General features: G+C 43.6%; 1 long non-coding RNA gene across 1 annotated transcript; it reads left to right on the forward strand.

Moving 5' to 3' along the window:
* Window positions 1-13,321: 13,321 nt before the first annotated feature.
* LOC100606429 lies at window positions 13,322-47,314 on the forward strand. The gene is made up of 3 exons (XR_121523.2): window positions 13,322-13,771; window positions 46,012-46,149; window positions 46,579-47,314. It is a non-coding gene; the product is annotated as an uncharacterized LOC100606429 (long non-coding RNA).
* The last annotated feature ends 24,775 nt before the right edge of the window (window positions 47,315-72,089 follow it).

Here is a 72,089-nt window from a genome sequence, read left to right on the forward strand (position 1 = left end):
ATGGAAGAGTCTCTTAATACTGTCCTGTCCACGACAGATTCCTTCAGGGGTGACCCCCAAGAGTCTTAGCAGATCAAGATGTGGAAACTCCGCGGGGATCCTGTCCCCTTCCAGTTCAACTCCTGCTAGCCAGAAAACCAAGCTACCACCAAATGAACTGGATTGCTGAAGAATAATGAAAGCAGAAAGTATAGGTTCTGCTAAGGACAGGTGCACGAGATTATCTGCGTTTAAAGAATAAAATGAGGTGGTACATGATAAAATTATCCTTCTGTGCCTCAGGCCATGCCTCTGAATACGTCTTTGGTTCAGAAATTTACAAAGAGGGCTTCACAAACTCCCATCTCTGACATTACTATGATGTTCGATTTCCCTACACAATACAAGAAAGTGTAGCTGGAAATTTTGAGTTAACCCTTCAGACTATTAATGATTGTGCAAACTTTGGACTCAAATGACTTACAAAGCTATTGAAGAAAGTTATGCTGCTAAAATAAACGCTATGTTACTGCACACGAGATTGACAGGATCTGCAAAAATCAAAGCTACATAGTACGTGCACTCTCGGGATGAGGACGGGGATGGAATGCAGCATGCACGGGGTAAATTGGGATGCGGCAGATTTGCCAGCTCCTCCAGCCCTTCTGCGGGTCCATCAGAATCACATATCCACGCAGAGGCAAGAAAAGCAGTTAGCAGAGAAAATGAGGGCGCCGGCGACGGGAAAAATATGAAGCAAAAGAGAGCAGGTGGGTTATTTCTTAAAGAATGACATGTTTGGAATTTTTAAACATATATACAGACATATATAATTGTATAGTATATGAAATTATATAAATTATGACTTAGATTTTTTTTGTTATAGAAAATAACAAACCTCCATGTATTCATTGCTTAGCTTCAACAATGATCAAGGCCAGTCTTGTCATCGGCCATTCAAGGCCAGTCCTGGTTCATCTATTCCTCCCACTCCCCTTCACTTTATTATTTTGAAACAAATCTCAGACTTACCATTTCATCTGTAACGATTTCAGCATGTATCTCTAAAACAATGATACAGTTTAAAAACATAACCATCATGCCATGATCACACCTAAAAAGATTTCCTTAATGTCATCAAACATCCAGGCAATATTCAAATTTCTCTGATTGTCCTATACATTTTACTTTTGAAGCCTGAATTAGGATCCCATAAGGCCCTTACATTGCAATGGTTGATAGATCTTTTTAAGTCTCTTTAATCAACGTGGTAAACTTTCAATCTCTTTTTGTCCTGGATTTTTAAAAAAATTGTTGTTGTTGAAATTGGGTCATGAATGCTATAGAGTTTCACACAGTCTGATTTTGCAGATTGCATTCTTATGGTGGCGTTTACATGTTCTGCTGTCTCCTTTCTCTCTGGTAAATTGGTGGTTAGATCCAATGGCTTGACCAGGTTAACTTCTTTGGCAAGACTGTGTCATAGGTGGTGGTATGGATCTCTATCGGGGGTTTCATTGCCTGCTTGGATCTCTTTTCTTGATGTGAATAGTTATTTATAATCATTGCTTACACCCGTTAATTCTTTAAGGTTCACAAAATGGGCATCTTAATTCTAACATTCTTTCTCTTCTTCCTCCTTTTTAATAAAGCTGGAATACTTCTGTAAAGAGAAATTTCCCCCCATTTGGTTACCTTGAGGTTTTGGTTTTCCTTTATTCATTTTGAATCATTATAAACTCCTGGATTTAAACATATTTGATCTGTGCATTTCAATCAATTGAAATTCATGGTAGCTATTATTTTTGATAATCATTTTGTGTTGTCTTTGGCTAATGGCACTTCAAGTTGACTCATGCATCCTTGCTTTTTGATGTGACAAAATGTTCTGGCCTCATCTTGTGTATTTCCTTCCTGAGATTTGAAACTAGCCATTTCTTCAAAAAGCCCTGGGTCCTTTTGGTGAGAAGTAGTATTTAGAAGCCATAATTTGGATGTTAGAGTTGGTCACTGCTAATGGGAAAGTCACTCTTTCCAAGCCTTTTCAGCGAACACAGCAAAAATTGTAGACACACACACACTCCATATAATATATAAAATTATATAACTGTATAGGAATTTAGAGATATTTAAGATAAAATACATTATAAGTTTATACTGATACTTCCCATTCAAATTCAGAGTTACAAGTTTTTACTTAATTTTATTGATCCTTCAGCTGTATCTCCTTTTCTTCATGCTAAAAAATCTCAATTATCCATGGCAATAATCCAAATACTTACTTGCTTTATCCCACCCTAGACACCCAATAGTCCCAGAAAAACAGAAATCCAACTATCAGCGATATCATTACTGAAAACAGCTTACTATTTTTTAGAGGTCTTTTTGTCCTTAAGGATGTACATCAAATTACTATGCTTTAAAATAATTTACACGGATCCTTCTCTGTGATCATGCCATCCATTGGATACACCGTTGGGTTCATTTATTTCATGTTTATTTTGATTTGAAGGATGGCTTTCTAAATTTTACTTTCAGTTGATACCTCTGTAAATATTTACACGTGTCTGAAGTCAGATGTACAAAACAAGGTATATTCAGAGAAGTCTATCTCCTTGCCATCATGGCTATCCTATTCCTCCTCCTTTCCACTACAGGTAACTTTAAGATAAGTTATAGCTTATTCTTCATTTGGTTTCTTTTTAACAATATAGACAGCTGCCTTATGTTAGACTTTATGTAATTTTTTTATTATAGAATCAACAGTTTTTTATATTATACAATCAAGTTATCTAAACTGTTGCTGGATCATAATTGCTAGTACAGTTTTAAATCCTAGAACAGTTCAAATTTAAGAAGGTCATTACTGACTTGTTACAATTCTTTAACATTGTAGAAAATGCTTGAAAAATTCTTTTAGATTCTGGACCATTTTCTCTCTCTGACCTTTACTCAGCTCAACCATAGAATTTTTCAGCCATGTCAGCAAGGCTTCTACCACCTACTTGCTGAACTTTAATTCATTTCATTTTCATGAAAGGAAGGAAATCCCTTGAAATCATGTATTAGTTCTTCTAAAAAGGCACAGCCATCTGGGACTTTTTCATGTTTGTTGTGTGAGCAGCCATGTCGTGCTTTTGGCATCATTGGCTGGAGTCAATGTTGAAATCTTAATTCATGGTGTTTATAATGGCAACAACTGTATGAGAGGATTTATGCTTTCCAGGAGGCGTGGTTGAGAGGCAGATGGAATGTGGCAGTCATGAGGAGGAGGATGTGCATCCTCTGTGTCAATGGACAACATAGTAGATGACCCACCTTACATTCAATGTCCTGCTGAGCAACTGATTTCTCTGTCTTGGTAAGTATAAAACTGGTCAGAGTTGCTCCACGATCTAAGACATTTTACTAAGCTGCCAATATATTGGGATAAGACCTTCTAATTTTTGCCCTTTAATATCCTGGGCTTTGCAAAATAGTAACTCCAATTTTTTCAGAAATATTTCCACTACCATACTACCATGACTGCTTTTTTTTTTTTTTTTTTTTTTTTTTTTTTTTTTTTGAGAGAGAGTCACTCTGTTGCCCAGTCTGGACTGCAATGGCACCGTCTTGGCTCACTGGAACCTCCACCCCTCATCTTCAAGTGATTCTCCTGCCTCTGCCTCCCCAGTAGCTGGGATTACAGGTGTGTGCCACCACACCTGGCTAATTCTTGTATTTTTAGTAGAGATGCAGTTTCACCATATTGGCCAGGCTGGTGTCGAACTCCTGACCTCAAGTGATCCACCCACCTTGGCCTCCCAAAGTGCTGGGATTACAGGCATGAGCCACCATGCCCGGCCCATGGCTACTTTTGATTGCTGCAACAGTGTCCCCAGTGGTCTCCCTGCTTTCACTCTGTCCCCCTCACCCAAATCTGTCCTGCACATAGTGACCATCGAGGAGGACTTAGACCTACCAGGTATTAAGACTTACCATAAAGCCATAGTGATTAAGACAGTATCAGCACAGAAATGGACAACTAGATCAATGGAACAGAACTGAGAGCACAGAAACAGACCCTTGGACATTTAGATGCTTGCTTCATGATAGAGGTGGTATTGGAAATCAATGCATAAAGACGAGTACACTCTCTCTGCACATCTTTCCATCTCAGCTGCCATTCACAGACATCACTTTTAATAGCTACACGGTACTCAGCCGTATGAACATACCATCATGGTACCACCATTTATTTAACCAATCCCCATCCCTTAACATTTGACTCCTGTTTTTTTTTTTTCCTATTATAAACAATGCTGCAATGGAGATTTTTGTATTTAAATATCTTATACAGGCCAGGTGTGGTGGCTCACGCCTGTAATCCCAGCACTTTGGGAGGCTGAGGCGGGCAGATCACGAGGTCCGGAGATTGAGACCATCCTGGCCAACACAGTGAAACTCCGTCTCTACTAAAAATACAAAAAATGAGCCGGGCATGGTGGCGGGCGCCTGTGGTCCCAGCTACTCGGGAGGCTGAGGCAGAATGGCATGAACCCGGGGGGCGGAGCTTGCAGTGAGCCGAGATTGCACCACTGCACTCCAGCCTGGGCAACAAGCGAGACTCTGTCTCAAAAAAAAAAAAAAAAAAAAATCTTATACACATTCTTATGTCGTTAGTTAGGATTAATTCATCAGATGGAGCTAATAGGTCAAAGGGCTCAGATATTTTGGGAAATCATGGTCCACATTTCTTTCCTGAAAGGCTGCTACTCCCACTAACAGCCTATGAAAGAGTCAACGTGCTTCGTCTGACAACATGGAATATCATTACTTTAAAATCTTTTTGCATTTCAGGAGTAAGGAAGGGTAACATAGTTGTTTTAATTTGCATTTACTTGATAACACATAAAGCTAATCGTTCATCCCCACCAAATGATTGGCCCTTTAAGGTTTTTCTTTTGTAAAATATTTGTTTTTGTTCTTATATGGTTACTAAACTGCTCTTTCTGACACCACTCCAATCCACCAGGTATGCCACTGTGAAATTACTATAAGCAACTCTTGGGTGCCAGGTTTCGCTGTTCTAAGAAATTCTAAAGGTTAAATGCTAAAGGTTAAAAAAACTATAAAAACACATACAGATAAATTTAAGATAAAAGACATGCTTCTTGCTTCCCGCAAGATAAGGGCCAAAGTCTTTAACCAGAGGTTGATCTGCACCAAACTAACCTCAGTATTCTCTTCCACCATAACCCTCGTCCTTGACCAACTTGGTCTGCTCTCTGTTCCTTCTCCATGTGACATATTCCTCCCCCCATGCTTTGGCTCTCATTGCTCTCATCTCAGAATTTTCTTTTCACTTGCTCAGTTTCTTATCTCCCTTTATGCCAAGCTCAAGTGCATTATCCCCTTAAATCTTTCCCTGGGAGAATATCACCTCTGACCTTCCGAGATACTTACTGTAGTACCTTCCCATGCTTCATGCCATCTACCTTTTTAAGATTATCCTTTTGGGGGCACATGTTCTAACTGAAGTGTAAAACTCTCAAGGAAGAAGACAGTACACCTTGAGGCTCTTTTATGCTAGTGTTTCGTACAGTCCCAAGAACTCAGTGTGTGGATGATTCTGATGATCCCACGAAGGAGGATCTGTCAATGGCATATTGGGGAGGGGGAGATGAGATTTCTATACCCTTATATCTGCATAATCCCAAATATTTTTTAGGATGTTTTCACTGAATTTTCAGATGTTTAATGCTAATACCTGATTTCTTGGTCATGGAGGAGTAAAGGTGTTAAGGGCAAGTAGAGGTTATAGTGAAGTCTGCTGAAGTTGGTAAGTAGCCATTATTGGGTCATTCTGGAATGCTCTGGCTTTCTGCTTCTATTGACCCCCAAGCCCCAATCTCAGCACAGGCCCCAATCTATCACCCCACAAACCCCAATCTCAGTGCTGTATTGTGGGCTGGCAGACTCTGGACAAGGGAAAAGAAGCATACAAGGTACAATGGAATAAAAGCCAAGTTCCACCTCTGCTACTTACAGGCTGTGTCTCCATAGGCAGGCTACCTAACTCTCTTCGCCCACATACCAGAGACAGTAATATATTCCCCAGGATTCCTGTGAGAATGAAGTAAGACAATGTGTATAGAGTATGAAAGTTATCTCCACAGAGCCAGAACTCAATGCATGGGAGGTATTAAAGTAAGCAGAAAGGAAGAGGACCCTGCTGGTCATTTCTGTCTTGGCATGAAGCAAGAGGTTGTTGGGTCAACATGAGCAAAAATAAAATCAGGCACGTCCAAGGTAATAAGGGACAAAGGATGGAGTCTTATTTGGGGTCCACTGCTAAAGTGCTTATCCTACTCTGTAGGGCACTGATTCCTGTGCCAATTCAGGGGTAAATTAGAATGGAAATTGCAGAGTGTATGTGCATGCTTACTTCTGACCAAAGGTAGCATCCAGGGCTACTTAGAGTCATTGGAAACAACAACCAGAACTTTTGGAGACTAAAAACACAGTAACTGTGAACATTAATTGATTCTACAATGAAAACTGGCAAACGAGGGTGAAAACAGAAAGTATAGATGAAGCATAACCAAGCAACAGAGAAAGCAAAAGTAGCAATGTGGACATCAGAAAGAATGAAATTTAAGGTTGAAGGTATAAAACAGAATGGAGAATGACATTATACAATGTTAAAAAGCACAGCTGATAAAGGAGATATAATATCCATAAACCTCTATGCACCATACAACACAACAGTTAAGTATATAAGGGAAAAAAGAACTTAAAATACAAGATTTTAATGAAAATAAGAGTTGGAGGTATCCATACACATCTCTCAGAATTAGACATATTTACAAGACAAAAAATAAGACCAGAGGGAATTCAACATTTTTAAAAGAACTCAGTAGAAGAACTCAGTAGAATAGATAACTTGCTAAAGTTATGTTATCTGCAGAACTGGTGAAATGCACTGACACAAGAAAATAAAATCACTGGCATCAATATTGAGAAAAGTAGATAAAATTCTCACTTTTGTATTGATATATCTTAATACCTAGAAAGCCCAAGAGACTCTAATGAAACACTAGTCAAATAAATTAGACAACTTAGTAAAGATAGTAAAGATAAATACACAAAAATCAATTGCTTCACTCTCTACTAGCATTAAACACCCAGAAATGAGAATGGGAAAAAATGACAAGAGATTAAGAGGTTTAAAAAACTTTAAAAATACTTAGAGAGAAATTTAACGTAAGAGGAACTTGAGCGGCCAGGTGCAGGGTCTCACACCTGTAATCCCCAACTGTTTGGGATGCCGAGGTGGGAGGATGATTTGAACCCAGGAGTTTGAGACCAGCCTGGGAAACACAGTGAGACCCCATCTCTACAAGAGGAACTTGGACCCAGAGTTATATATTCCTGGGGTCACTATATCCTCACCAGTGAGGTCTGAATTTCAGCCCTGGGTTCTCTGTTCTATCTTTGCTTGCTCTCTTTCAGTCCCAGATATAGTAGCTGCTTCTTGCATTTACTATTCCTATCTTCCTTAGAGTCTTCTTTTAACTCTTTTAGTAGTTAACCACTATTTTACTAGATAAAAATCTTACATAAATTTTCCCTGTTTAAATTAGTGGTGTGGTTTCTCTCTCCAGACCCTGACTGATGCAGACCTCTATGAATAAACTATCAAATCTTATTGAAAGACCCCCAAACAAGAACTAAATAGGTATTTTCTCAGATAGAAAGACTTAATACTGTAAAATATCTTTTATTCCCAGAAAACATATATAAATTTAATGATATTCTAATTAGAATTCCAGTAAGATTTTCATTATTTTTGGAAATGGCTAAAAATATCTGAGATTCTGTTGGTAGGGTAATTTCATGAACAGCTATGAAAAGCATGAAAAATAAAAATTGTGATGAGGCATATGACTAGCTGTATATAAAGCCATAGTAATCAAATCTAAATGGTTTGGGCAGAGAGAGATAGACAAAGAGATGAGTGGAAAAGAATGGAAAAATCCTGGCAAAGATCTTAGGATACATTCGAATTTCATCTATTACAAAGACAGAATTTCATTTCAGAGGGCAGAAAGTGGTTTATTTAAAAAAAAAGGGCTGGCACAAATGGCTAGTCATCTAGAGCAGAGGTTGGCAAGCTTTTTCTATAAGGAGCCAGATAGTAAATATTTTAGACCAGGGGTATCCAGTCTTTTGGCTTCCCTGGGCCACACTGGAAAAAGAAGAATTGTCTTGGGCCACACAAAACATACACTAACAATAACAACAGCTGATGAGCTAAAGATAAGTAAATAAATAAAAAATAAAAGTCCATGCATAAATCTCATAATGGTTAAAGAAAGTCTACAAATTTATGATAGGCCACATTCAAAGCCATCCCAGGCCGCATGCAACCCGTGGACTGCGGGTTGGACAAGCTTGTTGAGACTTTGGTCCAAAATATTATGGTCTCTGCTGCTAGTACACAACTCTGCCATTATGGTATAAGAGCACAGCTAGACAATACCTAAATGAATGGGCATGGCTGTGTTCCAATAAAATTTTATTTACAAACACAGGCAGCTGGCCTGTGGGCCATAGTTTGTCAACCTCTGGTTTAGAGGAAAATAAAGTAGTCCCCCATTTCTGACCAAATACAGAAATAAATTCCAGGTGGAGCAAGGACTTAAATGTAAAATATAAACCTCTTAGAAGAAAAATCCAGGTGTGACAAGGTACGATTATATTACAAAGGGTATCCATCCTAAGTCAGAAAATTCAGAAGCCACAAAAGAAAAGCTGGACCTATTTGAATTTATAAAAATGTAAAACTTTTATATGACAAAGATGTTATACACAAAGTCTGAAGATAACAGATTTGAGAAGAATGTTTGCAGTACGGATGACTGATATCTCTAATCTACAAAAGGCTCTTACCAGTTGGCAAGAAAGAGACAAACAACCCAACAGAAAAATGAACAAAGTGTATGGATTTTAGTTTAAGTGTGATTGGAGCCCTTGGAGGTTTCCAGCAAGAGAATAATATGATTTATGTTTTAAAAAGCCCACTCAGGCTGCTGTGCCGGGAATGGATTGTTGGGGGCGGGGGGGCAGGAGGTAATCAGGAAACCAGGGAGGCTGGCTGGGATATTTTTGCAGACTACCCCACTTCCCCCAAGAGGAGGCTTAATAGATGTTCAATAAATGTAGGCTGATTTTTGATGAAAACATCTGTGCCATGCCCCGCTACGGCATCCACGCCAAGCGTCCTTGAGCTGACTCCTTGATCCTTCCCTTGAGGGTATGTGAGGTTCAGAACGTGGTAGGACTCTTTTCAACTTTCAATGGAAACAAATGTGTGTCTCTGGTTGATAAAACCCAAGAGCTTGGATGAGGGCTACCCCGGAGAAATCCTGCCATACTCGTCCACAGCTCAGTGCGGTTGCCCCTCTTGGCTCTGATTATGGAAAGGGGAGGCAAGAAGACCTGTTGCAGTCTGCAGGAATGGTGAATTCTTAGTCTAATGAGGCAGTACACAGGAGGCAGGGGATAAAACTAACAAGGAAGGGGGATCCTAAACTAACACAGGAGATGACAGAGCACATGCTTGGCCGCTCCCCACATCCCCACAGGGGGAGGAGGGGGTTGCACTGAATAATCTCTTCTCTTAAGGCTTGGGGACCCAATGACTTAACTGCAAGTCATTTTGTCTGCACGTGAAGCCAACAGTTTTCAAGTGACAAATGGTCAAAACGAAGTAACGACTTGCTTCTCCTCAGCTAGGAAGCGGGTTTGGAAACTCTGGCCACCCATCCAGCAGCAGGAACAGCAGCTGGAGTGACAGGCAGCACAAAGAAACGTCCCTCCCTCCCTCTGCAAGGTTTAGGAAGCCCGAGGCAAAAAGCCGAGGCTGTAGAGCGGCACTGGGCCTGGAGCTGGTAACTCAGGCTCGGTGGCTCCGTGCAGAGCCTCTGCTTTTTCAAATGTAAAATAAAAAACATCCTGGACAGGAGGGATCTCTGGAGAAAAATGAAAGAACGCACACAGACGAGAGCTGCTGGGGAGAGGCAGCGGAGCTGACATTTTCTGCAAAGGGAAGAGAATAGCATTGCCGCAGAGGGACCCTGCATCCAGCAACAGAGCTCTTGTGGCTTATCTTTGTGGAGGCCTCTCTGTTGCCTGAAATCCCTTGTGGAGCAAGCATAAGAAAGTGGATCCGAAGGAACTGGGGGGGGTGGGGGGTGGGCAGTGTTAGCTCCCCTCCAACTCTGCCCCTCACAGCTGCATCCAGGCAAATTGAGGATGCTCTATTCTCCATGACCAAGCCTGTGTCTGGTTTCCCAGGGAGATGGGCACAATGGACCCTGCTTGCCAACGATGCTGGTCTTTAACAAAACAGCAGTGCCTCATGCTCTGCACAAACACACATTTCTGCACACCCAGAAGAATGCGTGCCTTCCAAAGAGTATCTGCCATGTGGTAGACACTCAGGAAATTCAGGATCCTGCAATCATTTTAAAGGCCTCCCAAATGGCGGGTGCTCCACAAACACACTTCAAAGAAATAAATGAATGAATGAGCAGATTATTTTGGAATCACGTTCTAATAATCCATCTGGATATGTAGACCCCCAAACAGAGGCAACAACCATGTGAATTCAATTCCTGCCATGATGTCAGATGCTCTTGGCCAGGAATTGGCAAACTGCAGCCCAAGGACCAAATCTGGCCTGTACCCTGTTTTTATAAATAAAGATTTATTGGAACACTGCCACACCCCTGTGTTTACATATAGTCTATGGGCTGTTTTTGAGCTGTTAACAGTAGGCCAGCTTGAGTAGTTACAACAGAGATCATGTGGGCTGCAAAGCCTGAAATATTTATTATTTGGCTCTTCACAGAAAAATTTGCAGACTCTTGCTCTAGGCAACTTCCTGGATTTAGCAGGTCTGAGTGAGGTCAAGGATTTCATGTTTCTAAGCAGCTTTCACTTGAAGTTGATGCAGTTAGTCTTGGAGCCACCCCTTGCAAAGCAAGGTTTTAGGCACTCTCTTTTTCCAAAACAAACAAAAGTATGATGAACCATTAAACATTAAGTACCAATCCTGTACACAGCATGAACTTGGCCCTGTAGTATCACATAACTTGAGTCAGCTGCAATCAAAGAAAATCTTGGATATCCCTGTTTCTCACCTCATAGGCCTCACTTACTGATACGAGCCTAGCAGCATACACCAAAGAAGAGACTGGAACATTCCTGTTTAGTTCATCAATAGCCACAAATCTAGACAGACAGCTCAGTGGACATTCATTGCCTTTTGACTTCCAGCATCCATTCATTCCCCTCCTGACGGCAGCAATTTTGAAATATTTCTCTCTTCCCATTTCCATTACTGTGCTTTGGGCAGGGCTGACTCCAGGCTCAGCCCAATCAGCATCTTGCATCCCTCCTAAGTTATCCTGATTGGTTCAGGGGTGAGCATGTGACCCAGTGGGTTCCCATGGGACTTTTGCGGGGACTTCCATGAAAACAATGTTCTCTCTTTCCTAGAGCTCTGTAGTGAGACAACAAAGAATCTGAGCTGCTGTAGGCATCTCATGACCCTAAGAAGGGACTCAAAGAAGGAAAAGAACAAGCATGGAGGGGACAGTTCCAAGCAACACGAAGGAGAAGAAACTTGGTGACTTTGTTTAGGCTCCTAATCAAATGCTACCCCTAGCCACAGGATGTTCCCATGGGTTTTTCAGTTATATAAGCCCACACATCCCTTTTTGCTTCTGCCATTTGGAGTTGCAATTTCTGTGCTTTGCAATTGAAAAAAAATTCAGATAGGAAAAATTACTAAAACTTTCCATCTGGCTGTGGCTGAGTGATTAGGGCCATGAACACTCCTGCATGTTTGGACACATTTTGGCACATCTGCAGGAGGAGCATGAGTAAACGGCTGCCTGTCTTGGAGCTGAGGCACTTGCTGCCTTGACCATCACCAAGGCTGCTATCACTTATAGACCTTGGCAGCTCCAATCTCTCCAACTGCAACCAGCTCATGCCAAAACAGTCCCTCAGTTTCAAGAAAAAGGATCCTGGGAAAGGGTTCAGGAATCCTGCTACAAGTCAACTGAGCAACATGTTAGGTTTTGAAGGGAAGGTGAGGGTTAAAGAAAGACACACACAGAAAGTGGCAGCTCTACAGCAAATGCAGGCTTTATGTCCAGCATAAGACCTCCAGAGGTGGAGGACCAGCCTAATGCCAGTGCCCACAACTGCTTACAGGCTGGGGTACTTACAGGTACGGGCAGGAGAGGCCTGGGCAGTATGGCTTGCTGCCCGGGGATGATACTGATAAGACATTCCCATGATGAGGCAGTTTGGCCTTTGTTCCCACAGAAGGTGATGTTCCTTGCACTTTCTCCCAGCAGGGTATGATAAGGATGTTCCTGTGTCTTGTGGTCAGGTGGTTGGGCAGGATGTGTCTCATGCCCCGAACCCCCATGGAATGTTTCACTTGACCAAGATGTGTGAAATGGTGGGGGGGGGTGAGGGGTTACAAAATGATGTGGTTTGGTCTAACACAAAGAACCACTAAAGAACCTGCCAAAGGGTAGGTCATCTCAGGTGAAACTATACCAGGTAATGTTTTCTTTAGCACCATTCCACGTTCTCTTAGCATCTTCTTGACCCTAAAGTAACCAATGCTCGCTCTCGCTCTCTTTCTCTGTTTCTCTCCCCCCATCTCTCTCTCTCTCTCTCTCTCTCTCTCTCTGTTTAACTCTCTTGCCAAAACAACTTTCAACTAGTAAGCAGATAGGAAAGGACCTTATTAAACAACCCACAGGAGTCAGGTTCACCAGTTTTTTAACCAGATAGATCTGGATTTGAATTCCAGGCTCACCCCTTACTAGATGTGCATGTATAAATAAGCAACTTAAATGCTCTGAATCCCAGTTTGCTTATTTTTTTAAATATATGCTTTGCTGAGTTATCACAGGGAGACGAGATAAGGCATATAGTGGTTAGGTGTAAAACTATTATCAAACCATAAAAATAATATTACGGACATAACATTAATAATGTTTTAGCCTCCTGGAGGTGTTTGCATTTTCACAGGGAGCAATTCCTTCCTTAACCCAACATTAGGAACTGTAACATCAGAATTTCAGCCTCGGCGACAGACCTATTGCTAGGTTTATATCTGACAGGTGGCTACTTAAAGAAGGTGTTCAAGAGCACTGCACAGTCCTTAGGCAATGACCCTGAGAATCAGAAACTCAGGCCATATATGTAGAAGCAAAAAAAAAAAAAAAGATTCTAGAGATAGGAGGGGTTGCTGAGTGACAATCAGGCTGTCATCACTGAATTCTGATGGGCTACCTGGAACTGGCTTAGCGTGGGATTACATACGCCTCCTGCCACATCGGATTTCCTTCTATTTGGTCAGGGGTAGCATCATCCAGTGAGTAAATCTATTAGTGATCTCCCTCGCATAACCTAGGAACTCTCTCAGGATCCATTTTTGCAGTAGTTTTGAGAAAGCGACCAACAACAGCAAAGAGAGTAGTTCTTCCATTCCAAGAGCAGCCATCTTGCTTAACTAACAAACTAGAGAGAACTGCAAGGACTCAGTACATCCCTGGCACAATCCATTCGCTCCCACAGCATATTATATGAGACTGTGTGAGCCCTGCTTCCACGGTACACTAAAAACCCATGGTCCCTGAATGATGTGAGCAACTGACAAGCTTCTGAAGTTAAGATTCACGAACGCTGAGAGCAGTACCCAGTGGATTTGTGGCAGGTGAGCAGATCCTTCTCATTTCCCATTTTGGAAATTTCACATTTCATTCTGCTTTGTGAATCCCACAACTTCATGATAATATAGATTAACATTTTGCAAAAAAATAACAAATAATGTTCTGCTTGAGGGAAAATCAGACATTAGGCTTCTTATGAAGAAACAAGGGGTCATGTTGAAAACTTCAGGATAACATATCTTGGAGAAGAAAGAACCATTCAGTTGTTCACTCCCCAAGTCTGTGGGAGGGTTTTTTTTTTTTTAAAAGGTTATTTTCATAACTTTGAGACTACAATTAATTTCTGCAAAACCCATGGAAAAACTGCCTCTTTTCAATAATTTTTCCCCCGTCTTTTTCCCTAAGAGTCTTTAAATATGACAACATTTTTCTTTTCAATTAAAACAAAAAATTGAACAGATGTGCCTCAAGAGGGCTGGCAGTACTTTTAAGAACTGGTAATAATTTATTTAGAACCATGTATAGTAATATAATATATCTTTACACACAAGTTGCACAGAAACACCCACTGCTTTTGGTGTGGTACTTACTGTTCCTTGTTGGAACACCCAGGAAACTTCCATATGTCAGAGATCATGTATGACAGTCCTATCTTCTGTGTAAAAGGTCATCTCCCAGCAGAAGAATAGCTCACCTAGTTAAAGGGATACCAATTTTTAAACGCTCTGCCAAGCTGTAGATGGAGAGAATGAGTGAGAGAGGGAGATGTCAGATCTCAAATGCAGGGCATGCTCATTGTGCCCTCGGATGCTGAGCTGGGAGGAGGGGGAGAGAAACCTCTATTTAGAGATGATTGGAAAAAATCAGTGCCACACAGTGCACTTGAGAAGCAATGTGGGAGGCTGTTCTTGCCCTCTCCTTGGATGTGGCAAAATGGCCACCATGGAAACAGGAAGCAGCAGCAAATGGCTGCCACAGGTCTTCTTGGATGCTTGAGGAAGTATCTATGTGTATCCAGGCCTGTGTGGGGTATTCCTAGGGTAGCAGGTTTTTAAAGTCAGGGTGAAGAAAAGGGAGGCATTTAGAAGGAATGGACAATTGACAAAGAAAGTGGTCAGACAGCACCAAAGGGTAATGATCTGGGAAAACCCAAGGCTCCAAGAAAGTACGTTGACCACAAGAAACTTAGAATTTACAGTATTTTAGCCACCTTGAAACTATATAACCACGCCAGCTCAAGTAACCAAAAATATCCTAGTCCCTGCACTAGCCGCTTTTGAAATATCCTGTTTAAAATGACCCCCTCACCACCATGGGTAAGTTGGCACGGGATTGGAGGCTCCATGGAGGGCTATCCCTAAGCCAACCTGCCAGGCAGGCAGGCAAGTTTCTGCCCTCCCCAACCTCCCCCTGCTAGCTCCATTCCTCCTGAGAGGCAAAGACTTCCTGATGTTTCTGGTTGCATCAGACACCAATCTGGCCCAACTTCCCTATTAGAAGGCCTCTGTGACAACCAGCCAATCCGATGCACCAATCTGAGTAACTGTGTTTTCCCTCCTTCAGGACATGGTTACATTTAGTTCGATCTTCTCCTTCCCAAGGCAGATGCCCAAAGCAAAGAGAGTGAAGCAGTCAGAATTTCAGACACTGTGAACAACTCCCCTTGGGGTACCTCTGGGGCTGGTGTCTTTACATCATGACAACAGAGAGCTGGCCCGCGCAGACTATGGCCACGGCGTCTTAGAGGTTTTGTTTCTCTGCAGGCATCCATGTGCTCTGTTTCTTTCCCTCCTCACCACTCTCCAAACCACACTCACACAAATACATGCCCCCACGTGCAAAGACGCACATATGTATATTGTATATCAGTGTGACACTCACACGCATGTGGGGTATTAGCATAGCCTTCCCCCCGCCTCCCCCGAGTCCCTCTTGTGCTTCCCAGCACCCAGCATCCTCCAAAGCAGGCAGTGGCACACTATGGCTCATAAGCTAAATCCAGCCACTGCCTGCTTTGTAAATAAAGTTTTGCTGGAACACAGACCTGCTGATTCGTTTGTGTATTGTCTGGCTGCTTTTGCAGTAGAACAGAGTGGAGGAGTCACAAAAAAAGACCATGTGGTCTGAAATATTTGCTCACTGGCCCATTAAGAAAAAGTTTGCTGCCCCCTAGTCTAAAGCAGCATCTTATATCTAGAAAATCTATTTCTTAAAAATTGTCAACAGGTCTTTCTCTTATCTTAAAAGTAATTCATAAACCTGTAACTTTTAGAGTCATGGAGCCATGTAATTAGAAGGTGTATTTCAGATTATTAGTCCTACTTATGGCCTAGTACCCGATTGTCTTCTAGGATACCTGTGGACGTCTCATCTCTCTTGATGGTTCCAGTAAAAGGCAACACACAGCTGCTCACAGGGAAGCTGTGATGTTTCCCAACAGCTCTATTGGAAAGTTCTTTTTTATCTGCAGTGAAAATCTGATTTCCTATCATTTCCACCCACTGGTTCCCATTCTGCCCTTTGGGGCCAGTCAGGAAAAGGAGGACAATCCACTTTGAAAAATCGGCCAGGCATGACAGCTAGTGCCTGTAATCCCAACACTATGGAAGGCAGAGCTGGGTGGATCACTTGAGGTCAGGAGTTCGAGACCAGCCTGGCCAACATGGTGAAACCTCATCTCTACTGAAAATACAAAAATTAGCCAGGCGTGGTGGTGCACGCCTGTAGTCCCGGCTACTCAGAAGGCTAAGGCAGGAGAATCACTCGAACTTGGGAGGCGGAGGTTGCAGTAAGCTGAGATTGCACCACTGCACTCCAGCCTGGGTGACAGAGCGAGACTCTGTCTAAAAAAATAAATAAATAAAAAATAAAAAAATAAAGCATCAAGTATCTGGAGATAACTGGCATGCCTCACCTTTGTATTTTGGTTCTCCAGGTTAAAAAATAACTCCAGTCCCTCTACCTGTTCCTCGGGTGGTGTGGTCTCAAGGCCCCACCACCTCTGTAGCGTCTCTTGGTGGCCAATATCCCTCTTAAACTTAGAAAGCCATGAGTACTGTGAAGACACCAGGTGCTTTCTCAAGATAAGCATTCATTCCTGGTCACCGTGGTGCTGAGCGTTCACCAGCGAAGTGTTAGAAGCTTCTGGAGGGCAGGAGCAGAGGCTTGCTGCTCTCTTTCTGGAGCAGCAGGCACAGGGTAGCCCCATCATCTAATCGGGTCCCAAGATGCCCTCTGAAGCTGGATATGCCAAGCCTTTGCACCAGTGGCTGGAGGCCTAGCGGGGATTCCACCGGAAATCTGGTTCTAGAGAATGGTATATTTTGAATTAACCACTCAACAAATCATAAAGCAGGATTGTCAGACTCATTATGGGAAAAGCTGCACTGAAAATAATGCCTTAAGTATGTGTTGTTGCTGCTGGGGATACAATCGGTATTAGTGGCTTAAGGGGCTCAGGAAATTTCCATGAGACCGTAACAAAGGAACAGCCAGCATTTGGTGGGAACAATGGAGGATGGACCCTTTTTTTTCATCAATGAAAGGAGATCTTTATTATTATTTAAAAATTTGCTTCTCCAAACACCCACTTCTCCCCCGGTGTACCATGTCAGAGTTACTGAGGAGGTTTAAAAAAAAATCATTAAACAACCCCCCCAAAAGAGGGCTCAATGAGGTCTAATTCTGTGGTAATGAGCTCCAATTTAATGCCATCATTATTTCTGACATTAAAGGCCCGAGAATAGTGTCACGTGCCCAGAAGCTATTTTTTTTTTTAAACCAGCTAATCCCAGAAGTAAGAAACTGCCATGAGGGACAGTGAGTCAGGGCCTGTAAAAGTGCTTTAGGAGAGGACTGTGGCAATAGACTGACCTGAGCCTGGGAGGCACGGCCTGCACGAGGCCCTTAGCCACCTTGGGCGGACGGGGCCCAGCTCGTGCAGTGACTGTCCAGTGAGTCATTAAGAGCCTAGGTTTTGGCCGGATGTGGTGGCTCATGCCTGTAATTCCAGCACTTTGGGAGGCCAAGGCGTGCAGATGAGTTCAATAGCAGCCTGGCCAACATGGTGAAACCCTGTGTCTACTAAAAATTAGCCAGCCATGGTGATGGGCACCTGTAATCCCAGCTACTCAGGAGGCTCAGGCAGGAGAACTGCTTGAACCCAGGAGGCAGAGGTTGCAGTGAGCCAAGGTCACACCACTGCACTCCAGGCTGGGTGACAGAGTAAAACTCTGTCTTAAAAAAAAAAAAAAAAAAGAGTCTAGGTTTGGTGTTAGATTCTAAGTTTGGGGCTTAGCTGTGCTGCTTGTGCCAAAACCTTATGACTTTAAGGAATTTTACTTAAGTTCCTCATGCCTTGGTTTGGCTCATCTGTGAAATGGAACCCATAATAGTACCTACTACCAGGTGGAGACAAAATTAAATAGGATGCAGAAAACAGACTCTAACATATCAAAGAGAAGAAAGGAATCTACAGGATGATGGACAGGGAGGGACATCTGGAAGCAACAGCTGGCTTCCAGGCTTAGAGATCAACCAGTGCCAAAGGGGGCAGATCAGAGGCTCTAGAAGAACTTTCGTAAGAAGATGAAATTAGTGGAATGCCCAGTATATTTGGATACATTGAGAGATGATGCACACAACCGGGGAAGACTTCAGGTATATGTCAATGACAGAAGACTAAGAAAAGCAAAAACAGAACCACTGAAAACAGTCATTCAGGAAAGGAAGAGTAAACAGAATACACTACATGGCTCAGCTAGGCTAAATACTGATCTGATTAAAATGACAATATCACGATATTGGCAAGATGGGAATTTTATGAGGGTTTTTTGAAGGGGAATTTAAAAGAGAGCTGGACCCTCATTTTTCACAGTGGGAAGTCCGTAGATAATGCCTAGAAATAAAAATCAAGAAATAGCAACAAGGCCAGGCGCAGTGGCTCACACCTGTAATCCCAGCACTTTGGGAGGCTGAGGTGGGCGGATCACTTGAGGTCAGGAGTTCGATACCAGCCTGGCCAACATGGTAAAACCCCATCTCTACTCAAAAACACAAAAATTAGCTGGGTGTGGTGGCGTGTGCCTATAGTCCCAGCTACTCAGGAGGCTGAAGCACGGCACCCTTGAACCCTGGAGGTGGAGGCTGCGGTAAGCCGAGATCACACCACTGTACTCCAGCCTGGGTGACAGAATGAGACCCTGTCTCCAACAACAACAACAAAAAAGAGTGAAAAAAAGAAATAGCAACAAAAGCATTTTATTGAGAGATATGGAGGTAAAGTTCTAAGGAATCAGTTTAAAGCATTAAAAGAATTTATCCATAAGGGAGTAGGAGCTAGATAGGGGATTTTGGGGGAGAAATTATATATATTTTTGCAACAAGTTGGAAGGACTGTATGAATCTAAAAACTGTGTATATAAGTAACTTTGAGAACAGTAAAACTAAATAAAATTCCTATTGAAATGGATCCCATCAATTGATTTCACCACGAGTTCCTCTGGATTTATTAGGATTAAGACCAGATTTAGCAGTTTCTCTGTTGGCTCTCTCAACCTTCTAACAGATGAAATGTTGAATAAGGCAGGTCAAGAGTGTTTCCAGAAGCATATCTTTGGTTTTTCTTTTCTTTTTTTTTTTTTGAGACAGTCTCACTCTGTTGCCCAGGCTGGAGTACAGTGGCCTGATCTTGGCTCAATGCAACCCCCACTTCCCAGGTTCAAGTGATTCTCCTGCCTCAGCCTCCTGAGTAGCTGGGATTACAGGCACCTGCCATAACCCCCAGCTAATTTTTATATTTTTAGTAGAGATGGGGTTTCACCACATTGACCAGGCTGGTCTTGAACTCCTGACCTCAGGTGATCTGCCCACCTCGGCCTCCCAAAGTGCTGGAGTTACAGGTATGAGCCACCATGCATGGCCAGGAAAGAAGTTTCATTGGCTCACAGCTCAGCATGGCTGGCTGGGCTCAAGCAATACTTCCATCTCAGCCTCCCTAGATGCTGGGATTACAGATGGGAGCCATTGTACTTGGCCCTTCCCGCCAATTTAAGCTGAGTATTTCTTTGATCAAGTCAGTATGTTGCTTGTCAGTACGTTCTTGTCAGTCTCAATGGGCTGACGATTGGGCCCATGACATCCCCCATGATCACTGATAGTATTTTGCCATTCCTGATACTGCAGTTCCTGGTCTTCCCCCTTCCTCCATACAAACGTTACATTCAGTACTCCCAATCTAGACAGCTGTTCATACGCTAGTTCCTTTGAGATCAAAACTGTTCATACGCTAGTTCCTTTGAGATCAAAATTATGAACTCGGATTTGAAGCAGAGATGAGCACATACCAAAGGTGTTTTGTGCTGTTCACAACTTTAAAGTCACTTTAAAGGCGAGAAAATCGAGTTGCTGCTGGATGTATGCATTCCTTCTCACATGAATCTTCCTTCTGATGCTGTGTGCCGTTTCCTGGCTCTGATCACATTGAATAAACTATGAAAGTTGGGACCTAATCTCCAAAACGAGAGGACAACGGTTCCTGCAGGAAAACACATTCTCTGGGAGTCACCATAGTATCCAGTGGGTAAAAGCACTGTTTCAAAAGGAAAAATGCTAGAAAATACTGAATTGTTCAATTAAGAACATTAATTCTTTAGTGGTTTTCTACCTGTATACCAACACTACAGATATCCTATTATATATATATCTCTCTCTCTCATGTATATCATATATATGATATATATGAATATATGAGATATATATAAAGTATATATTGTATATTATAAAGTGTATATGATATGTATACATATATCAAATATATATCTCATATATACATATACCATATATATATATATATATAATTTTCTTTTTGAGACAGAGTCTTGCTCTGTTGTCCAGGCTGGAGTGCAGTGGTGCAATCTTGGCTCACTACCACCTCCACCTCCTGGGTTCAACTGATTTTTGTGCCTCAATCTCCCAAGTAGCTAAGATTACAGGTCCCCTCCCCAACCACGCCCAGCTAATTTTTTGCATTTTCAGTAGAGATGGGGTTTCACCATGTTGGCCAGGCTGTACTTGAACTCTAAGCCACAAGTGATCCACCTGCCTCGGCCTCCCAAAGTGCTGGGATTACGGGTGTGAGCCACTGCACCCAGCCCTATTTAATATTTTAAAATAATACTTTACATGAACAGAGACAGAAGGACACAGATACGCTTGTAAGGGTACAGAAAACCCTGTTGAAATTATAAAAACTGGTATGGTAAATAACTTTCTAGATTTTATATTAATCGAGGCTTTGACATGGTCCCAAAGTAAATTGCACTCTGTACCCCTTAGATAACATTTTCAGTGTACTCCTATGTGCCAGACACTGACCTAAGCATCTTACATTTATCGCATTATGTCACATTCTTACTAACCCATTTGGCAGATAAGGAAACCAAGGCCCAGAAGGGTAAAGACATTTACCTTGGGATTGAAAGTTCACATTAGTAAAGCCAGGACTTGAACCCAGCTCTCATCACAAAGACCATGCTCTTTATCACTAGAGCAGTGGTTTTCAATAAGGGGTGGTTTTGCCCCATGGAGGACATTTGGCAATATCTGGAGACATTTTCAGTTGCCATGCCTGGGGCTGGGAGTGCATCTGGAATCTAGGGTAGTATCCAGAGGGGAGATGTCAGGGATAATGCCAAACATACTACAATGCACAGGGCACCCTCACAAAAAAGAATCATCTGGGCTGAGCACAGTGGCTCATGCCTGTAATCCCAGCACTTTGGGAGGCGAGGCAGGTGGATCACCTCTGTCAGGAGTTCGAGACCAGCCTGGCCAACACGGAGAAACCCTGTCTCTACTAAAAATACAAAAATTAGCCAGGTGTGGAGGCACTTGCCTGTGGTCCCAGCTACTCAGGAGGCTGAGGTAGGAGAATCGCTCGAACCTGGGAGGCGAAGGTTGCAGTGAGCTGAGATCACACCACTGCACTCCAGCCTGAGTGACAAAGTGAGGCTGCGTCTCCAAAACCCCCCCCAAAAACCAATCATCTGGCCCCCATGCCAAGAGGGTCACCCTGCACTGTGCTCTGCTTGTTTTTCTTTAAGAAATTCTGAACTAATTGCCCATTATCCTATCCACAGCATCTAGAGCTGTAGCTGGCACATAGTAGGCTGTTATCCCCTAACTATGAGCAAATGGATTATTTTTCTAAAATAAATAAATAAAGCCCCTATATGGCTACATAAAAAGACACCAATTGTTTTTCTTTCATAAGTGATTATGTGCCTAATACTTTAAAAATGCCTATAGACTTGAACCTCACCATAGGTGCTTGGAACAGGGGCCCTGATATGTAAAACTCCCCAGGGACGGTATACAAGTCCCATGAATAGACCCTAATTACTTACCTTAAGTGCAGATATATAAGACATCTACCAATTTGTTCCCCTACACACCAGTTGTCCCACAGGACTTTGTTAAGTATGCTTATATGTACATCTTAGAGTTATACTTTTAACAAGGTTTAGAAGAAAACAATGCTTACTATACACTTCTTGGGTTTTCTTTTCCCTTTGTTATTCCATAATCATCACCCTACCTGAAATAAATAGGCCAGGGCCTTAGAGGAATGTAGCAATTCTGTTGAAGTTATGGGAAAGTGGCTGAAGGGCCTAAATGGAAGATGGGGAGTTAGAAAATGGAAAGACACAATATTCCCTGTTAGCCTCCCAGCGGGCATCTTTCTCCACACCTTTCTAGTTTGTACGACGGGAAGAGGCTTATGCGGAGGAGAGGACAGAGAATTAGGTCACAACCATGATAACTGAAGATTGGCTTATTTATGAATGTCTTGCATGGTGCAAGTGTACTGTGTAGGCTCAAACTGGAGAAGGCTGTATTTTACCCTCCTAACCTCCTTTTGCAGCTTTAATGAAAGTTTTCAAAGGGGAATTGACATGTTTAATTGTTAACTAGAAGACTCATTTATTTTTTTTTCATTCATTCGTTCAACACATACTAAGTGTGTTAGTCTGTTTTCACACTGCTATGAAGAACTGCCCGAGACTGGGTAATTTATAAAGGAAAGAGATTTAACCGACTCACAGTTCTACATGGCTGGAAAGGAAACTTACAGTCATGGCAGAAGGCAAAGGGGAAGCAAGTACATCTTACATGGCAGCAGGACAGAGAGAGACAGAGAAGGGGGAAGTGTGCCAGACTCTTATCAAACAACTAGATCTTGTGAGAACTCCCTCACTATCACGAGAACAGCACGGGGGAAACCATCGCCATGATCCAATCACCTCCCAACAGGTCCCTCCCTCGACATGTAGGGATTACAATTCAAGATGAGAGTTGGGTGGGGACACAGGGCCAAACCATATCACTAAGCACCAGGGTATCCTCCTGAGTACACAGATGGCCTACATTTCCTAACCTCATTTGTGGTGAGGTGTGGCCATGTGGATGAGTTCTTACTAGCACAGATGAGCCTAAGTGATGCCAGCTACTTCTCTGCCCAGACCTTAACACTGATCCTGTAGGTGGTGGCAATGCCCCTGCAGTGTGGAAGCAGCATAAGGAAATGAACCTAAGCGGCTCTCTTGTGAGCAAGACATTCACTTCTTTGCTTATCCAGCTGCTCTATTTGGGGGCATCTTTGTCATAGCCTTTGTACTTACATGGATGTCTAATAGCAGTCTATGCACTCATGGAGTTCATAATCCAGACAGACAGTAAATACCAAAGATAATCGGGGAGGCCTCTCTGAGGAGGTGACATTTATGATGAGACCTGAAGAGTGAGGATTATCAGCCATGCAAAGATCTGGGTGCTCAGGCAGACAGAAAATCAAATGCAAAGGCAGAAATTAACTTGTGTCTGAGGAATAGAAGAGTGACATGGCTGGAATGCAGTGATGAGGTCAGAGCATTACTGGGTGAGGATGAGAGGAGGCAGAGGAAGAGTAAGTGGAGGCAGTTCTAAGTGTGACATGAAGCCACTAGAGTGTCTTAAAGTGGGTATAGGCGTGTGTGTGTAGAGAGAGAGAGAGGGAGAGAAGGAAAGAGATAGCATTTGATTTGCATACTGAAGATCACCTTTGGCGACGGCATAGAAAACAGACGGCAAGGATCAAGAATAGAAATGAGAAAAGTGAAGACAGAATTGCAGTGGTTCAGTGAGCAGTGATGGTGGCTTGGACCAGGCTATTAGTAGTGGGGATGTGGGAAAGGGCTGGATTCAGGGATGCGTTTGGAGAGAAAGTCAATGGGTCTGACTGACAGATTGGAAGTGGAGGGTGAAAAACAGTTCTTATCTTGAGCAGGTGGGCAGTGGTGGTATTTATTAAGCTGGGCAAGACTTTGGGGGGGTCTTGGAAATGGGGGGACATGAAGAGGCCTGTTTTGTTTTTGCTTTTGTTTCTTTTGGAGATGGAGTCTCCCTCTGCCACCCAGGCTGGAGTGCAATGGTGCAATCTTGGCTCACTGCAACCTCCGCCTCCCAGGTTCAAGTGATCCTCCTGCCTCAGCCTCCGGAGTAGCTGGGATTACAGGTGTTGGCCACCATGCCCGGCTAATTTTTATATTTTTATTAAAGACGGGGTTTCACCATGTTGGCCAGGCTTGACCTGAACTCCTGATCTCAGGTGATCCAGCTGCCTAGGCCTCCCATAGTGCTGGGATTACAGGCGTGAGCCACTGCACCCAGCCAAGAGGCCTGTTTTAAAAGTGCTAAGCTTGAGATGCCTGTTAGAGGTTGACATGGAGAGTCTGGGGTTCAGGACAGATTACTGAGGAGTCTTCAGCAAATCAATAGAATTTAAAGCCACAGACCTAGATGTGTTCTCTTAGGGAAAGGGAAATGGGAGAAAAAGAGGAGAAGACCTGGGAAAAAGTGTCTAGCAGACATTTAGGCATCTTCTCACCAGTGTCAAGGATAAACAACACATCAGCATTTCTAGGGAAGCGGGGAAGAATCTGCACTGTTGGTAATTCCAACTGGCACCATGAGAATTTCTTTCTGTGAGTGCTGGTGCCAGCCTGCACTGGCTCATGATAGCTGTTTGTTAAATTTTCAGGAGTCGTGTGAGCCAGTTATTAAATACAGCTATTATTGTGGAAGTCAGGATGGAGCATTTATAACACAGAAATCAGCAAATTATCCATAGGAGGATCTCTAAAAATTTTTGAGAGCCTATTTATAAGCACACCACTGGTCCCCCCATACTTTGTGTCCAGACTTATCAGAGAAATGGCATGGGATCCCCAGATGCCATCTGACTCATTTCTTACACAAGCCGACCCATAAGCACATCATTTGTAGTACATGATGGCATGATCCCATTGGCTGGGAACTCCTATAACACTGTGACCTCCATCTGGTGTTGCTCTCTTGCCAGCACAAGTACACTATAAGTGGCAGTGTTTTTGTTTTTTTTTTTTTTGAGATGGAGTCTCACTCAGCTGCCCAGGCTGGAGTGCAGTGGCACAATCTCAGCTCACCGCAACTTCCGCCTCCTGGGTTCAAGCAATTTTCCTGCCTCAGCCTCCCAAGTAGCTGAGACTACAGGCGTGCACCACCATGCCCTGCTAATTTTTTATTTTTTGTATTTTTAGTAGAATCGGGGTTTCGCCATGTTGGCCAGGCCAGTCTCGAACTTCTGACCTCAGGTGATCCACTCGTCTTGGCCTCCCAAAGTGCTAGGATTACAGGAATGAGCCACTGTGCCCGGCAGTGGATCTTAAGCAGCCCTACAAAAATGTTAAAGGGAAGGGTTAGGAACCTAAGTATCTGGATTTTTGTGGAATTAATTCCTAGAAAAGCAGAATATTCTCTTTACTAAACAATAGTCACAAACGATCTGGGAACTTGGGGAGTTTCTTTCCTCTGAGGCATGGGTGGAAACACTGAGGTAAATACTTTGCCCCATGAAAGAAAGCAGAGGGGACTCCAGTTTCTTGGATATTCGAGACATCTCTCCAACCTTGGGGACACATAGCACCCCATGATAGCAAGTTTGTTTTTTATAATCCTTTCTTTTTCTCCACTCAGTCTTGGTATTCTGTCCACCACACCTATTTCATTGACTCTAAGATGCGTTTTCACAAAGGTGCAAATGGGTTGATTAGTTTATTCAGGAGTATCGACATGCTACGGTGCACTGGAGCATGCAGCCAATCTCCCTGCACGCTTGAGTGGGCCGTGGTTACCCCCACTGCCTCCAACAGGAATCGAGTGCTGTTTTGTCTCTGTGCTAGGGGACTGGAGAGATGTGTCATTCCAGCATCACCCTAATTATGATTTTCAGAAGATGTAGCTGTCTGGATATAACAGGACCATCAAAAGTGTGTGGAAAGAGTGTGTGTGGTGTGTGGCGTACGTGTGTGTGTGTGTGTGGTGTGTGTGTGTGTGTGTAGATAGCGGAAGGTACACCCCCAGAGGCTGGGCTTAAGAATGAAATGGAGTTATTGCATTACTGCCTGTGCAAAGCTGGGGCTGCACACACAATAACAGACATACAGACATAGGTGCTCACATGCATATGTACAAAACCCACGAACTTTCCTGAGCGAGGCTTTTCTTTAGAGATGAATTTAGTGAATCAGAGAATGTCAAATCTGTAAAAAAAAAAAAAAATCACCAAGGTCATCAAATCCAAAGCTTTGTTGTTGTTGTTTCAGATGAGGAAACTGAGGCCCAGAGAGGTTAAATGATTGCCCTGAAGCCACACAGCTAACCAGAGAAGAGATAAGTTCCTGCCTTTCTTACTTCCAATTCTCATAAGCAAGTTTCTGCATGAACAAGGTGGCAAGTCTGAGCAAAATGCTAAAACCGTGGCCCCATTTTGTTTGTGCACGTGTGTGTGTACATGAGCTATTGGTGTGTGACGGGAGTTTGCCGGGATATTCTCTCCCTGTTTCACGTTTTCACATCTCCCACAAGATGGGAATGAAAAGGAAGGAAGAGCTGAACCATTCCCTCAGGCAAGTAGATCTGTGGCAAACGAAGAGTCCACAGCTCGGTCTCCGCGGGGTCAGTCTGACTTCCTTCTCTCAGAAGCATCCCGGGCTACATTTTCATCTTTGCCGTCTTCCAATCTTGCATAATCCATAATAATATGATTCCAAATGCATTTTAGCAAATGCAAGATGGAAGGGGACTCCCCCGGCTGCTCCCGAACATCTGATCTGTGAAACCTGTAAGGAGCTGCAGTGAACAGTTCACTGACAGAAAAAAAAACAAACAAACAGACATTTGCCTGTGTCCCTGGTTAGGGGCGAGGCTCTTCCGGGTTGGTGGCTCTTGGTCGTCTTTGTTGTCCTTAAAAAAGGGATAGCGCTGAGGAGTTGGCGGTTCACCTTTGCTCTTGTGTTTAATTGCTGCAAAGGCCATTTATTACCTTGTGTTCTTCCGCAGAGGGGACACTGTCTTTCCTAGCCACGAGGCCTGCTGGTGTTTGGCTTCGCTACCTGCCCCGGAAGCCATCCCCGTCACCTCCGAGTAATTCTGGGTCACTTCCATGGCAAGGTCTGTCTGGCTCCGGTACAGGAAGGCCCTCATGAAAGGAAGAAGGGCGGAACTGGGATTTTTTTTTTCTTTCTTTGAATTTTGCATAAAATTCCGTCCCCAGCCACCTAATGAGAAAACATCCATCATCTGTCTTTCCCTGGGAATGTCGGTGGCCATCTCCAGCCGGTTTGTGGTCCCGCTCATCTGTACGCAGGCAGGGCTTGTGAAATTGCTTTTCCTTCAGAAAAATATGTTCATTTCCACCTTCCTCAGATGGCCCTCACAAATGAAAGTGCTTTGTCATTTTTAATGCCCAGTGTTCCCTTTCTCTTGCACTGCCTCCAGTCACGATCCAGCCGATGAAACCCACAGGTACTTTAAAAAAAAAAAAAAAAAAAAAAAAACCACGCACACACACACACACACCTCAAAAGCCCAGAGGACTGTCAGATTCCACCGGTGTCCCCTTGTGGGTTTTCCTGGCACACAGAGCAAAAATGGCTTCAAAGGGAGGTTCTCTCTGTTCTCTGGGAATCTCCTTGGGCCTTGTGCAGCATTTGGACGGACACGCAGCAACAGGGGACGTGCTGAGTTCGAGGTAACAGACGCCTGCCTTAAAATGGAGGCACAAAGCCCAGCCCTGTCCCCTTGGCTGGCCGGCTCTGAGCATCCTGAGAATTAACAGAGGTACATGTGCTTTATAAAAACTGGAAAGTGTACTAAAAATTCAAAGTTATTATTATTTCTAAAATGTCTCCAGCCTACGATTTGTCATAGACACCTATCATTCTGCTTAGATAATTGGGTAATTGTTCCTCATGCCGGAGGGAACAAACGTCTCTCTTTGAAATGTGCGTGGAGGCTTACACATAGAGAGCCCTGTTATAACAAGGGTCTGACTCCACAGAGATTTGTAGATGCCAAAAGACTAACAATAACCTCCTCCGAAAAACAACTGCATCCAGTTTTTCATAGGCAAGTTAGTAGGACCACCTGATTCCAGCATTTTAAAAGAGTCACCCTATATATGGAAATGGGGGCAAAATACTAGGCCAGGAAAGGAACATGATAGATTTGTTGGCCAAAACTTATTTCAAAGGAGAATCTTTGTAAAATATGATTTTTTCCCACATATCTGCATTTCAAGACTGGGTTATCTTTGTTTCTTCATGATTGTTATTTAAATACATACTAGTTTTAACTTTTTGTGCCTTTTCTTGATCACACCATCCACTCAGTTAAGGATCTGTAAACAAAGCTTGAATTGAGCCAAAATGATCTAACTTCCAAAGGGAACCCTTGTTTCCCCGGGTAAACTTGAACGTCTTCATTGATGATGCAGAACCTTGCTTCTCAAATAACCTGGCATGAAGGGCAACTTGATTGTTGTTTTTGTTGCTAATATCCAATTCCCCGTGGCCTGATACTTTTGTAAAATACATAAAAGTTGAATTACTAGAAAAATAAAATGTCACTTGAATGTTGCAGTCATGTCAGATGGCTATAAAAGTCTTTAAATTCTTACTCTGAGTTTCTGTACTTAACTTGTTGAGAATCCCTATCAAATGGTTCACAGACCAGGAATGACCTGTGGACCCGCTTTGAGTAGCACTGAGGTTGAGACAACTGTCCTGCCATCTTACCCATGGTGGCTCATTTTCCAGCTATGAAACTGCTCACTCCTTAACCTGTAAGAGTTTGTCAATCCAATGTTTTAATGCCTTTTTTAAAGCAGGGACAGGTCTGTATACAAAGCCTCCAAGCTAAGTAATAATTGATAACTGAGAGGGAGGGCTGTTAATGTCCATATGAGTTATACAAGTCATTGTCCAAGAATAAATCAGGAAGTTACCCTAAGGTATGGCAGAGGGAGGGGAGGGCTTGGGGGTGGCTGCCGTACATATGGAAAATAAAAAAAAAAAAAATTACAGAGAAGTAATTCTTAACCTGTATTCCATAAGGCAGTAGATTAAGAGGTAATAGAGAGAGCTAACACCAGGCTAGACTAAAGAACTGGAAGCAGAGAACATACACCACAGTGTAAATAGGCACACACACGTGTTTACATGTGTATATGTGTGCATGTGTGTGCATGTGTATATGTGTGCATGTGTGTGCATGTGTGGGCGCACGGTCCACCTGGCGGGCTGGCTGACTGGAACTAAGGAAGGGTGGAAAAAAAGGTTGAGGGAGCATTTTCAGAAAGGGGGTCCAATTTATATCCGTTGCAGTAATTGGTTTGTTTGTGTAGAGCAGGAAGAAGGGGCAGTGGGGGACGTGATGGAGTGAAACACCGAGGGCTGCGATTCCCCTGCTTGATGAGTTGGAGAGAAATTGTTAGTAACCAAGACTGGTCCCGCAGGGGTTCATTAAGTGACTGGCCCTCCACCATATCCTGTCATTTCCAACCTGGATGCATCAACATTAGCCCGCTTTGCGGTATGCAATTGTGCTTCCGCAAGGGTGTGTGAAGGCGCAGGAGCATCTGCGTGCTGGGTCTGTGTGCATGTTTGTACCTTTCCTTGTGGATACAGTTAAGTTTTCCATGGGAATTAGAATCATGAAGGCCACATGCAATTTTTTTTTTTAAAGGCAAAAAGCAAAAGGTGCTTTCTTACTGGAAACACAAATTTGCTTTGACACTTAAAAAGTACCGTGGAGTCAAACAATAGGGAAACTAAGAAAGGGTCTGAACTGGGCGGGCTGGAGGGAGCTGAGCACTGAAAGGCTGGCCGGTGGCGAACACATCCAAATGGTAACTTCTTAAGTCAGCCCTGAAAGGGACAGTGAGCAGTGTTTGTCTCCGGATTGTGAGGCCTGTCAGCCCCTGGGAGGCAGGGGCCCAGAAACTGGAGTTCAGGCCAAGAGCCAGGAAGGAAGGATCGGCAAATTTGCCAAACGTGCAGACTGCCCACAATGTCTGGGTGCTGATGGCGTTTGGAGTCACGGATGCTCTGCCTTTGGATCTTGGGATTTTTTTTTTCCAGGCAAGAATGGAAGAAAGACTCCTGTGGGGAGTTTTAAGGGTAGGAGTCCCTTTGGGAACCCCATAAATTCAGATCTTAGAAAAGCACTAAGAAAAAAACCAAAAATGCTTTTTGCACCAGTGGGAACTCTGAGGATTCAGTCTCCTAAGTGCTCTGCCTGTCTGGGTTAGCCAAGAATCCAGCTTCAGGGGCTAGGGGAAAGCTAATGCCTTCTAAAGGAGGCCAGCCCCTCCCACCCCCTCAACCCACTTAGCTCAGTCCTGGACAAGGCTGGCCTGTAGCCTCTGGACAGAGGATCCCCCTTAAGGCACAGAAGAGGGCTGGACTTCAACCTCTATTCTGTGGTTTGTAATGGTTTCCTGGAATGAACAATCAAAATGTAAAACCTGCAAGACATGAAAGTGACCATCTTTGAGTGCTTTTTCTACTTCCTAAAACGGGGATGCACTGTATCTGTGCAGAGGAAAACTCGTAGGACCTCCTAGGATGCATCTTGGCTCCAAGTTCGTGCAGTGTTATTAGGAAATTACAAGTCGAAGCAGCCCCAAAGAGACCATTAAATCACATCACCTGCAGGTTTGCAAATATACGAAGATAGGCAGAGCTAATTGCCGTTATTGTTGTTGGTATCATTATTATTAATAGATGCCATCCGTTGATACTTCACATCTTATACATGTCTCATTTTCATCTTCATTATAAGCATGCAATAGAAAAAGGCAAGTACTATTATTATCCCCATTTTACACATAAGGACACCAAGTCTCTGAGTTCAGGATGCCCCCGTGAGCCCAGACCACCTGAGTCCACAGCCATGCTCTTATCAGCTTGTTTTGCTGCCCCTCCAAGTCCTGTTACCATTTCCTAAGTGTTTCCCAGGTGGAAGGCCCATTCGAAGCACTTTACATACATTATCTAATTATCTCATTTGGTCCTCAGAGCCACAAATCAAGCTAAGCAGACTGCCCAACCTCCAAGCACTTATGAGCTTGTTGTTCCCACGGAGTCACATCATCCTTAGACCATTTGCAATGGTCCAAGGTGGCAGAGAAATCACTTCTGGGCATGCATGTGGTCATTACCAATGGCTGTGATGGGACCTGGGGCTGTTGCTCTTCAAGGCTGATATGAGCCTCTAGATAACTCAGGAAGGAAACTTTTAATCGTCATCATTACAACCATCCATGTTGTTCTCAGCATCAGCGACCAAAGCCGGAAAGGAAATAAAGAAGGACTTTGAGAGCCATGTGTGTTTTGCAATGAACCAAAGGCAAATGGGGCTTTCCTGAATTTTTTAAATTTAGGGGCCAGAATGGAAATTATTCTGTTTTTTTCCACGTCTACCAAGAAGGACTAAGGCTTAGCTGTACTGCTTTCGACGATCCTGGCTGATTTTTCTTTTTCAATAGAATAACATAAAAAAAGAAGGCCGGGGTGCTCTCCAAACAGAACCCAGATCTAATGAGGGGATTTTGGAGTTGTTTATATAGCATGTCTCTTTATCTGTATAAAGCAAAGAACATCTCCAGGTATTTTCAGTGGATTGATCTCATCAAGACACAGATTTATTAAAAAGAAACACAGATAGAGGGAAACAGGCCACTGTAATTTATACATTAGTTTTTTTTTTTTTTTAAGAAATAAAAACTAACTCCAAGTTTTTTATTCATTGCAATGGGGCCCTGCACGTCATGTATGTAATGTAATGACAGCTTCAGACTAGGGATGCTTTTGATGCATTATTAACCATAAAAAAGACATTAAATACCAGGCTTGAATGCCATGGGGATGCATATTTCACTAGGAATTATTTTTCAATGTATGCTTAAAGTTTATTTTGGTAAACAGATGACTGGAGGCTGTCAGAGCTGGAGTAAGATTTATGTTCATTTGGAATCTTCTTGAAAGGAGCGGAAATGCCTGGGACTTGTGGAACACCCACAGCAAAATGTAAATCTTTTCTTGGCCCCAGGGAAGGTTGGAGAGTGCCACACAAACAATTCCTCCTAGGGATGTGTGCTTTCCAAGCAGCATCAGCATAGATGCCCGTAGGGGCACACGCCGAGGGGAGGGGTAGAGGGAACACACATTCCATCGTCTCTAGGAGGAGGGAGCAGAACAAAAACATCTGGACTGGGAAGCCGGCCTCAGGATGCCCCATCAGATGCCTGTGCATCAGCTGCAAAGAACGCCCCGAACTAATTCCTCCGTTTCACGGTCACCCCCATGTTGGCTCTAGGAGCCGTTTCCTTCTGTGCTGACACAGTTCTAAAGCATTTCTGCTTGCAGACGTAGAACTTATTGACCATGTGGGTTTTCCTATCCTTTGTAAATGATGGAGGCATCACTGCATCCATCTACAAAGCCCTTCCTTGGAGCTTCTACAGCCCCAGGAGCTGTCACAGAGTTACAGTCGAGGCAGGACCAATGGGTACCTTTCTGAAACTGAAGACAATTTCAGATGATCACAGTGTCCACCTTTAGGGCCTGCTTCTGCCTCTTTACTATTTGATATTTAATAAGTTTCATCCTAAAGACATAGCCATTTTGGCAGATACTGACAGCTTCATGTAGCTGCTCCAGGCTCAACAATTCATATGGAAAGCTGTAAATTCTGTTTAACATTTGTTACATACTTAGCTACAGATTCAGAGCCGAATGGGCAGACCTAACCCATATGCATCTGTAAAATACTCTCCTGTCCAAATCCTGCCTGTACCTGGAACACTCTGAGTGCTCCGAAGATGTTACTACAATTTTAGGGCTGAAGGATGGTCTGTTTCAGGTCAATGATCTGTGATTTGCACTAACAGGATATTAGTGGCATGAAGATGTCTGCAAAAGAACAGAAAGAAGGACGTGGGAATGTGTTTTCTTTTTGCAGCCCTATCATCTTGAGCTTTGGCTGGAGCTGGTTTATATTATCTGGTGACATTCCCGTTTGTAAATATGGCACCGAATTAGCCTAGGCACTCATGTTTCAGTTTCTTAGAGTAACAATTAATTGAATCAGGGTTTTTGTGACGCCCTCCTCCAAGGGTGGCTGATTCTGTGCAGCAGTTCTCAACAGAAAGGGTGATTTTGTCCTGCTGGGCGTATTTGGCAATGTTTACATATATTTTTGGTTGTTACAATTTGGGAGTGCTAGAGATATTCAGTGGGTGGAGGCCAAGGATGCTGCTAAACATCCTACAATGCACAGGACCTCCCTACCTCCAACCACCACGGAGAATGATCCAGCCTCAAATGTCAGTCATGCAGAGGTTAGAAGCCTTGTTCTAAGGGACTGTAAATGCGGCTGCTATGCTTTGTGACTAAAAGTAGCTGGAATGACAGCTCGGCTGTGTACAATCCAAAACCGATTGCATTGGAAAATGAGGGAGGGGCCCGAATGCTGGTTTTCCACTGAATGGTGGTTCACCCCTTGGGTCCTTTGTTCCATGGCCTGTGGTATGATGTCATCAACGCTCTGAGACCCACACAGCTTGGCAGAGGACACATCAGTAGTCCAAGAAGGTGTCACTGTGCTCATTCCATGGTTCGAGAAATGGAGGTACAGTCGAGTTCAATGACTTGCAAGAGATCACAGCATGAGGGAGTGGCAGTATCAGGAAGAGACCACTGAGCCTTCCACCTTTAGTCTCCCATCTCCTAGTCTGGTGTTAGAACCAGGAGATCACACTGAACACACACACTCACTCCCTCCCTTCTTCTCCTGCATATAGAGATATAGCAAAATGCAGGTTAAGTTGACTTTAATCTTTAATTCATACACAAGGATGTGCAGCACAGAGTGAAATAAAGAGTAAACTCCAGAGGCAGCAAGTTCTGTAGGTTTGGCCAGATCTTCCTTTTCAAAGACAGACAGCCTGGGGAATCGTGCGAATGGCCTTCCATTGCCCTCTTAGATTCTTTTTACGGCAAAATGCTGGCTTTTATCAATTCCTATCCCAACCTCTGATTCCCACAGGCTGGGGAAAGCAAACAGCAGTTGGGGGAAGTGCACCCACCTTCTCTTGTGATGGAAACAGGAGACTTGGTCCCCTGGGGAGGCCAAGAAGGATGGGAGTGAAAAGGGGTGAGCTGCAGGAGTGGATGGGGGTGGGTGGGGGAAGAAGCTCTGGTTGCAGATGCCTGTGAAACTCGATTTTTTTTTGCTTGGGTGGAGGGATTTGGCCTGGGACCTAAACAGATGGTTGTTCATTCTGACCCCCTAATAGGCATTTCTGCATTAAATGATATCAGAGTGGACACAGGAGACAGAAAAGTCTATTGTTGTGTCCACCATAAAAATAGACGTGTGGATGAAATGATCTTGGAGCAGAATCGACTAGAGAGGGTGAATTTGGGCAGAAGAAATCAACTCGGAGAAGCCAGAGTCCCTGACAAGGTCTTGAGGTCTCAAGCCAATGGGGTGACACAAAAAGGGATTTGGACGCCAGTAACTGTAACCAGCAGCAGATGCAGCTGCTACTGGTTCCTCACTGACACATCTGCCCTTCTTTTTCATCCCCAGTGCAGTCCAGCCAAGAAATAAAGGCAACTCGGAATCCCAACAGCTGGAAGTGCTGTGGTTCCATATATGTCAATTGTCTGGAAGCCTCTGGGCTGGGAATACTTACTCCTCTGGGAATGAGAGGAACACGAGCAGAGCGGAGCTTTGGAAATCTGTTCCCAGCTAGCCGAACTTGGCGCCCTCTAGGCTTGAAGTCAGGACAGCGGTGGCCTGGACATTTCCAGGGAGTGGCCCAGAGGGTTGGGTCATTGGCCAGATGCTGCTGTGTGCCAGGGTCCGAGCCCTTGCTCAGAAGGGAGAATCATGGCTTTGCATGGGACTCGGGTGTTTAGTCCTCTCCCGTGGGAGAGGAGCACAAGTGGCATCAAATTCCAGCTAGGCAACCAAAGTTGTCCTCATCTGCCAGACCTGCTCAAACTTTATAGATATGAACACCAGAGATTATCCCAACCCCCCCAAAAACATGTTGGCTTTCTCCCCATTCATTTCAGGATGGCCTTGTGCAAGGGACTCCCACTGTTAGTTTAAACACTTCTTTCTATGCATTCAATACAGGGATTCATTCATTTGGTCAAGTCCAGCCACAGTAAAGTAGAAGTGTTAACTTATCTGCTACATGAGCATTCACCCAAATGAGCAGCTTACTTGCTACCAAACCAACTATTAAAACCTTTTGCTTATAGCGCCAAGATACAGCATTGCAGGCAATAAGCCAGGAGAACATGTCCTGACCTTTAAAAGCTTAGGGTTCCCTGGAGACCCCAGTGATATATCTCAGCAAGGAGAAGACTTATCCTGGCTGAGTCCTCAACCCTGGGTATGGCCAAAGACAAGAAAATATGGTTTCGTTTGGTCTGGGGACAGCCATGCCTTGGATACATGGTAAGAAATCTTGACTCCTGGGACATGCTTGCATCTTTCCTTTTAAGAACTGTCTTCATGCCCCAGTTATAATGGCTTTTATCCAGAAGACAGACAATAACAAATGCTGGCAAGGATGTGGAGAAAGGGAAACATTGTATACCACTGGTGGGAATGTAAATTAGTACAACCACTATGGAGAACAGTTTGAACGTTCTTCAAAACACTAAAAATAGAGCTACCATATGGTCCAGCAATCCCACTGCTGGGTATAATCCCCAAAGAAGGGAAATCAGTATATCAAAGAAATATCTGCACTCTCATGTTTATTGCAGCACTGTGCACAACAGCCAAGATTTGGAAGTGACCTAAGGGTCCATGATGAATGGATAAAGAAAATGTGGTACATAACACAATGGAGTACTATTCAACCATAAAAAGAATGAGATCCTATAATTTCCAACAACATAGATGGAACTGGAGGACATTACATTAAGTGAAATAAGCCAGGAACGGAAAGACAAACTTCACATGTTCTCACTTACTTGTGGGAGCTAAAAAGGAACAACAATTGAACTCATGGAGATAGAGAAAGAGAGTAGGTTGATGGTTACCAGAGGCTGGGAAGGGTAGTGGACGGCGCAGGGGAGTGGGTGCAGGTGGGAAGTGGGGATGGTTAATGGCTACAAAAATGATGTAGTTAGATAGAATAAATAAGATCTAGTGTTTGACGGCACCGTAAGGTGACTAAAGTCAACAATGATTTATTGTACACTTAAAAATAACTGCAAGAGGCCAGGCATGGTGGCTCACACCTGTAATCTCAGCACTTTGGGAGGCCCAGGTGGGTGGATCACTTGAGGTCAGGAGTTTGAGACCAGTCTGACCAACATGGTGAAACCCCATCTCTACTAAAAATACAAAAATTAGCTGGGCATGGTAGCAGCTGCCTGTAATGCCAGCTACTCAGGAGGCTGAGGCAGGAGAATCACTTGAATCTGGGAGGCAGAGGCTGCAGTGAGCCGAGATCGCGCCATTGAACTCCAGCCTGGGCAACAAAGAGAGACTCTGTCTCAAAACAAAACAAAACGAGAGTATGATTGAATTGTTTGTAATACAAAGAAAGGCTAAATGCATGAGGTGATGGGTACCCCATTTACCCTGATGTGGTTATTATGCATTGTATGCCTGTATAAAAGTGTCTTATGTATCCCAAAAATATATATATACCTACTATGTACCCACAATTAAAAAAAAAAAAAAGTCTTCCATTTGTAGCCACAGCCCAGATGAGTGTTGTCCCATCTCCTGCTCTTGGACCAGTGTGATCTGAAAGGATAATATCCAGTAGACGGAGGAAGGACCCAACAAGAGAGGCTGCATCCTCTGACGATACTAATGGTATTCCTAAGAATGAAGAATCACAGCGTTTACTCCCTACCGAGTATAAAACATGTGTGCTACACACACAAGCATGATTCCATCTCCTTCCCATAACAACCCATGGGTGATGGGAAACTAAAGCACACAGAGTTGAAGTGACTTGCCCAGGTTCACAGTGGCAGGCCCAGAACTACAGCCCAGCACCGAATAATCAAAATGCCAGGCTGTAAATATCCAGTTGTCATCCCACCGACATAGCACAGAGCTCTGATACGTAAGATGGATACGGGTTGCTCTCCTAGAGCTGCCGATGGCATTGAGCACTTCTGAATATGTCACGGATGGCCACCAACTGGACAGCTTTCATGCTGCTGGAATTTTAAAGACAGGGCCCTGTGATAGAGAATCCGAAGAGACTGGGAATAACCACGAGCTAGAGTTGACTTCAGAAATGCTGATGTGAATTTCCGTCTTTAGAATCTCAGTCCTTGGCCAAAAATGTCCTCAATTTTTTGACTTCTTCTATAGTGGGATTTAAAGAGGTTAGCAATTAAATTTAATGGGAGGTTGGTGCATTATTGTTAAAATTTCATCAGAAATTGGCACCTGCCCTTTGAAATATGTACATAAACTATTCCCTGAAGTATGATTTTTCGAGAGTGTTGTTGAACAAAAATCTTTATCTGTGGGAATACCTTTCTGAAATTTTAATGGCCATCAAATGGGAATATATGATTCTCTCCACAAAAATTCCATTTATACTTCTTTATTTTTTTTCAGGATCACATTAAGTGAAATATGACCATATACATACAGCAAAGATGTCATGGGTAGGACCCATAAGTGTATCTGTATGCCTGTGAGGGTATTGGGGTATGTGTATAAGTTTACCTTGTTTTAAAATTTTAAAATTAACTATCAGCATATAAAATCCAGGAGATAGTACATAAAAATTCAGATCGATGGCTTCTCTTAAAAACATGAAATATTTTGAACCCTGGGTGGACATGTGACTGAAGCTTAGTTCAAGCTGGTCCTTTTTATGGGACATGTACCCTGCAGGTTACTGCCATGCCCAGCATCCTCACTCCCATTCTGTTTCATGAATTTCCATGGCCTGCCTGCCCCCTTAGACATTTGAGTTTGTGACCTCCAGTCTACATGATAGCAGGTGCCTCCATGTGTTGAAATAAGTCTTTCTTGGTTTCTTTGTTGATATATTTAGTTTCTACTTGGGCTAAAACTTAAGGAAGAGCAATTAAAGACCTCTAAGACAGATAGGTAGTCTTCCAAAGACTTTCCAATAAAAATAAATATCAGCCAGGATCTATGGCTTATGTCTATAATCCCAGCACATGGGAGAGGGAGGCAGGTGGATCACTTGAGCCCAGGAGTTTGAGACCAGCCTGGGTAATATGACGAAACCCAGCCTCTACAAAAAATGCAAAAATTAGCCGGGCATAGTGGTGCACACCTGTAGTCCCAGCTACCTCAGGAGGCTAAGAAGGGAGGATCATCTGAGCCTGGGAGGTCAAGGCTACAGTGAGCCATAATCACGCCACTGCACTCTACCCTGGGCAACAGTGAAAGACTGTTTCAAAAAAAAAAAAAAAAGTAAATGTCAGAGGATGTGTTTGTCCCCTGAAGTCCCTGCACCAGTGCATACTGTAGCCATTCCACCTGAATTGCCATGGCAGACCAGACGGACTCCCTTGCTCAGTTTGTCATGGCCATGTTCCTTGTGCTTACCTCATTCTTGCTTACAGTAGACAACTCCCTCCCCTCCCCTTCCTTTCCCTCCATCATCCACCTTACTCTCTTCCATCCCGGCCTCGTACTTTGCCTCAGGGCAAGGTCTGTAGTGTTAAGACTGCCGATGGCCTGAGAGAAGAGGCCGATGAACCCCTGGGGCTGCTATTAGTATCGGACTTTAGACACATTACAAGTTAAATAGGCTTTTGTGGGCTGGCGGGAGACACAACCACCACGCGTGATACTGTTTCTAGGGGAATATTTCACCCAGGTTCCGAACGACAGACTTAAAATGAACTTCTGCAACATCATAGCCTATTAGTACATTTGATTCTTCCAAATTCTAGAAAATAATTGGGCTTTCTTATTTGCGACATGTTTTCTTAGGGCAAGATCTGTGTCTGTCTCTCTGTGCTACACTATTGAAGAGCAATAATACAGATGCATTTATGGATCTTAACAGGAGTGCTCAACTCACCAACTATCAGCTGAGGGCCCACTGTGTGCAAAGTACTGGGGGAAAAAAGTATAGAATGCTGCCTTGCAGGAGTTCACAATACAGTGTGCGTGTTGGGCAGGAAGGTGGAAATGGGGCAAATAGATGGATTACTGGTGATTTTGAGTGATATCAGAGAAGGCCACAGAGATTCAGAAAATAGCAGGACTAGAGACATTCTTAGGAAGAAGATGGTTTGGAATGAAAGTGAAAAAATAGGTAATAGTTCAAGAGGCCCTTGCCATCAATGACGTGGGATTCCCCAGGCATTCCAGACAGAAAACAGAGCAAAGAACAGCACAGGAGTGAGAAAGTTCAAGGAAACTTGGGAAACAGAGGGGAGGCTGGTTTGGGTGAAATGTGACCTGTACATAAGGGAGTGAAGGAGGATGAGGCTGGAAGAGTGAGTTGGGACTGTGTTGGAGAGGGCTCTGGGCACCTTGCGGAAGGACTGCCATGTAATTGACCCCGAGCCATAGCAGGCCTGCGTGTGGACAGATTGGAGGGCAGTGAGACCAGATGTGGAAACAGCACTTAGAAGCTCCTGAAATTAGCAAAAGGCAATGAGTAGCTCTATGCTGGGGGCTGGGGTGGAGGAGAGAGGCAATCAAAGTGAGAACATTGTGGTTTTGGGGAAATCTCAAGAACTCTCCCAGATCTTGGTGCTGATAATGTCATTTATCTAACAATATTATTCTGATATAGTCACTAAACCATCCATCCATCTATCCATCCACTGAACAAGTATTTGTGTACCTAGGGGCATTGTTCACATTATGCATTCGATTTGGAAATTTTTCTACATGTATGTAATGAGTTCAAGGTCAAAGACCGGAGAAACCAAATGTTCTAGGGTGATTTACTCAAGTAAAAGTGCTCTGCATATTATAAACAATGTTTCTCAAATTGTGATCATTGGATTATTAGGATGAAGGATACTTTAAGAAAACGAAGATTCAATATTCAAAGTTTTTATGCCTCCTTTGGTAAATCCCAACACCCATGCAAACGGTCAAAGGCCCTGACAAGTCCTGCAGTTAAAAACAAAAGTAAAGAAAAAAACTGTTTAACCTTTCGCAGTTCACACTTTGACCACAGGACTCTTTTACTGAATAATATCTACTAACCTTCCAAGAAACACATTGTGAAAAATATTGTTACAAAGTAGTATATAAACTTAAGGCATAGACCTTCAAGTGTAGTTACTCCTTTTAGGTTACCTCTAGCTCCAACCATTACCTGAAAGGTAAACGAAAGGGACCATAATTCAGGGTATAATCCACACAGAGATAATTTCTACCTTTTAACCATTTATTGCTGCATCACGGATTATTGATCACCTACTACGTGCCAGGCACTATGTATGGAATTCACAGTACCGCAGTCACTGAGAGATGTTCATCCCTGTCTGTAAAGAACTAAACTTACAGTTTAATCAATAACACCGAATCTTCACTACAAGTTGTGACAAACTGGCCACTCGTTCTCCTACCCTCACTTTCCTTGTGATTCTCCAACTTATATTTACCAAAGCAGTTTTATTACAGTGATATTTCAAAAGTTCTTTATTTAAAAAGGGTAATTAAGAGGTAGGACCCCACTGGGGGAAATGGGAGGCCAAGATGAGAGAATTGCTTGAGCCCAGAAGTTTGAGACCAGCCTGAGCAACATAGGGAGACCCCCATCTCTACAAAAATTTAAAATAATCCACCAGGCATGGGGGCACGTGCCTGTGGGTCCCAGCTGCTTGGGAGGCTGAGGTGGGAAGAACTTGAGCCTGGGAGGTCGAGGCTGCAGTGAGCTGTGACTGTGCCACCGCACTTTAGACTGGGTGACAGAGTGAGAGCCCGTCTCAAACAAAACAAAACAAAATAAAACAAGAGGCTGGATCCCAAACCAGTACATTCCTCTATTAGCCAGCAGATGTGAGAACAGACTAGCTAGGAAAGGAGTTTCACAAGAACTGGCTCAAATAACCCCAGCTGGGGACAAATTTTGATTTTCCTCATCTCTGGATTCTTCTCTCTTTAACAAAGACCACTACCCATGATCAATTCCTGGGTGTCTAGCCCAATCCAGCACTCACAGTTCACTCCTGGGAGCCAAACTTCCCTTTTATAGTTCCAAATGTTTCTCTCTCAGTTTATTTTTTTTAAATAATGACCGATGTTCTAAAATCAGCTAGCAAGATAGGCAAAATAATCGGTAATTTCTAATTGTATATTTAAAATATCAATACAAAGTGGCTCTGGACTGCAAACCAGAAGAAACACACTTGGCTTATAAGACATCAAGAAAATTTTTAGTCTTGAGGTCTGCATGTTTTGTGAGCTTTATATAGAGGATAAAAGTGAAACTTCAGCTTTTAAGCCATGCTGTTAAAAACTATATTTACATCCAGTATAATTCTGCAACCATTAAGCCTTAAATGGGTATTAAGCCTGATTCAAAGTAATGAAACAGATGGTGGAAACACACACTATGGATTCTTCAATCTGGGGAGAAAAGGGCTGATTCATCTGTTTCAAGGGCCAGGCAAAGATAAAAGGCCTCATCCCAAGTGGAGCTGCTTCCTCCTCAAACCTTAGCATTCCCTCCAACGTATTCCTCCGTGTGAAAAGTATTATTGATGTCAGTATCCCCAGTGCTTGTAAAAGATTCATAGACCATTTCCTCTCCTTCCTGAATTCCCCTGTCTGTCCTGTCACCACCCCATGTTTGTTCATCTCACTGTTGGGCAGTTTGGTGACGCCAGCTGCAGATTCCATCACAACCCAGCTGCCTGTCATAGGATCACAGCATTTTAGAGCTGGAAGGGGCTTAGAGATGGCATTCTCAGAAGAGAAAATGGGGCTGGGCACAGTGGCTCATGCCTGTAATCCCAGCACTTTGGGAGGCCAAGGTGGGTGGATCACCTGAGGTCAGGAGTTCAAGACTAGCCTGGCCAACATGGTGAAACCCCATCTCTACTAAAAATACAAAAATTAGCTGGGTGAGGTGATGGGCACCTGTAATCCCAGCTACTCGGGAGGCTGAGGCAGGAGAATCGCTTGAACCCGGGAGGTGGAGGTTGCGGTGAGCCGAGAGATCGTGCCATCGCACTCCAGCCTGGGCAACAAGAGCGAGACTCCATCTCAAAACAAAAAAAAAAAAAAAAAAGAGAGAAAACAGAAGCTCAAAGGACAGTGACTTGTTCGAAGTCACACAGTGAGCACAGACTGGGATCACTGTAGGCACTTTTATTCCTTTGCTTGTCTTTTTTCTCCTCTTTTCCACTTCTGAAAATATTTACAGAATCCTGTATAGGAACCAGGGTGGGAGATTAGGAGAAATTCTACAAGGTGAGAATAAAAATGTTGTGGACAGTCAGCCCAAAGTTTGCGGGAGTGCTGATGAATAAATGTAGATGGAATGGAAGGATGAAAAACCAGTATTGGACTCATTCATTAAGAAAATTAATTTCTAACTTTAGGGAGAACATGGAAAAGTCCCTGTGAGGATACCACAGTCATAAATGTCATAGGCAAGACCGGTGCTGCCAGGGGTACTCAATTTAGCAGACGAAAGTTGAGAAGTAGGATATTATCATCTCAACGTATCTCCCAAAATATACTTAACAGTTACAAAGGGAAAAATAGTAAATTTATGGCATGAAAACCTGGCAGATACCACCTTACCCAAGTGACCAAAGGCACTATCAGATATAAGCCACACTGGCCTCACGCACCCTCCATATAACACCCTGAGAAGGGCATGTCACCTCTGTTATTCCTGCCCAAAACACACGAATGTCTTCAATCAAATCATGAGAACCTTCAGATGTATTCTATCCAGTCGTGGAACAATACTTTTCAAAAGTGTCCAGGTATGAAAAACAAGCGAAGACTGAGAGGCTGTCATAGATTAAGGGAGAAAAAGGAAACATAGCTAAAAGCTGTTCTACATTTAGGATTGTGGATAGGATCCAAGAAAGAGGACGTGAGTGAAAACACTGGTGAAATCCAAATATAATCTGTGCTTTGGTATTAGTATTGTACCCATTAATTAAGAAAAGCAATTTCTTTTTCTTTTCTTTATTTTTTTTTGGAGACGGGGTCTTGCTATGTTGCCCAGTTTGTCTTCAAACTCCTGGGCTCAAGTGATCCTCCTGCCTCAGCCTCCTGAGTACCTGGGATTCCATGTATGCACCACCATGCCCAGCTGATTTCTTAATTTTGATAGCTGCACCACAGTTATCTAGGGTTGTTATCATTGGGGAAGTTGGGTGAGGAATACACAGAAACTCTCTGAACAATTTTTGCAAATTTTTTGTTGTCTAAAATAATATCAAAATAATTTTTTAAAAAGGAAAAAGAGGCCGGGTGCGGTGGCTCACGCCTGTAATCCCAGCACTTTGGGAGGCTGAGGCAGGTGGATCATGAGGTTGGGAGATCGAGACCATCCTGGCTAACACGGTGAAACCCCGTCTCTAAAAAAATATGTATATAAAAAAAAATTAGCCAGGCATGGTGGCAGGCGCCTGTAGTCCCAGCTCCTCGGGAGGCTGAGGCAGGAGAATGGTGTGAACCCAGGAGGCGGAGCTTGCAGTGAGCTGAGATTGTGCCACTGCACTCCAGCCTGGGCAACGGAGCGAGACTCCATCTTGGAAAAAAAAAGGAAAAAGAAAAGGCTGTGGTATGCAAGGAAAGACAGTAGGTCATGGGATGGAGCTGTAAAGCACAGCAGCTGACCATTCCTTCTAGAACCTTCTAAATCCTAAAAGATGGACAGAGGCCACTGGGAATTCACCATTTCCCTTTTGGGTTAATCAGAACTTGTACATTATTATAGCCATAACATTCACAAGTTAGATAAACTTCTGAGAATAAGCCCCAGGGCATGGAAGGGATTAAGGAAGAGTCCGATTTCCTCATCAGCTGCAGCTGGTAGACGGTGGTACCAGGACTGCTGTTGAGTGACTTTGGGGCAGCCACCCTACAGGCTCAACTCCCAGAAGCTACCTGGCCCGATCACCTGGAATGGGGAGTCCCACTGTCACGGGAAAGGATGAGAAGTGGGTACCCAGGGAAGGAGTGGTAGGGGGAAGAGGACATCTTTGTTCAGGCTGTGTTTGTTCTACATGGTGTGTACATGTTTCTGACAATGAAATGTGTTCTTGGAAATGTCCCCTTCATTTATAGATGTATCACTGCAGAATATGTGTGAGAAAAAGAAAGAGACATGTCAGAATCCCACAGAAAACAGCTTAGCCCTGCTTTCCATTATATATACAAAGCGTTGTGTACGTTAGTGATACATGTGCAGAAGGGGTGGGAATGTGGCTTTGTTGGTACTTCCAAATGTAAAACAGGTCTCCCATCCCCTCTGTTTGGTTGTCGCTGTTTCCTTACAGAATGAAAACACTGGCATTGGAGGCACTGTTGCCAGAAACTTGCTTGGCAAAACATTTACATTCCTTTGTGTGTGTGTGTATACATACATACATATATATATATATATATATATATATATATATAAACTTCTTCCAATGGGTACTTTTCCACGTCCTCCCTGATTTCTGTGGTAATAATGACCACATTTGGCTCCAAACCTGGGGATGTGGTAGAGAAAGCCACCTCCCGATTCCAGATCCTGAAACCTCGTGGAAGATTCACATGGATGTCAAACTGACGTTACCGATTTAAGGGATTTAAACACTCAGCTCTAGAGTAAACAAAATCCAGTGGCAACGTTTTGGACAACTTCAGCGACGTTTGACAACACAACCCAGATGTTGGGGAGTGCAAACCTTGTAAATGTAGGCTTTCCACTGTGTTCTGTACCAGCAAGATGTTGAGTGGGATAGACCGGCTAATGAAGGAAACAAGCACTGATAATTATTGAGTGACTTTTATGGGGCAGATAGTATGCTAAGTGCTCCACAGACACTGTCTCACTCACCATTTGCAATGAGGTAGCTATTATTTATTGATATGGACATGAGGCTCAGAAATATGCAATTTGCCTCACTTGGCAAGTGACAACATCAGTATTTGACTCTTGTGAGTGTGACTTTAAAACCTTTGCTGTTTCCAGAAGTCAACACTGACTGTATGTAACATTCCTTTGCTTAAAACCTCCGAGTTTATCTCATTGCCACTAGATCAGTGAATGTCTTAGCTCAGACTTTGATGCCTTGGTGGTCGCCCCTGCTGCCACACAGAACTAAAACTATTTACCTAAGGCTGGGGCTCTCTTAAAAATGTGGTTCCCTTAGTCTTCCCACCTTTGCTAGCATTTAGTATATGCCATGTGATTTTTTTTCTTTTTTGAGATGGGGTCTCACTGTGTTGCCCAGGATGGACTTGAACTGCTGAGCTCAAACCATCCTCCCACCCGCCTCAGCCTCCCAAATAGCTGGGATCATAGGTGAACCCCTCCATGCCCAGCTTTGGCTATGTGATTTCTTCATTCACAAGTCTGCCTGGAACTCCTTGTCCATGAGGGTGTTGATACTTTTTGAATCTAATGACACTATGTGCTTAGTGGTTAATACCTGCTTCTTGCCAAATGAATGAATGAGAATTAACAGACATATATATATATATATATTTTTTTTTTTCTTTTTTCCTGGAGACAGGGTGTTGCTCTGTCACCCAGGCTGGAGTCCAGAGGCATGATCACAGATCACTGAAGCCTCGACCTCCTGAGCTCAAGTAGTCTTCCCACCTCAGTCTCCCAAGTACCTGGGACTAAAGGCACGTACCACTACTCCTGGCTAATTTTTTGTACTTTTTGTAGGGACAGGGTTTCACTATGTGGTCCAGGCTTGTTTCAAACTCCTGGGCTCAAGCCATCTGCCTGCCTCAATTTCCTAAAGTGCTGACACTACAGGCATGAGCCACTGTGCCCAGCCAGGAAATGTTTCAAATACTTGAGGTAATAAATATTTTTAAATTTTATATCAGATTCTATGTAAGCACCATGAATGTTACAACTCATTGTGAATAATTTACTAAAGCAGAATTCCTAAAGATTCATATTAGACAGTATTTAACGGTTTTATTTTAGTGGTTCTGAGCCAGGGTTATTTTGACACCCCCGCCCAGGGGACATCTGGCAATGTCTTGAGACATTTGGGTTATCACCACTGCAGGGAAGGCGGTGTCACTGGCATTATCGGGTAGACGCCAGGGATGCTGCTAAGCATCCTACAATGCCCTAGAAACTCCCTCCAATGCCAGTCCTACCAAACAAAGCCCATATTGCCAAGATTGAATAACCCTGCTTTGTTTGATTTAATGGCATGGCATATACTTGAAGGCAGTCAAACTACGGTTCATTTGTGTTTTTTTTGTTTTAATTCAGATTTTTGATTAACTAAGCTGGCTGGCGTTGCCTCAGTTTGTCTAAATTACCAAGGACCGCTGGAATTTTCCTGGGAATATGTTTCGGGAAAGGTCAGAAACACTTCAGTCGTCTTCACGCTTCCACTCAGTAGCAATGTTTTTGCACATTCATTGACTATCAACTGGTTGTCTATGACTCAATTACATAATGAATCCAGCCCATGAATTATTTACTCAGATTTAATTCCAGCAACTGTTATCTTTGTATTTTTTTCCCCTCTGCCAGCTAATCTGGCTCATTTCATTGGAATTTTGGTCATGCCCATTCTCCTTCTGCACTAAATTATCTCCATAACGTAGTATAAACAGAACAAGCTTGTGTGTGATATGCTTAACTGTTAATTTACCTAATTAAACTAATTCAATTAAATCATTTACATCTTTTTGGTAACATGCCAGTTGATACCACAGCAGAAGTGGGATGTTTCAGAAGATGATTGTTCAGCAAATGAATGGAAAAAAAAATAAAAGGAAAACAAAATGAGACAACCGTCCAAATCTCTTGGCTTGAAAATTAAATGATACTGAAAAAATGCAGCTTTCACGGGGTACTGTGATTAGATATTTTTCTTAAATCAATTTTCTCTAGAAATTGGTATTTTAACAGAGTGATCACAATTTATTGTACAAAATATTTTAAACACTGTTTGTACATTCACATATTTGGTATGTTTAAGTAATGTGTACTTGTTCCCACATTAAGGTGTGATTTGTGAAATGTTTTGTGATGCTAGCAAGACGTGAACTGAGCAGATTCTTTTGAATGAATTTGCAAAACAATTTTGCTAAATTACATAAATATCTTTAGGATACCTCCATATTTCATTTACAGTCATCATCTAAACATCTATGCCATAGTGATAAAGGTACAAAATGTCCAACATTTTATGCCAGTAAAAATCAACAGAAAAAAAGACAAAAAATTCTAGGCAGGACAACCTAAATAAACTGTCATCTCTGTGGATCTCCATAAACCTCTGGTATCACTTGACTGATACAGAATCTGCACTTGTGGTGGAACCTAGGTTTGTTGATGGATGGGCCACCCAAGTTTCATCTCTCCAGGGCTTCTGTCTGGGTGTGGGACGGGTTTGTTGGTCAGGATTTGGTTTTATCTTCAGGAGCACACATGCCCAGGGCAAAACTTGAGGCAAAGCCCTGCCTTGACTTATAATGAGGGAATAAAGCCCTAGATTTCATAGAACTTCAGAAAAGCTTACATGAAACCCACCTAGATTCCTCCATCTGAGCAACCTCCTGATGTTTCCCGGTAAGGCCTACAAGATTCCAAGACAAATCACAACATACAATAAGACTTGGCACCTGCTTGGAGCTTCCTCATCCAAAAGGTACATTTCCTCTACCACGCTTCAGGGGCAAACAGGCAGCACAGTTTATCTTCTGGATGTTCTTGCTTTCTACCTATTTCTACTTTAAATCCAAGCATTTTTTCTTTTCTTCTCCCATTTGAGAAGCCAAAGAAGATAATTTGTGGAAATAAAACAGGATGTTTTCAGAAGATTTTTTTTTTTTCTATTTGGGAGGCCACCTCTGCAGATACTTTCCTCTGCTCAGCCCTTGGATGGGGTCATCTGTCTTTACAAATCAATGGCTCCAGCATATCCTAAACTTCCCGACAACAGAGCTTTGGAGGTTGGCAATAAAATGTCTGAAACTAATCTTCCTCCCACCGCTCATGCTAAACTTATTATTTTTTAGTAAATACCAATTCCTTGAAGTCACGGGCCGCCCTGTCTATCCATTTCACAGCCCAAGCACAGTGACTGGCACGAAGAAAATGCACAAATTATTGATTTCATAGTTGACAAAGAATAAAGAGACTTTTCCCCAAATCAAAGTCATTTTTCTGCCCAAAGCAACTTTCCCTTCCAACTTCCCAGAGGTCAGTGGCCTCATGACTTCCTGGCACCCAGACTTATGCCTAGATTTACTGCCCAAAGGGTCAAATTTCCAAAGGCATTCACATTTCCTCTCCAATACTCATGTGCCCTCCTTCCTCTGCCTCTTTGCTCTATTCCTTCCTCCTGATAATTGAAGTCCTCCTCCCAACTCCTTCTACCATCTCTGTCATTCCCAATCTCCAGTGAATACTATGGATTTGAAGGAAACTGTGAAACAGACAACCCTCCTGGGTTAGTTTGCTTGGGCTTCCATAACAAAGTAGCTCAGGCTGTAGAAATTCATTTTCTCTGTGAGAAAGAAGGCTACAGGTTCTGGGAGGGTAGACATCTGAGATCAAGGTGTTGGCAGGGTTGGTTTTTCCTGGGGCCTCTCTCCTTGGCTGTCTTCTCATTGTGCCTTCAAATGGTCTTCCCTCTGAGTCCTAATCTCCCCTTCTTTCTTATAAGAATCCCAGTCAAATTGGATCAGGGCTTACCATTCTAACTTAATTACCTCTTCAAAGACTCCATCCCCAAATCCAGTCCCTTTCTGAGATACTGAGGGTTAGGACTTCAACATGATTTTTTGCAGGGGCTGGGGAGGAACAAAATTCATCCCATAACACCACCCTTTGTTATTCAAGAGCTGTTAGGAAAAAAAAATCAGAATTCCTTCAATTTTGCTGAGTATTGGATAGACATAATTTTATAGCTAGAAGACTAACATTTCCTCTTTTGCTATCAGAGAGTGTTGGAGTCTTGGCTGTGGCTGACAATGGTAACTGTTGCCTCAACTCCCAGTTCCCTTTCATCCTTTTTCGACTTGCCCTAGGGTCTTATCCTCCACATTCCACCATGCTGGGTGCTGGTGAGACTGGGCAGACTGTGATCTCATGCATTTGTCAGTGATGTGTTTAAGTCTGGTCATGTGTCCCAGTGGAAGGAAAGCCTGCTGAAGGATTCTGGGGAAAAGTTTGCTGTTAAGAGGTTTAGAAATTGGCTGGGCACAGTGGCTCATGCTTGTAATCCCAGCACTTTGGGAGGCCGAGGCAGGTAGATCACCTGAGGCCAGGAGTTCGAGACCAGCCTGGCCAATGTGGCACAATCCTGTCTCTACTAAGAATACAAAAATTAGCCAGGCGAGGTGGTGCACACCTGTAATTGCAGCTACTCAGGGGGCTGAGAGGCTGGAGAATCGCTTGAACCTGGGAGGTGGAGGTTGCAGTGAGCTGAGATCACACCACTGCACTCCAGCTTGGGAGACAGAGGGAGACTCCATCTCAAAAAAAAAAAAAAAAAAAAAAGTGAGAGAGAGCTAGACATTGATGCTTCCTTTGTATCTCTGGACAATATTGGGTCTCTATGAGATGTTCATTTCTGTGCCAATATTACCATTCAAAGGGGACCTGAAGGAAAGGCCAGCTAACACATCAAGGAGAGAATTATCCAGAAGAAATGGAAAAATTTCTTGATGACACCAATAAGCCACTGAATCCACCCATCTGAGAGCCCACCCTACCACTACATTTGCTGTTTAGTGAGATAAAACTGTTTCATATTATTTAAGCCATTTTGAAACAGATTTTTACTACTTTAACCCCAAAAGCATACTGACCAATAGAAATGCTTCAGACCACTTACTAGTAGTCACTCACCAGTCATGCTTCCTGACTCAGTTGTCCCATTTGTAAAACAGAGGTAATGACACTTACTCTGTGGCATCACTGCGTAACTTAAGTGAAATCTATCATGCGAGGTGCCCAACTCAGTGCCTCATAAGGAGAAAGTGTCTGATACACAGAGGCCATTTCTAGCTTTTGCTCTTCCAGGGGCTTCTGGTAGCTTGAACATGGCTCTCCTTGTACCTCCTGCATATGTACTCACAAGCAGAGCAGCTCAACAATTTGGGCTACTGATAGTTTTGTTCACAGCACTTTGGGAGGCCCAGGTGGGAGGTTCACTTGAGTCCAGGAGTTTGAGACTGGCCTGGGCAATGTAGCAAGACCCTGTCTCTACAAAAAATGAAAAATTGGTGAGGCATGGTGGTGCATGCTTATAGTCTCAGCTGCTTGGGAGGCTGAGATGGGAGGAGCACTGGAGTCCAGGAGGTTGAGGCTGCAGTGAGCCATGACTGTGCCACTGCACTTGAGTCTGGGAGACAGAATGATACCCTGTCTCAAAAAAAAAAAGAGAAAAGAAAAAAAAGAACTAGTATGAACTACTGACTTAAAAGTAATCACCATATTTCACCATCTTTTTTTGTTTGTGTGTTTGTTTAAAGCAAAAGAGTTTGTTATTCTATAGAAATCTCCCTTTCCTGAAATTGTTCACTGGGCTGGACTTTCTTATGTGGAGCTTTCTAAAGCGGGACATGTCCACGAGGGGGTCTCATAACTGGGCCAAAGACCACCAGCGGGAATGCATCTTACCTATCCCCACCCTCTCTTCTGCTGTGTTTCTGTCACTGCCCTTTTCCCGCCTCCTGCCCTCTCTGCCCTGACCAGCGCATAGCACCTAATACAGTGCTTTCCAGTGGAATGATCAGCAAGTACTTCTTGAGCAAATGCTTGGCTGTAGGAACCACTGTAGCAGGAGGGTGGAGAGGGAGAAGCTGGGGAAGTATATTCCTGGGAAGTACTTTGTAGACATCTATCTCTTTGGTTATCTCTCTCCCCAGTCTTGTGCCTTGGTAGGTGTGCTGATGCTGGGGAAACTTGCGGGTGCCCAGACAGCCCGACCCTTACAGAATGATTATAGAAATACATACATAGGTACCTTACACACCTAGCAATTTATGAATTGCTTAATCTATGCCAAGCATAATACCCCAAGTTTTATAATCTCATATAATTGTCACAATTCTAAGGGCATGAAACCTGTTTTATAGATGAAAATACTAAGGATCCAAGCGCTAAAGTGACTTGTCCAAGGCCTTATGGCTGGTATGTAGAAAAAGCCAAAAGTGAAACCAGAGTCTCGGTGTTTATACCCAGGAGTTAATGGGTTTGATGGCTGTTCTGTAGTCAGGGCATTGCAGGAGGACTCAAGGGTATGGCAGATGGGTCAAGCTGATGGACCCCTCTCGTGTGTGATGGAACAAAAGAAGCTCTAGGGGAGGAGGTATAATCATCTGGCTGTGGGCAAATCACAGAGATTCTGGCACTGTTTATCCATCTGAAAAATTAGCATACAGATATCAGCTATATCCTTCCCTTGAGATCACTGCGAAAATCAGATGGGTCAAATCTATCAAACCGCTACCAGATTAAGGGACAATATCTTGTTCACTCTTGGAACACAGTAAGTGCTCAATAAATGAGAAACCCGTGAAAGAAAAACAAAGCCTACTTCCTTATCATTAAAAAAAATGCTTCTGCTTCTCATCTGTCAACTGTGATCCTCTTTTTTTCACTTTTTCTTCCTTTTGTGCCCCCCTTCTTCCTTCCAGCCAACCCACAGCACTCACCCTTGGGTCCTGGCTGGCCACACCTCAGTGGGTACTAACTGGTGAGTCCCAGCTGGTGTGCACTGGGCTGCCCATGAGCCCTGGACAGCCTGGTTGTGATGGCCAGAGCTCACTGGTGACAAATGGGCTCTCTGTGACCTGGTGGGGCCAATTAATCACTGGGAGGTGCTCTTTCTGCATTATATATGGCCAAGAGCACCCCCTTGGAGTCAGGGAGGACAAAGCTTTAGGAGGGTTGGTTTGTTTGTTTGCAAACTAGAGAGACAAAAAGGAGGTGACAGGGGTAGGGGGAGGTTTGAGAGAGAAAAAAGTAAAGGTCAAAAACTAAAATGGAGCAAGAAAGGTGATAAATGGCCTGGGCTGGAGGGTGGCTATCCTGTTTGGCCTCAGAAAATCACATTAATGGGGATCAGTACAGAACTGGTCAGAATTATGAAAACCATTCTAATAATGACAGAGTTTGAATGCAGTTCTGTAGTCAGAGTACCCAAGAATGTCTTCAAATTATAATCATAGGGTATGTGTGTGCATGTGTGTGTGAGAGAGAGTGCCATTCATGCGTACGTGCACTGATGAAGAAATCTGTGTATGCGGGAGGTTTGCAGGAAAAAAAAAATGACGGCTGCATGAGCTGCATATAAACCAACATGCTACTGAGAGATACTCATTATATCTGTTTTTAATCACATCATGTAAATGTGGGGAAAGCAGTCACTGCATACTCAAAAGATACACCTTGAAGATTCTTTTTGCATCCTCAGAAAGTGCCAGAATCTGCTGTAAGCAAAATCTCAGAGCAATCCAAGTCAGCGCCTTTTCCTTTCCCGAGTTCTGCCCACATGCATAAAGATGTCAACGTGTTGATTATTCTGATTAGACTTTTAGTGTAATTTACGGGGTCCAGTCATTGTGCCTGGGTGTCTGGCCTGCACTTGCTACCCTGACGATGCCATTTTTAAAATGTCAGCTCAGCCATGATTCATGGCTGATGCTGGTGACATTGCTGCTGACCTGAAAGAGTTAGGCGGCAATATTTAATTAAAGCAAAAAAAGAGGAGAAGAAGAACAAGCCAAAGGAAAGTAGAGGGCAAAACCTAAAAAGAACTAAATTTTGTTGCTGGAAAGATCAGCATCTCCAAACAAGGAAAAGGCACTGCAAATGCGATGTATTGTCACTTATTTGTGGCTCTGTGTCTACCTGTCATTCCTGAGTGGTAGGTCATCCGTAATGAGTGAGAGTTGTTTGCATCCCATTCACCATCATTCTGGGGCCCTCATTCCCTCTCTCTGTGGGGATTTGCTGGGAGATGGAGCTGTTACTGCCTCTGGCTTTTGTCCTCACTGTGTGTGTATCAGCGGCCTGCCTACCACCCGGCTCGCTAATGGCAGTGGTACCTGAGCACCAGCTACCTGCTCCCACCCAGATAGCCTCTTCCCAGCTTGCAAAAGGCCATGCTCATTTCCAAGCTCCTAGCTCCAGGATGCTGTGCAAGACCTAGGATGAAATGAGTCCTGCGCCCTGCATGTTGATGGTACACATCCAGCCCTACCAGCAGCAACAGTAGCCACTGACTAGCATTAAGATAGGTACTTGGCCAGGCAAAGTGGCTCATGCCTGTAATCCTAGCACTTTGGGAGGCCGCGGTGGGCAGATCACGAGGTCAGGAGTTCAAGACCAGCCTGGCCAATCTGGTGAAACCCTGTCTCTACTAAAAAAAAAAAAAAAATACAAAAATTAGCTGGGCGTGGTAGCGCACGCCTGGAGTGCCAACTACTCGGGAGGCTGAGGCAGGAGAATCGCTGGAACCCAGGAGGCAGAGGTTGCAGTGAGCCAAGATTGTGCCACTACACTCCCGCTTGGGTGACAGAGCAAGACTGTGTCTCAAAAAGAAAAAAAAAAGAAACATGTACTGCCCCAGGCCTCGTGAATTTAACTGGGAGACAGATTACTCCTTAAAACACACACACATGCATGCACAAACGTAGACACACACATATTATTTGGTAGGTCTATTAAGCTGGGTCCCTTTGCCAGGAGTGAAAGGACACAATTTCTCATTAATGGGAAGGCCACAGTGAGCTGAGGTTTGAGAACCAGAGCCAGCCTTTGTCCAGGCCTACAGGAGCCAGGCTATTGTCTTCTAGGTTCCCCTTCCCCAGTGACCCCAGGGTCAGGGGCACACATGCCGGCCTTGAACTCTCCGTCTGTCTCTCCCACCATATTAATTACTATTCCCTTTGGTCAGGCTAAGAAAACAGCCTCGACTGCATTAGGACTAATTAAGAAGAGTGAGCTTCCCATTCTGGCAGCCTGCATCGGTCCCTGCAATGCACGAGCCAGGAAGGGGGGCCCTGACAATCTTATTACCGCAGAAGAAAATACCTCCCTGCGCTCCCTCGAACCCCCGACAGTGAGTTCACCTCTTCCATTACGAATGCATTTGCCCCCAGCCACCAGCCACCAGCGAGGACAGCCTGGGTCAGCCAGGCATGCAGGGCCGAGGAATAGCCATGTTTCCTTAAACCAAGGGGAGTTAGCAGAGCAAATGCAGGGTCATGTCCATTTCTAACTCCATCTGTTGCCTTCCTCCTCCCTCCCCACCATAAATAAATAGACAGAGAGATAGAATAAATATGGATCACTACATGTCATTATCCCTTAAACCTGCCACGCTCTCCACTGAAACTCACACATTTACAACCTGCTCAGGAGTTGAATCCAATCCTCTGGATTGCAGAGGGTCTGAGGCCCTTCTGTAAGGATCTGAAGACAGTAATTATTAGAACTGTCTTCCCTATTGTGTTCTCCCCGTCAGCCTCACCATGTTAAATATCCAATGAATACTGCAGGGGCCTCCAACAGACTCCAGCCACTGCCTGCTCCCATCCTTCCTTCACGAGGCCACCAGAGTCATATTCTAAAGGACATCAGGGTATGCCACTGGCCTGGTTTACACAACACCCTGTGGACCCCTCCATGTCTAGAGGAAAACCCTTTGCATGGTTTACAGGCTCTTTACACCCAGGGCAGGGCCTTCCTTTCTTTTTCATCTTTTGTCAATTTTATAGGCCATATCTAGCAACTCTCCCAATCACCCTACTCTGGGGATAGCAGCACAGAAGTTCTATGGTTCGAGAGAACAAAGTAGGTAAAGTAAGCTATAGGAGAGTGAAGCCGATAGAGTCCAGCCTCCCCCCATGCCCGAGGGGACAGCTGCTATTCACCTCCTATCAAATGTCATTTGGAAATAAAGACCTACAGATATATATATATTTTATGAGATGGAGTCTCACTTTGTTGCCCAGGCTGGAGTGTAGTGGTGCAATCTCGACTCACTGCAACCTGTGCCTCCAGGGTTCAGGCAATTCTCCTGACTTATCCTCTTGAGTAGCTGGGATTACAGGTGCCCACCACCATGCCCGGCTACTTTTTGGATTTTTAGTAAAGACAGGGTTTCACCATTTTGGCCAGACTGGTCTCGAACTCCTGGCCTCAAGTGATTCACCTGTCCTGGCCTCCCAAAGTGCTGGGATTACAGGCATAAGCCACCACACCCAGCCAAGACCTTCAGATTTTTTTAAGCCAATTTTTAAAAATGTAAAATTGCCAGATTTTAAACGTTGAGAACTAATTAAAATTTGAAGATGGAACAAAACATGTCGACCCCTAGGCCCCCGGTGGGAACTCTGCTCTCTACTCTGGTTGTCCCTACCAGGCTGCTCACAGCTGAGCTCCCTGGGAAAACCATCCTCACTCCCCCACAGCTGGCTTGGGGCTCTGCCTTTCCTGACTTGTGTAATTGATGAGGGCCTTCTCTTCCACTCTTTCTCGTTGGTTCAAGACAGGGCCTTGCTCTGTCGCCCAGGCTGGAGCACAGTAGTGTGATCTCTGCTCACTGCAGCCTTGACTTCAGCTGGGCTCAAGCGATCCTCCTGCTTCAGCCTCCCAAGTAGCTGGGATACAACATGCACCACCACACTTGGCTAATTAAAAAAAAAATTTTTTTTGTAGAGACAGGGTCTTGCTATGTTGCCCAGGCTGGTCTCCAACTCCTGGCCTCAAGTGATCCTCCCTTTTTGGCCTCTCAAAGTACTGGGATTATAGGCACGGGTCACCCTGCTGGCCCTTCTCCACTCAACTCAGTACAACCTGCCATCCACTGCCTTGGCTTGGGGTTGCCAGGTACACTAGAATGCCCAGTGCCATTTGAATTTCAATTAACAGTGAATCCATTTAATTAAAGTATGCCCTAAATATTGCATCAGACATACTTAGACTAAAAATGATGCATTATCTAAAATTTAAATGTAAATGGGTGTCCTTTATTTCCTCCGCTAAAGCTGACAAAGCTACCTCAGCTACACCACACCCACCTTACATTGTTTCTGGGCACTGTTCTGGGTTCTGGGGATACAGCAGGAAACAAAACAGATCAAAAGAAAATCCCTTTGCACATGGTGCTTCTGCTCTGCGGGCAGAAGAGAGGGTTTCCTCTTCTATTCCAACATCATTTTGGCTCAAGAGTTATAACAGGAGTAAGGACAAGAAGCGTTGGGTTGGAGCCCTGGCTCTTCTGTCTGTCAGTTGTGCTGCTGAGCCTGTGGGGCATTAATGTCCCCATCACTGAAATGGGGCAACAGTGCCTTTGCTGCAGGTCATGAACAGAGGAGATGACACATACACGCTTAGGACAATGTCTGGCATGAAGTAAGTGGCCAGTGCATTGAACGAGGTGACACATGGCACTATTTCTTAATTGTTTCCATTTCTGTGCCCCACTTAGCCCAAAAAGTCCCTCAAAAGAAGGGATGTTGCACTAATTACCTTTGTGTTTCCAGTGCCCAGCACATTGTTGGGACTTACTGGGGACAAAATGGGTCAGCTAGTGGGTCACAATTGTGCCTGCTCTAGAATCTAAGGTGTGGATGTTCACTGTCTCCATAGAAGTAAAGAGAAATGGAAATTTGAAGCAAGTTTTGTGATAAAGAAGGAGAAACATCTAATGACAGAGAAAGAGTGGATTTCTTTTTAGCCTGAATTATGCAATTTGTCTATTAACCCTAAACGGCATTAACAGAAAATTCACCTTGCTTTTCCTTTATAGATGGTAAGGTAGTCTGTATCTAGGGATACTCTTAAAAATAAAGCACTCTAATTTTTATGGGAATCTGTTTTTTTGTATTTTTTTTTTTTTTTATGTCAGCCAGGCACGGTGGCTCACGCCTGTAATCCCAGCACTTTGGGAGGCTGAGGCAAGCGGATCACCTGAGGTTGGGGTTCAAGACCAGCCTGACCAATATGGTGAAACCCCATCTCTACTAAAAATACAAAAATTAGCCAGGCTATGGTGGCACACACCTGTGATCTCAGCTACTCAGTAGGCTGAGGCGGGAGAATCACTTGAACCCAGGAGGTGTACATTGCAGTGAGCCAAGATCGCACCACTGCATTCCAGCCTGGGTGACAGAGGGAGACGCTGTCTCAAAAAAAAAAGTCTTCTGATTATAAAAGTACATATATATTCCATAAATGTTCCATTATTTATAAATTTAATTACTGATTGTTAGACATGCAGTTAGTCCCAGTTTTTATTATTTAGAATAATGATGTAATGAATATTTTTTATATACAATTCCATGATTTATTTCCTTGGGAGAGAAAATCCCAGCAATTTGGTCAAAGGGATGTACTTTGATTACAATACTGGAAATGTATTAAGTACCTGGCCCCCAAGAATCCTCAAACCAAGTGTAAGGAGGCAGGCGATGGCCTTCATGGGACAAGTTGGGGTCTCCAAATAGTGTCATTGGAGGTGAGTCTCTGTGTCTGGAGAAGCAACTAGACCTTGGGACTCTAGTTTCATCCCTGAGATTCTCCTCCATTTGACAAGGGGAACATTCGGGTTTGAGTTTATGAAGGCAGCGTGTTGCTCTCTTATACCAAGAGGTTCTTCAGAACTGCTGAGTTGAGTTCCGAGGTTACCCTGAGCACAGGTGAAATTCACCTTTAAAATCAAAGCGCGTCTCCCCCTAGGTATGGATGAAGATTTCTGTCTAAGCACAAGAAATAGAGTCTCGTGGTCTTCAAACTTTTTACAATCTCAGAGCCTTGTCTTCAAAAGAAATTTGATACTAGGGACAGCAAATGCATGGTTTCTAGGCCATTATTCTCCCATCCTGTACCTACTCATTACAGTGCTCTCTCTGTCATACAGCCAAGACTTGGCCTTGGGGTCTTCCACACAGCAATCTAGGCAGCCCCTATTAGGTGGCTGGAGTTAGCATATAACTCCATTTGATAGACTGGATATTGAAACAAACAGTATAAAGCAGATCAATTGGAGTGAGACTCCTGGAGTGAGACTCTTTGACAAAGGGGTGAAGAGTCCAGAGCCCAACACACTTCCTTCCCCTCTGAAAAGACTCTTGGGAATCCTATGTGATCCACTGATCTAGTTGATCTGTTCTGATCCCTCCAAATCCCAGCACTTCAAGATTCATGCATTCTGTTATTCACATATGAAGAGAATGTTTCCCATATGCAAGAGCTGTTGTCACCTCATGCCTCTTTGCCATGTAATTCCTGTTCACTGGATCAAGGTAAAAGTAGAAGCAATTAAGATACAGAAAAACCCACTGCTGCACCCACAGCAATGTCAGCATCAGGGACCGAGCAGCAGAAACCGTCTGTGATCCTAAGAGCATCTTAGAATCGTTCGGTGTGTGTGTGTGTGTGTGTTTTTTTTTCTTTTTTTTCTACCTTGGGCTGCAAGAGGCTACACAAGACTCCGGATAGATGGGTTTTATTGAAGTCACTTTCAAGCTCCCCACAGCTGACCTGACAGAGACAGTTAAGAATCATCTAATTAAAAACACAGATCATTGCAGTACCAACTAGATCATATCGAGATAATCACTCTCCTAGCTCCCAGTGAGGTCCTGCTGAGACTAACACCTACCCAAGCACAGCAGGGAGAGGCTGGGGCCTGGCCACTGTCCTAAGAGCCCTGCTGTGTCCATGGGTTTCTCTCCTGGCTGGGTGGATAGAAGGGACAGGCAGGACCATTTATTCAGCTCAAGGTCCTCCGTGGAGCAGAGCATCTAGGCAGGTCAGGGAAAGCTTCCATGGAACTGCCACTGAGTATTACTATCACTCCAGACAGCAGCATGTCCCCTGCAAAGAGAGATTTGAAACCCCACAAGCTCAGCCCTCCACCCCCTTGTTCTCCCAGACTTATAAAAATAGAAAGAACACATGTTCCCATTAGTCACTTGCTTGAGGGCTGCTGTGGGGTATATGCACGCAGCCTGTACACTGGAACCAAATTTGAATATCATTTGCATCTTGCAGGTAGACAATAGATACCGCATCAAAAACATGCACAGCACCCCCTCCTCAGCAAGGCGCCCAATGAGGCAGACCAGATGACATTTCCTGGGAACAAGGACTATCGTTTATAAGTTTTCAAATCCACTTGATAAGGCCCCTCCTGGCAACCGAGACCCACCCCAGCTGGAGAGGCATTCTGAGAGGCTTTTAATTAAACTTTTGCTTGCCAAGAGCGGTTTGCATACACACAGGGGGACCACGCTCCTAGGGGAGCCACAAAGCCTGCCACTTCCTTTGCCTCTGTGTGTCCTTAACTCTCTGAGGTTACGAGGCAGACGCCCAGCCTGTGCTGGCAATGATGCTTCTGGAAGGGCCTGGGGAGTGAGCCTGCAGCACGAGACAGAGCTGAGCCCACTCTGCGGCTGCACGGTGCCTACTGGGTGAGCCGTGGCTTCCTGGCCGCCTGTGTGACTCCCAGGGCAGTGGCCAGAGTAAAAGCCAGAGAGGACGAGGCTGCACTGGGGTTATGTCATGGCACAGCCAGAGGGAGAAAGAGTGGAAAAGCCTTCAGACCCTACAGGTGCCTTAGTTATTGACTTGCGTGTCCCTTCTGGGAGGGGGGCGAGCTGGAAGAGGAGGAGGCATCCTTTGTGGCTCTGACCTCCCTTGACCTGACCTTTGTAACTCTATCAGGACTAGTGGTCAGTAGTTATCAACTGTCAATAAACCGCCCAAACACACACTGTAATTCAGAATACGGGGAGGCCCATCTATTTGCGGATCGATCTTGGACTCGAAAGTTGACAAAATGCAGGGTCCCTTGTCTTCTTATCATAATATTGAAAATATGTGCTGCGACAAATTGAATGATCTACACCTCTCGTGCCCCACTCCTGGGGCCCTTAGTAAATACAAGAGGATTGATTGAGACAAAAGGTGAACGGGAGGTCTGTGGTGTTCCTCTAAGGAAACCAAAGCCCCTGAAGCAGGGGCTGAGGACTAATTAGTCTATCTGACTAAGTTCATCTACTAAGGTCCTATGAAAACAGGCTACAGCTACCCTGCCCCAGTTATCTGCGTAACTTAAAAACAATCTGCATCTGCTTGAATAACTGAGGCAAAAACAGACTTTGGAGGCTTTAACGATGTATTTTAATAGAAATTTCAAGTTCCTGGCTTCTCTCCCTACCCCTTTCCACTTGACTTTGTGCTGTGTTGACTCATCTATGGATGGTGTTTTTTTTGTTGTTGTTGTTTTTTCCTGCAGAAAACAACAATGTGTTTTTGGAGGTGATGAGACAACATCATTGAGGTTGATCTCAAGACGTGGAACAGCGGGCTGGGAGTGCCGGGCTGGCCTTCTGTTCTCCAGTTGCTGGGACAATGGCGGAGGTGAGGAAGGTCAGTGACTTCAACAGTCCTCTGGGTGGGTCTGACTGAGGTACCCACTCAAACTGGGAAAACAAGCAGCTTGGCTGACGCTGTCCAGTCAGTGGCTGGCATGGCTATTTACACGCGGCATTGCAGGTAAAAGTCACCCCTGCCTACTAGAGTCATGGGGTGGATTAAAAGAATGAATACCTCTGGAATGCATCAGTAGTGCCTGGCAGGAAGTAAACAGGACTCAATACATGTTAGCTGTTATTAGTGATATTATGATGTATTAGGATCGTGGAATCATCCTCATTATTGTTTGAACTGGCTGGCTGGCTGGCTGGCATTGTGTTCCGCTTTCACGTGCACCTAGGCAGAGATTTCCCAGGTCACACCTGCATGATGGATTGGCACAAAGGAGGTAAAGTAGGTTTCTCAGGCTTGGGACTCTTGATATTTTGAACCAATTCGTTCTTTTTTGAGACGGAGTTTCGCTCCTGTCACCTAAGCTGGAGTGCAGTGATGCGATCTTGGCTCCCTGCAACCTCCACCTCCCGAGTTCAAGTGATTCTCCTGCCTCAGCCTCCTAAGTAGCTGGGATTATATGCACCCACTACCAGTCCCAGCTAATTTTTGGCATTTTTAGTAAAGATGGGATTTCGCCATGTTGGGCAGGCTGGTCTCGAACTCCTGACCTCAGGTGATCTACCCGCCTCGGCCTCCCAAAGTGCTGGGATTACAGGTGTGAGCCACGGCGTCTGGCCCAATTCATTCTTTGTGGTGGGGCTGTTCTGTACTCGGTAGCAACTTGTGTCCTTAGATGCCATTAGCACTTCTCTCCCCTCATTTGTGACAACCAAAATTACCCCCCAGGCATTGTCAAATGTCCCCTGAAGGGAAAAACTGCCTGTGGTGAGAAGCTCTGGGATAAAGCCATGGTCATGAGTCATAGTTCCCATTTCGTGTCTCACCTGCTATCCTAGAACCAAGGCCTCCACTCAAGTTCTCCCCTGTTCTGGGTTGGGGCTCACAGGTACTCACCAAGGAATCACCCTCAGGACCTTAGGAATCTGCCATTTGGGGTCAGGGGTATCTGCTGCTGAAGCCTGGGCAGCCTCTGTAGACCTCAAGGGCATCCTCCCAGCACCAGTGTCTACACCAGAGCCCTGTTACCTGCTGAGGCTCCCTGAATGGGTGGTGAGTTCTCCCACGGCCCAGTGCACTGGGGATGGTTGCTGTATTAGTCCGTTTTCACACTGCTGATAAAGACACACCTGAGACTGGGTAATTTATAAAGAAAAAGAGGTAGCCCGGTGCAGTGGCTCATGCCTGTAATCTCAACACTATGGGAGGCCGAGGTGGGCGAATCACCTGAGGTTGGGAGTTTGAGGCCAGCCTGACCAACACGGAGAAACCCCGTCTCTACAAAAAATACAAAGTTAGCTGGCCATGGTGGCACATGCCTGTAATCCCAGCTACTTGGGAGGCTGAGGCAGGAGAATCGCTTGAGCCTGGGAGGTGGAGGTTGTGGTGAGCCAAGATCACACCATTGCACTCCAGCCTGGGCAACAAGAGTGAAACTCTGTCTCAACAAAAAAGAGGTTTAAGGGACTCAGAGTTCCACATGGCTGGGGAGGCCTCACAATCATAGTGGAAGGCAAAAGGCATGTCTTACATGGCAGCAGACAAGAGAGAATGAGAACGAAGTGAAAGGGGTTTCCCCTTATAAAACCATCAGATCTCGTGAGACGTATTCATTACCACGAGAACAGTACGGGAGAAACCACCCCCACGATTCAGTTATCTCCCACCGGGTCCCTTCCACAACACGTGGGAATTATGGGAGCACAATTCGAGATTTAGGTATGGACACAGCCAAACCATATCAGCTACCCACCCACTGCCACTGCTACCAGGGTTAACAAGAAGCTGTGAATTCTGCTACCATCAACTCACCAGGACCTCCCCTTGCTTTGGCTGCACTGTTCTTTGTGACTTTGATGCAAAGAAGCCAGGTGACATCCTGGCTGAAGTCAGGGGAGGGTGGGGTGGGGAATGGCTTCCTCCCTGTTTGTTTCCATGCTCTGGTAGATGGACACCAAAGTGGTCCCGCCTTCTCCCTGGATGAGGCATAGAGCTTCCCAGGACACTCCAGTGACACAGACTCCCCTGAGTTCTAAATCACACTTTTCTTCCCTCCACGGATGCCTTGAACTGATTCAAGCTGGTCTTGCTTCTCTTAGATTGAAGCTTCTTCAGTTGTTTGGCTAGACAGGCTCTGGGGAGGCCTGGAGCTCAACAGTCTGCCTGACACCCCAATCTGGAAGCTCTGATGTGTAGGAAGCACATGACTTCTTACAAATAGTAGAAACTTAATTTTGGAGTAATATTAGGATGGTGCAAAAGTAATTGAGGGTTTTGCCATTATTTTCAATGGCAAAAACCGCAATCACTTTTGCACCAACCTAATACCTTATTGTGCAGATGAAAAAACTTACGGCCAGAGAGATTAAACGACTGGTTCAAGGTCACACCATTAACTAGTAACAAAGGCAAGGACAAAATGCTCAGTTCCCTTTCTGGTGTCTATCTTTAACTAGCAAACTACAAAAAGTATTATACCAATTAACTAATTTTAGGAAAGGCATTTTGTATAACATGCCTTTTTATCTGACATTGGAATAAGGGGTTTTCATATGTTATTGTGGTGGGAAATTGAAGCGTATCACTTCATGCCTCAAAGCATTATTTTTATTTTAAATGTTTTCAATGAAATATTCCTAAGATACATTAAATGAGACTCCTCCAAAGATTTTTACGTCATCAGTATTAGTGTGTGCATTTTGTGTTACATCCTTTTCTTCCTATAGAAGACATTTTCCCCCATTACTTTTGAAATTTAAATTCTGTTCCAAATAATCAAAATTACTATATATAATCTCTACATAAATGACATAATTATTATTATTGGTATTTTCACCAACAAGTCTATGTGTACTAGTATGTGGAGGCTAAAACTGTTTCCAAGTGGGAAATATTTAATCAAAAGAAAGTCAAATCTCACTATTTTCCGGATCTGCCCTGTTTGCAAAGTTTCCCCACTAAGCATGAATGTGTTTTAAGTTTTCAAAATATTTGCAAACCAAAATGGTCCTTGCAAACCCTTCTGTAGTCTTTCTTATCATCATGCTACTTTCTGAAGCCATTGGACACCAAATATAATAAGGATGATATTCTCTTTCAACATCAACGTTCAACTTTTTACTTGGCATCTTTTTCTTGAGTTGGGTGTTCTAATAGAGTTTGATCTGAATGTCAAGTGGTTCTGGGATTGCTCTAAACCTAAAAAAAAAAAATGGCAAATGTGGGTCCATCAATTTTATGTCCAAGACAGAGGAATGTCAAAAGCGCATTTGCCTAATTCTCTGGTTCCAGTTTATCACTCTCTCCCATGCCTGCAACTTATAGCTCCAGAGAATTTCAGCTCATCAAGAAAAAGTACAGAATAAGGCTTGATGACATTATCACAAAGTCAGATTAACAGCAAATGGAGGAAAGCAAAAATGGGCTCTTCCCTGGTAGAGATGTTTCTCTGCAGAAGGGTGGATGCTGATAATGCAGTCACTGGGATAAGTCCATCAATCACTATGAACTCATAATGGCTCAAATACAATCTTGGGCATTTGAACCAAAGCAACAAAAATCAGAAAGAGAGAGCATGTGAAGCAAGTTACAAAACACACATAACTAGATAAAAGAAATAATCATCCAAATGTATTTTAAACTGTAATGCATTCATACTTTTCCATGTTGACAGGGAAAAACAATAAACATCAAATGCAAGTTATATTACGCATCTATGCATTGCCTCTGGATTGTACAAAGTTCAAGAATGAAGCAAAATTCTTGATATAGTGATAAAGTAGAGGAATAATCACATTAATTATAACCCTTAATTATTATTACTAAATTTGTGTTAAATTAGAATTTCAGAACCTCCAAACTCTTTCCATATTTTCAGCATCCTCTCGAAAATTTGAGAATAAAATGTGTGTTAATTGCCCCAACAATTTCCTTTATGGAAACTTCCTGCCTACCTAGAGAGTGATGGTGTTTTCCATTGGAGAGAAAACCAGACTCACAAAACAGCAAGAGAAGTGACAGCCAAGACCAGAGACAAAGGTGTCAGAGGCTCAAAGCAGTGAAGCCAGCAGCTCCCATTGCACTGAGAGTGCAAACCTGTAAGTGATAGAATGCCAAAAAGGAAAGGACGGAGATGTGGACAAGAGCAGCACATCTGTCTCAGACCACCACAGGATACAACCTTGGGGGTTTTTGCCTTCCTCCCCAAACCAAAGCAAATTAATAGAATCTAGCTTTCTCTTTCCTGGAAAACTCTCTGAGGGTCTAGTGTCAGCAATAGAGGCGGGGTGAGAAATCCATCAGCTGTGTTACTTGCTAGAAAGTTAGAAGAGTCAGCCAGCAGAAGGGCAATGCTGACCGGGCTCCTTAGTTGAACAGGCTGCTGAATGATGAAACACAGTTTGGAATATTAAAAGAGCCAACTGGGAGATGGATTAGTGGCTCTGTTTTTTCATGCCAGCCTTGTTCATCTGATTTTGCTACCTTTGAGCTCAGAGTGCTATTGCAACTGACCTTCATCTTGAGATGAAATGCGCGTTTAGGAATCACCGGCATGGAATCCTCCAGCCCAGTTTGTTTGGACCTCTACTTGTGCCAAAGAGCAACTAAATGCAAAATGCATACTATGCATAAGGGAAATCACTGAGCTACTTCCCAATTCTACACTCTTTCAGTCCCTGTGTGATGTATGAAAAGCAGACTGCAATTATATAATTAGACTGAATATACATTTTTCTCATTAGTGTTTATTTTTGTTGCCAGTCAGGTTGCCTCCTGGAAAATGGAGGCTGTTAGTCTACGTGGTCATACCTCTTTCCCCCTTTCAAGATGTTTTTCTGATCTGCTTTGATTTCTTTTTAGCAGCCTGCTGATTCTTCTCTTTACGGGTGCTCCTTGGAGTTTGAGGGGCTCAGAGGTGTGTGGATTGCTGAAATTGGACTTATGTGGCATATTTGCCTTGAAAGGCTGAGGCTTGTATAAATAGGCCCCTGGCAGCTGACTGTCAGTGGGGCAGGAAGGGGAGAGGGACAAAAAAAAAAACCACAAAAAAAAAAACAACAAAAAAAACAAGGAGGAGGGCCAAGGCTTCAAAAGAGGTTACGGTGTAGGCACGAGGTTGAGATGGAGGAACATACATGGCTGTTAGCAGTCAAGTGCGTTGTTCATAAGTACATGGGAACTAAGTGAGGGTTCATTGATGGGAACAGTATACAATTCGGAGGAATAACCACAGAGTGTTTACTGAACTGCCAAACTGCCTGGCAGCACCCCATCTGACCATCCGATGACTTTCCCAGAAGCGCAAATCAGAAAGTCAATAAGACACTGCCAGTTTCCAAATTCTATCTCATTGCACATAAACCGAAAGTCTCAACAATCAATACCGTGTTACTGAATTACAATCAGAACTCAGTGGAGCAACATCCAGACAAACGAGTGTGTCCAAGAGGCATTTGAGTCCATGGGTGAACTCCAAAAATTTTACATGGGATGAGGTGATCAGGCCATCAATTTGGGAGACAGAAAACAAACACAAGACAGAAAAACTGTAGTCAATCTGCTTTTTTGGAAAAACAGACCCATTTGGCACCAATTAACCATTCCCATTTCTCCGTGCCCGCCATGGAAAGTCTCCAGAAGCTCCGACTTTGTGTTAATTTCATCAGCTTCATTTCTGACAGATTGAGAGTTGGATTTCTAAGTCGGAAATAGTTACTATTGACTCATAGTGGTGCCTGCCTCTACCTACCTTAGAAATGGTTCCAACGAGATCTGTGCAGCTAATTCCAATTCATCAGCCACTATTTTGGAAGAAGATGAACATTTTCAGGACCTAAGGGAACCATCATGGCCAGCCTTTCAAATGGCTTTGAAAAAATCCATCAGTCTCTCAAAATCTGTTTAGCTGAACAAATTCCTGCAGCTCCCATGTGTATAAACACCACCACTCTGCTTTTCCTATCATCTGCCCCTTCTTCTTTATTGCTCTCATATTAGTAGATTAAAAGATCAGAAGTGCCAGCTTTTAGCAAATAGATTCATCTTTAGTCACAAACAGATTTCCATGAGAATGAACACAAAGTTATTAGGGAAGAGAGATAAGCACATTATTTGTATTTTAAGCTTGCTGTCTGATTTCTGTTTGGCATGCCCTGATTTCTTTTAAGCACTGGGAACACGTTCATTTTCCAGGTTTATATAGGGGATGTTACATATCTAGAGTGCCATTTAGAGGATTACTAATTTACTAAATGGTACCCCAGTGCCCTGAAAGAGTTAATTCTTTTCCAAGAGATAAGCAATTTATTTTCTATTTAGCAGCAGGATAAGGCCCCACTGCTTACAAATGGACTATGAGCCCCTTAGAGAGAGGGAGAGAGAGATGCTGTATAAATACAGGGTATAATAATTATAATTATTGTAATATAATGTCAATCCATGGTGGTATTTTTATACATTCCCCCTCCTAACCTTTGTCTAAAAGACCAGATCAACATCCTGAACTCCCTGTCATTTTTGCATGTATCTTTGAAAAACCAGATGCCAACAGATGTGCTGTATCCTTTGGTAAAAGAGCCCATCCAGCCAACCAATCGATCAACAGATATTCCCTAAACACCGTAACTAAACAGCAAGCACAGCCCAAAACCTGCCTCCCAAGAGCTTCCAATTTAGTTGGGGTAATAATGATTCACAAGCAAACTCCAAGCCAGGGGAAACGACGCATGCCAATAGGAAGTTCACACAAGTCCAGCTCAGAGGAGAGAAAAATCAGCCACCCCATAAAGCAGCCCTCGCCTATCACCCTAAGCTGGGAGTCAGTGACAACATGTATCTTCTCCTTGGTTCAAATTCCAGCTCTGCCATTTCCTAGCTGAGTAATTTCCATCAAGTTACTTACCCTCTCTGAGTCTCAGTGTCTTGAAAAACCACTGACTTGAAATGTGGAGGAGATTCAGCTAAGTCAAACCTGCAAAAAATACTTTGTAAACTGAAATGTGCTACAGAAGCACAAATGCAAAAAGCCTCCCTGAAACGTGTACCTTTTTATGAAAAATGAAAATGGTGGAACACAACATTGTGTGCGGATGAGAACTTTCTCAACAGTTAGTGCCTTGGGATTCACTCTTAACAGGACTCCAGGTCTCTCCCCTTCTCCAGATAGACCTGGGTCAGGCAGGCAGGCAATGACTGCTCTGAGTACCAAAACCTGAAGAAGGGAGGGTGGGTGTGTTTACAGATTACTAGAATGAAAGAAAGGTCAGGGAGCTGAGACAAGTTTCTCCCAAGAGAAGGCAAAGGGAAGGAGGAACCTGGAAGGGAAAGGACATTCATGTTAGTTTGCAGGGCTGCTGTAGCTATAGGGCTACAGGCTGGGTGGCTTAAACCCATTCATGCCTGAGGTTGCAATTTTTTGAATTTCTGCAATCAGACTTTGGCAATGACCTTGAGCAGTAGTATATAAATAAGTCCCATATTCTTAGCATTCCAATAATGGAACACTAGGCATAAATGGGTTAAAGAACTAGAGACATTTACTGTATCATAATCTGGAGGCTAGAAGTCTGAGATCAAGGTGTTGGCAGGGTTGGTCTCTTCTGAGACCTCTCTCCTTCATATATAGATGACCCTTTTCTCCTTGCATCTTTGTATTGTCTTTCCTTTGTCCATTTCAGTATCCAATTTCCTCTTTTTTTTTTTTTTTTTTTGAGACAGGGTCTTGCTCTGCTGCCCAGGCTGGAGTGCTGTAGCATGATCATAGCTCACTGTAGCCTTAAATTCCTAGGCTCAAGGAATCTCTTTTAAATTAAAAAAAAAATGTGAACAATATCTTTAGTGTAACTTTTGTGTGCATAGATAACCACGTAAGTAAAAAAAATCCATGAGATGACTTAAGTGATTTTAATAGAAAAGTGGAAAAACAACTAGTGTCTCAGTATTGCATTCTGGATAGAATCCCTGGTATATGGTAATCTTAAAAGAGACCTGTTTCTTCAGGTGAGTAGCTGACCCACCTCAGGGCCATGCCCATCTTCTCTTTCCCCACAGCCTTAATTTTTTGCCAAAAGGGCCAGATTTGAATAAAGGGGAGCACCGTGAGTGCAGGATCCAGGCATAAGGACTGCAGTCTCTTGAGCTTTGGCAATGGGTGTTTGGGAAATTCTTGGGCTCAGAGAATTGGAGGCTGCAGTGAGCTCCAGCTCAGCCTCCCGAGCAGCTACAGATAGGTGCCACCTCACCCGGCTAATTTTGTATTTTATTTTTTTTGTAGAGACGGGGTCTCACTATGTTGCCCAAGCTATCCAATTTCCTCTTCTTCTAAGGACACCAATGATATTGGATTAGGGCCCACCCTAACAACTTCATTTTAACTTTATTACCTATTTAAACATCCTATCTCTGAATCCAGTCATGTTCTGAGGTATGGGGATTAGAATTTCAACACATGACTTTTCAGAGGGCAGAATTCAGCCCAGAACAACATGTAAATTCATGGCTGGATGTGAAGCTTTCTTTATATGACAATAACACAAAGAAGAGAAAGAAACAAATTTGCAAGCGTGGGGAGCAGCCCAAATGTTTATGACATACTTGTGAAGATTTGAAGAGTAAGAAAATAGCTTTGCGGATGGAAGTTACAGAGATGTGTGTCTGTGTGTACATTTTTCTTAAAAAATAGACAATCCCCACTCAGAGAATAATCAGAGTTCGCGGACATGATAACAATGTACAACTTATTGCCTAGATCTTTCATGCAAACTTTTTGTAAAAGATGGTAGTTTCTTCTCTAAAAGTCTCCTCCAATGGACACACCACAAGATCCCTTGGAGATCCATGGTGATCATTTATCACTTTGCCTAACAAAAAGTTATTCCTTATGTCTGACCCAAATCTCTTGCTAATGGAAGCCAAGGGTCAGCATTTTGAGCCTTATGACTTTGGTGCCTTCCTTCTCTTTCACATTCCCTACAAATCTATTTTCCTCCTTCCCTCCTTCTCTCCCTTTCTCTCTCTATGGATATGGAGAATAATGATTCAAAAATATCCACATAAAATTCCACCATATATTTAGCCAGTTAAGTTACTCCTTGGCTTTTTTTTGTTTTTCTGGAGACAGTCTAGCTCTGTTGCCCAGGCTGGAGTGCAGTGGCATGATCACAACTCACTGCAGCCTCTACCTCCTGGGCTCAGCTGATCCTCCCACCTGAGTCTCACAAGTAGCTGGGACTACAGGTGTGTGCCACCATGCCCAGCTAATTTTTTTTTATTTTCTGTAAAATAAAATAATTGTATTATTTATGATGCCCAGGCTGGTCTTGAATTCCTGGGCCTAAGCAACCCTCCCACCTTGGCCTCCCAAAGTGCTGGCATTACAGGCATGAGCCACCACGCCAAGTCCTTCACTTTCTCTTAGTCAAATAAATATTACACATTCTCCCACTGCTGCCACCTGACATCCTAGATTTAGCTTTTCCTCAATAAAATATTAGACAAAATACTCCTACATTTTAAAATAATGATTTCTAGTATGGATAATTTTGTCAAGTACCATGAAGTGAACAAGCTGCTGTTCCCTCTACCGTGAATATACACAGAGATCTGATCCCTTGGGTGGGACTTCTGAAGTATACTTGCCTGTTAAAATATAATTTTCTGTATATACACTTTATTGTGCAAAACAGCTGATTGGAATCCCTTGACTGTATTGTATCTAAAATGGCCATTTTTCTCTACCATTTCTCTCTACCTTATTCAATGAGTCTGGAAATCTTATAAGATTTTTTCCCGTAGATTTAATGTAATTTGCCACTTTTTAACCACAAGGTCAGATAGTTCACACAGCATAAATGGGATGCATTTGTAAGACTCCATTCAGATATATGACATGTACAGCAACCAAAAGTTATGCTCCTTCTAATATTAAAATCAGCATAATATCTTTATAAAAGGGGATTACTTGAAAGTTGAATTCCAAGTGAGCACATTTATGTGAGTGGCCTCCAAAAAACATGTGCTCTCTTTGGTGCATGTCAGATAGCAACGGAAGGGGATGCAACTGAGCAACACTCTTAAAGCTCTCAAGTGAAGTGCAGCACCCATGCAGCACATAACACCATGCCATGCACGTTTATTCTGTATGTGCCACCTGACCTGTGCTCACCTCTTAGAAAAATCTATTCATGGCCGGGCGTGGTGGCTCATGCCTGTAATCCCAGCACTTTGGGAGGCTGAGGCAGGTGGATCATGAGGTCAGGAGACTGAGACCATCCTGGCTAACATGGTGAAACCCTGTCTATATTAAAAAAAAAAAAAAAATTAGCTGGGCGTGGTGCCAGGGGCCTGTAGTCCCAGCTACTCGGGAGGCTGAGGCAGAAGAATCGCTTGAATCCAGGAGGCAGAGGTTGCAGTGAGCCGAGATCATGCCACTGTACTCCAGCCTGGGTGACAGAGCAAGACTGTCTGAAAAATTAAAAAAAAAAATCTTTTCATACATAATGAATATAGATGTATATATACGGTTCTATATGTGTATATTTTATGTATGTATATGTATATACATAATTTGCGTGTGTGTATATATATGTATATATGTGTGTGCATATATATGTGTGTGTGTGTATATATATATATGGAGAGAGAGAGAGAGAGAGAGAGAGAAAGAGAGCATGGTTTTTCCAGTTTTATTGACCAAAATAGCACCCCTTCACCATTTTTCAGGCCTCCCAAGATATTTCCCCTGACTTTTTCATTGAATTTAAAGAGATTTTATAACCATATCAACTAGAAGGGATCAATGGTCAAGGTCTCTACTTGTTATCAAGCAGGAAACCACCCAAATGGAACTATCTGAGCAGCCCTGAGAAGATCTTCCTTCCTCCCGGGCCTGCTCTACCCACATGCAAGATGCCTGAAATTCACAATCACATAGTGTGCCCCAGCATAGGGGAAGAAATGGTAAAATGTTCCTCTGGATTTGATCATTTCAGGGCACAGAAACCCAACTTCCAACTTCTGGAGTCTCATTCATTGAGAGCTTTGACCTTCTGAGGCTTCTGCACTGCCTGTGCCTGCGGTAGGCAGGAAGTGAGAGGGAATTAACACCTGGGAGCAGGTGTCCAAATGCACAGCAGGGTTAGTGTGTAAATAAAATATACCAGCTCCCTTTCCCCTGAAGTGGAATAACTGTGAGGTCTGAGTTCTATACTCCTCCATGCGTTTTGTCTTGAAATGAAGTTCCTGTTGCCCACAGTTGA

The sequence above is a fragment of the Nomascus leucogenys genome, chromosome 2, assembly GCF_006542625.1.
Source record: "Nomascus leucogenys isolate Asia chromosome 2, Asia_NLE_v1, whole genome shotgun sequence".
NCBI classification, from domain to species: domain Eukaryota; kingdom Metazoa; phylum Chordata; class Mammalia; order Primates; family Hylobatidae; genus Nomascus; species Nomascus leucogenys.